The following is a 62,737-nucleotide window of genomic DNA, read 5'->3' on the forward strand; positions in this document are numbered from 1 at the left end:
ATGGGTTGTTCCCAGGCCCTGAAAGGTGGGAGACCCCTGATCTAAAAGAACAAACCAGAAACAGGCTGTGTATCTGCTAGGTCTTTGTATGCATGATAAGCAAGAGTCTAGCAGGAAAGAGAGCATGAAAAACAAGGAACCAACCCCTTCAGCTCACATACGATTAGCACAGTCTTCAAGGGAAAACCCTCCACCCATTTTGCCTTCATTGCTGCCATTTCCAACAGATTCCTTTGCACCTGGAGAGATGCAGGAGTCAGTTTAGCTGGAGTCTTGCTGCCTTGTGCAATGTATGCATTTTTTCTGCCTAAAGACAGGAAATGGGTCTCGCTTCTGCAAGCTTGCTAGACAAAGGCTTCCTTGGCAGCATCTTCCTCCATCCCACTAGGAGCCCGGAGTTTCCTTTTATCATGTAACACAGTGTTGGGATATGTAATATGAACTGAGAACAGAAATGCGGTAAACCCAAGAGCTCCCGGTATTAGAACTGTGGCAATACTGCGAGGCGCAGTGTGGGGGTCGAAGAAGGGACTAAAATTAGAGCCTGTAAAAAACAAGTTCTCCATGTTGGAGGCATCCATGTCCCTCAAGGCTGAGACGCCTCATGCAACACAGACAGACAGGGAGGGAGGCAAAGGTGACAACTGTAGCATCAGGAAAACAACTGGGAGGGACGGAGGGAGAGAGAAGGTAAGGAAGGTAATGCTAGCCCCATTGCAGCTCAGGAGAACCCAAGAACCATCACATGACCTACCTTCCCAACCCTGATTAGGCACGCAGCACTATTGAATGGTGTTATACCACAGCAGGAACACCAAGGAGCTGGTAAAAAAAAGTTGTGAATTAAATATTTGAGTGTGAACAATGAAGTGTGCCTCCTCATTAATGGGAAACAACCTACCTCGTGGGATCAAACATTTAGGGGGGACTAGCTTCTTTCAGTTTCTCTCATCTCTCACACAGGATGTTGTTCTGGTCCATTCAAAGGTAAATCTTCTAGAACAGGTTTCCTCAACCTCAGCCCTCCAGATGTTTTTGGCCTACAACTCCCATGATGCCTATCTAGCAGGACCAGTGGTCAGGGATGGTAGGGACTGCAGTCTCAAAACATCTGGAGGGCCGAGTCTGAGGAAGCCTGGCCTAGAACATCAGTTGTTGGTACCCATCAGCCTTGAGAGATCATGGAGCACGCCTCCAGGGGTGTAGTCAAAGCGCTGTAGTCAAGCCTGGGAAGTGTGTATGGAGGTCCTGGGCTGCCCAGACCTCCCTCTCGACCTCATTCATGGGGTCCAAAGGAAAGCACAGCACTGTGTTTGGCACCAGGTTGGTTAGAGGGCTTGCCAGAAGGCAGCATACAAGGTGGCATCCAACCGTCTTAGGGACCTGTCTCTGGATTTGTGTCAGGTTTACTCTTCAACCTTTTCTTCTCCCAGAGATATCCCGCAAGGCAGCAGAGGATTAGGGTCAGAGTTTTCTTTCTCCTAGATGGGCTACCATCCCAGGTTGATGAGCCACAGTCCCTTTCTAAGAATATTAAGTGTCCAAAGCTTGGATTGCTTCAAAGTGTGCTGCTTTTACCAACCTCTGCCCATGAATTTGTTAAGACTCAACCCATTAAGCACATCCAAAGGTACCTTCTGATGGGTAGCTAACCTGCAGCCCTCTGACTGTTGTTGGGACTCCATCAGTCCCAGCCAGCGTGGCCAACGGTCAGGGATGTTGGGAGTTGTAGCCTAGCACCATCTAGAAGGCCAAAGGTTAGCTCCGAAGCTGCTAGAGCTCAGGCCAGCTGTGTTATCCCTTTCAGGGGCCTGTTTACATTCAGCCTCTTTGCAGATGGCCTCTGGGGATCTGGAGTTCAGCAAGAATCTGGGTCCTGCTTGGATCTTGGCCTCATCACTCTTCTAACGGGTGGGAGGTCCTTTTGCTCACAACATGCTTGCTGTTTTATGTGCTTTCCCAAACATGGGTCTCCAGCTGTTTGGGGACTACTAGCAGCAAGTCAGGGATGATGGGAGTTATGGTCCAAAATCAGCAGAAGACCCAAGTTTGGAAAACACTGATGTAAGTGCATGATGTAACTCCTAGAAGCCAGGAGGATGAGCTTCAGCACCCTTTCCCCATTTCTAATACAGTGGTACCTCTGGTTAAGAACTTAATTCCTTCCAGAGGTCCGTTCTTAACCTGAAACTGTTCTTAACCTGAAGCACCACTTTAGCTAATGGGGCCTCCTGCTGCCGCCATGCCGCCGGAGCACAATTTCTGTTCTTATCCCGAAGGAAAGTTCTGAATCTAAAGCACTATTTCTGGGTTAGCGGAGTGTGTAACCTGAAGTGTCTGTAACCTGAGGTACCACTGTAGTGTGATGCAAACAAAGAACAGAATGGGTGCAGAGGCATTAGGAAAACAGGTCTGCATTGAAGAGGTTATGTGCATGTGTGTATACACACACACACACATTAAATGTACATAACAGTACAAGTCGGAGGTAAAGAACCTGCAGCCCATCTGCTGTTTGGTGGACCGTGCAGGGAGTTGTTTTATGCACTCAGACCACTGGATCTGTCTACTGACTGTGACACTTCCCAGCCCTAGCAGGAAACGCTTGGAACTGAAACTGGAACAGCCTGCAGTTCGGGCAGAAGCTCTACAATTGCATTGCAGCCCCTCCCACTTACAGCCCTCATCAGTCCCAGCCAGCAATGTCTGTAGCCAGGGATGGCTGCAACCCAAGAGCATCTGCAAGGCTCACACGTCCCCCACAGTTGCACTAAAGGGAAGGTGAGCTTACATCCCCTCTGCTTGTGCTCTCACCAATCCTGGTCTTGCACCTGCATTTGTCCTGCAGAGCCAAGGATCTTCTCAGACAGCTCCTCTTGATTTTAAAAGACTAGTGCTTCCTACCCACAGAAAACTGCACTGTCCAAGCAACACAGGCTGCAGGAAGACTGTTTCTCTCAGTGTTCTGCGTTATTTCTTTCCCGTATTGGCAAGCAGGTGTCCTGCTCTTCCGCCAGGGCTCCCTCTGGCGTTGCAAAGTATTTACTGCCTCAAGGTATTTACTGCTTGCTTGCTTGCTGCTGTACTGACACAGCACCACAACAGATTGCAGGTAGACAACTTGGGACCCTGGCACACATACATTTGTTGCACACTACCTACCCACCCACCCCCGGTAGTTGAAAAGGATGTTTTAGAGATCCCTTTAGTGATCCTATAGCTACTTCAGCTGCTCTTGAACAACTGCAGGAGACAACACAGCACAAGGAACCCACTGAGCAGATTCCATTTTTCCTGTACTTTTTTATTATTATTAAAAAAACACCTGGTTTTTGTCAAGCAACCCTAATGTATCTTCTTGGTGATGTATTCAGAATTTCAGCAGGAGGCTTCATAGTTACAGTGATCACAGGATTCCATGCACATAATCCAACTGCATTACGAGATAGCGATGGTGACTTACCGGGGGGGGGGGGATCAACTATTTGGGTATGCTGGAATACTGCAAGTTGTCGTTTTCCCAGTTTCAGCCCTATCCTCCATCACTCCAGTATTTAAATAATTACTCAAGGTCAGATGCTGCTTGGGATTTGCTAAACATGCCCACACTATGATGGAACCTGCCATTTCATACACTGCAGCTGGGGATCGGAATATCGAGCTGTTTAATATATTGTAGGACAGTTCTGCTTTTCCAGCGTCATCTGTAGCAAAACAAACACACTCCTTGCATTTAAATCAGGACAGATTGAAGAGAAAATGAATACATCGTACAGCAGAGACAGAAGATCCTTCAGCAACATGTGATAATGAGGGGAGGGGATTTAGGCAGCAATCTTTTGAGTAAGACCACGCGTAATGCAAGTACGCAGGAAACAGTCCTATTTTCATAGGCCACAATATCTATGTGACAGGGACAAAGTACAGTCGTACCTTGGAAGACACTCCGGAAGTCTGCTCCACTTCCAAAACATTCGGAAACCAAGGTGCGGCTTCCGATTGGCTGCAGGAAGCTCCTGCAACCAATCGGAAGCCGCACCAGATGTTTGGGTTCCAAAGAACATTCACAAACCGGAACACTCACTTCTGGAGTTGCGGCGTTCAGGATCCAAAACGTTCGACTCGCAAGGCATTAGTCAACCATGGTACGATTGCACTGCCCAGATTTTTGTACCCTCAAATGTTAATGTTACATGTCTGCTGTGTAGGACCTTCATGCGCGACTTCCATGTCATCAGCAGCACCAGCACCGGGGAAGCCTCCAAGTGTCATTTGACAACTCCTTTCAACCCCTAGGCAGTAAGGCCCAATGGTCAAGGATGGTGGAAGCTAGATGTCTGCCAGACGTGGTCAACATTCTACAAGGATAGCAATGGCATGAGTTGTGGCATATGGCATAACATCCCTGAAGTGCTTTTCTCATTTCCTTCTGCAACAGCCCGGTCACACGTTTTCTTCTTTGAACGGACGTGGTACAAAAATTAAGTTACCAATTATGTAGTGCAAATGGAGCTTCTCCCACTACTTCGAGTTACACTTGTACCCAAGACTCTGCCCTGACCGCATAAACGTTGTGTTTAGGTCTCCTCTCATGCAGGAGATGTGGTCTGGCCTCCTACATGTCACTTCAGGGGAAAGAGCCTCATTTTTCACAGAGTGAGGGACCACCGCTGATTCTCACCTCCCCTCCCCCCCCAAATGCAGCCTCCAGATAGTCTAGCCTGGCCTTTCCTGCTCAGACCTCTCAACTGCAGCATCCCAGGTGGTCGTCCTACAAGACTTGACTTCCACAGTGCCAGAAAGAGATCCCAATTAGGAAAATTACATGGCCAGGTGTTTGGTTTATCTTGACACACTTTATTCTGCTCATATTGATGGTTTCAGTGAATTTAGCTCGTTTATGCAAAGGAAACAGAAGGTGCATTATGCCAGTTAAGATAAGGGAAGGCAGGACAAGGAGGAACAAAGCACGGTATGGCTATCTGAGGTCCCAGTCAGGAGCTGCCCTAGCTTAGGCCATTTCTCACTATAGCAAGCCTTCCGGCCTCTGCTGGCTGCTCATAAGCCCTTCAGGATGGAAGAGTCGACACCAGCTGTGGCCAACCTCCTGACAAACGTGCTCCACCCACAAGTGCAAAGCATGAGATAGAACCACCAGCTAGGCTGCATACGCAAGTTCCTTCTACCAGGGTGCAGGTTTGACCGCAGTCTACTGAGCAAAGGATTTGCATGAGCACAGCATGGCTGCTGCAGGCAGGCAGGGACATGGACCCGGCTGTGCTGTAAACTAGGCCTGCAAGAGCTCCTGCTCCTGTCTAGGTGCTACATTCTTCACCTACTATCTACAGTGTTAAAGATAGGGTACCTTTCCAGGGGGGGCTATGGCCTACGTTTTAAGTACAGTGGTACCTTGGTTCTTGAACTTAATCCGTTCCGGGAGTCCGTTTGACTCTGAAAACCAAGGAGCGGCTTCCTGCACACAAGAGAAAGCCACGTCGGATGTTCGGCTTCCGGAAAACATTTGCAAACCGGAACACTTACTTCCGGGTTTGTGGCGTTTGGGAGCCAAGCCGTTTGAGTACCAAGGTACCACTGTACCTGGGTTCTTCTCCCTTCCCACTTTAAAAGCAGCAACCCCCTTCTTGCTAACACTCAAGACAGAGGACGCAGACTCGTTTTGGGTGGCAGAGGAGTGTTTGTTGGCGGAGATTAAAGAGTACATGAGCTGGTAAATCGACACATGCCAGAGGGAAAAAATATTACGGCTGTGTTCCTTACAAAGACAGAAACCACACGTGCGTGAGAAAGCGGCTGAAGTCCTCTGCATAGAGAAAGAAAGTCCCTTGCTTTAGGCACAGAGGGCCTAGGGGAGGGGGTGAACTTTTTTGCCCATGCATAAAGAGATGGAGCAAGTGGAGAGGTAACAAGGGGGCAGGGGGGCGAGAGAGAGAGAGAGAGAGAGGCAAAACATACAACATCCATGAGAACAGACAAGGAAAGCAAAAGAAAGCAGCCGGGAGGGCTTTCCTCTCAATACAGATGGCAGCAGATCAAAACCAAGATCTTGTCCGGAAGAGATCAAGAGGCCTCTTTAAACACCTTACTGTGTTTCCTCCCCAAAGCGACAGCAGCGTCACAAAACACGGACCCCGGATCCTCTTCAGGCGTGTTGCGCTTCCGCCAGCACAGCTCCGCTGAGACAGGAGAGGTTTATCGAAACCAGCAGAGAGCTTCGGTGTTCCTGTTCTCCTCTAAGCATCCCCCGAGGTGGGGGGAGGTGGGGAGAGATCAAGGAGATGGGCTCTGCAAATGAAATGCTGGTGCGCGGCAGTGGGCATGCAAAAAGAGTCAGCACCTTCACAGCATGCTATGGGGAGAGTATTCCTGGGTTAAGACATTGAAGGGCCCAGATCATATTGCTTTGTCCGAGGCCGTAATGCAGCCCCCAGCCCCCTGTCCTAGAGCACTGCGGTCTCTATATCTCCTTCCGCCCTTCAACACTGTTCTCTTTCTGGCCAAACTCTGATTGGAGCCATATTGGGACACCCAAACACCTCTCTCTGTGATTGTGCTTCATAGCTATGCCACTTCCTCTGTCTTTGACTGGCAGGCACGGCAGAACCCACTCTAAAGCAGATTTAAAACCCATTTGCACTGGGCTTCTCTTCCAATCAGGATCAATACAGCACCTCCATAGCATGTCAGGTAGCAAAATAAGCATGAATTCATACACACATGCTCGCCACTGGGAGCATCGTTAAGTGATCGCCAAAAATAGGAGTGATGAAAGGCATGTATGTGAATCTGCATTCAAGCTGTCCCTGCAAACACTGGCGTTCTGCATGACCACCTCTGACCCAAGAAGCCTAAAAACTAGATAGGAATTCAGGCCTGTCATTGCACAGCAGGCCTACTTTTTAGAAGGAAACCCTTCTACGACTCCCTAAGAGGCAAAGAGGGACATGCTGCTACTGTTTTGCAGCAGGACTTTTGCAGCTAAGCAGCAAGTAGTCTGGGACTTGCTGTTTGAATAGCAAGCTCCATCTAAGTGCCGGAGTGTTCCAGCAAACCACATGGCCACAGAACTGCAAGATGCGCATATCTGACCCTACTTCTGACTATCCTGGGAACGCAAGCCTCCACGAATGGTGCGCTTACTCCCCGGAGTAGAGGAGACTGGATCAAACCAACATCTTCCCTGCTAGGGTTCATGAGGCCAAGTGTTGCCCGAGGATTGCAAAGAGATGTCCCGTCTTCATAGGACCAGAATTTCTGCAGACAGAGCAAACACCATGAGCTTATGCCTCACATTAAGGGAACACTATCCTGGGGTCACAATGTCCAAATCTTCTCCCTGGTGCTTGGGGGGGGGGCTCGCCCCTCCTCTCTCCTCCCGCCACCTGTAGAGATGTAAGTAATGCTGTCCCAAAGCAAACACACGGCAAGAGAGGCGCAGGAGAAGCGGACACCTAGAGTAGGCCTCAGACCCGCGAGCGTCACTCAACCACCCCACACATTTCCTCCTCTTGTCCCGCTGCCACCCTCCAAGGCAAGGTGGCCTGCTCAGAGGTTGATGCAGCAGCAGCTGTGAAGGGGGAATCAACTCAAATCTGGAAACAGTGCGTTAAAGTCTCGTATGGAAGGCAAACAGAACCAAAAGGAAAACTGATGACTAAGCCAGAATGAAGGGAGAAAGGAAAGGAAAGGAGGAGGAGGAGGGAGGAGGAACACCTGGGACTGGAAAGGGAGATGGGGAAAGGAGGCTGCAGACTGGGGAGGGAGGGGGGAAGGGACCACATTCTCAGGTAAAAAAGTAGACTGGGGGACAGGAAGCAACAGAAGGAAGAGAGGGGAGAGAACAAGAGGGCATGTTACACCAAGCCTCCCACACTGAAGACAAGCTGAACATCCAAGGAAAGGAAGGCCCACCCTTAATGTCATGCCTCTGCCCTCATCCAGCAGGCAAAACAACCCCCTTGTCCTAGAAGGCACCAGGGTCACAGATCTGCTGGTCTTCAGCATCACTCAGAGGAGAGAGGTATCAGGTAGCAGTTTTTCACACCCAGAGGCCGGTGCTGTTTATCCGGTGGTCAGGGAGGGGTCACAAGCCCAGTCCCCCCTGCCTCCCCCTTGGTACTTACGTGCAATTGCGATGACCACAATGGCACAGATCACTCCCAGCATGATCATCATCTGGGGAGAAGAGACACCGTGAGCTCAACACATTCAACACAGCACCCCGCGCAGACAGACATCTCACTAAGGGGAGCATTTTAAAAGATGCCTCGTACCAAGTGAGACCGCACATCCGCAAAATCCAGTGCCTCTTACCACAGCCTCCGCCAACCTGGTGCCCCCCCCAGCACTGTAAATACCCATCACTGGATCTGCTGGCTGGGGCTGAAGAGAGCTAGGAGCCCAGAACATCTGGGAGAACATCAGGTTGATTAAGGCTGGTCTATTACAACTACAGGGACGCAGGTGGTGCTGTGGGTTAAACCACAGAGCCTAGGACTTGCCAATCAGAAGGTCGGCGGTTCGAATCCCCGCGACGGGGTGAGCTCCCATTGCTCAGTCCCAGCTCCTGCCAACCTAGCAGTTGGAAAGCATGTCAAAGTGCAAGTAGATAAATAAGTACCGCTCAGGCGGGAAGGTAAACGGCATTTCCGTGCGCTACTCTGGTTCTCCAGAAGCTGGCCACATGACCCGGAAGCTGTACGCCGGCTCCCTCGGCCAATAAAGCGAGATGAGTGCCGCAACCCCAGAGTCGGCCACAACTGGACCTAATGGTCAGGGGTCCCTTTACCTTTACCTTATTACAACTACCAGCAACTCTCTAGTCTCAGGCACAGATTTTTTTATTCCCCAGCCCTGCTACCCATACGTATATTTTCTCTGGAAATTCTAGGGATTGAACCTGGAATCTCAGAGAATTCATTCTACTTCCAATAGATGGGCCCTCCCCCTCCAGTTTAGGGAACAGCAGCACAATAGGACTGTGACCGTTGTCTCAATCTACCAGTGTAAAATTGCTGTGCGCTCCCCCTCCCTCCAAAGCTCACCTTACAGTTCTTCCACCAATACTTTCTCTTGAGCGCTGCTGCACTGCTTTCGAATACTTGAGCACCAGCTTGAAGTGCATCTGCTCTTTCATCTAATTCCGATAGCTTCTGGTCTCGCTCCAAGACTTTGTCCACATTCACACGCATAATATCCACCACCTGAATGAGAGGGATGGAGGCGGGGGGAGAGAGAGAAAGAGAGAGAGAGAGAGAAAGAAAAGGGACAGCTGAATTCACCTGGAAACGAAGAAGGCATGAAGACCCAATGAGAACAGCTCAGGAGGTTAAGCAACTTACTTCTTCCACCTGCGCTTGGGTCTGCTGCAGGCGGCGATTGCTGGTCAAATTTGGGGGAGCTCCAGGGGGGCCTCCAGCATTTTCTTCCCCTTCTTGCCCCGTCCCTGGTTGCTGAGCTGGATCAGACCTGTGGAGGCAAATTAGGTGCAAGAAGTGGTCACACTAATATTAAAGATATGTAACCACTTGAAAGAAACAATTAGGCCTAGGATTAAAATGGAATTAAATTTATAAATAAGAAAATGTACGATAACAAAAGTTATGTAATATGATTAGGACTGTGATATGGTCTTTTGAAACACTGGTATTGGAAACTGCTACATAGAATTACTAAGAAATTCGGATGGAAGAGATTCGAGGAAGTCAAATACTATGTTTATGAAGATGGATGGTACTTAATTTTAATTAATTAAGTGGTAATATGCTGTATGTATCTTTTTTCTTTTTTCCCTTTTTCTTTTATTTATTGTTTGTCTTTATGTTAATCTTTTTTCTATACTATGTTTATCTACTGGAAATAATAAATATTATTGGGGGGGGAGAAGTGGTCACACGTATCCGGTGCTCACTCCGAAGAGATGTCCCCAACCTTTGGGGGAATAGGGGCACTTCTGGAGAGCTAAATGACTGCTATGGGCACCACAAAAGAAAAACTGCTGGTGCTCAGAACATTCCCATCGGCCTCCAAGCAAAAGATTAACACATCCCTCCCAACAGATAAGACGCAGACAGAAGAAAGCAGGAAAACCCCAGGAAAGTCCCCAAAACAATACCCCCACCCAGGAAACATTAAAAATTTGGAAACTTGGAGAGGCAATGTTCCTTGGTGGGCGCCATGGGCGTGGCTGAGGACATCTAGATACCCACAGTGCCACATTGGGGCCCTCAGCCACAGAGATCAGCAACTAAACTGCAACTAGAAACGACAGCCCCAAATGTTGTCTTCCTAGCAGAACAGAAGGCAGCCAAGGGCATACTAAAGCTGGAAAAGACACAGAAGAGGGTAACCAAAAATGATCAAAGAGTTGGGCTACTTTCCCCATGAAGGAAAGTGAAGAGCACCCAACTGCTTTTCCTTAAGCCAAAAGAAAGACTTAACTCAAAACATGAGAGGATTACGCACAGTAGAGAGAGAAGCTTTTCTCTTCGTCCAACCGTGGAAGTCAAGGTCACCCGAGAAGAACTTCAAGCAAAGGGTTGTACAAGACGCAGTGAAGACCACTAGTTTAAATGGCTTGGAGCACAGGTGGAAAACCTGTGGTCCTCCAACAGTTGTAAGACTACAACTCCCATGATGCCTAACTACTGGCTATGCTGACTGGGATGGATCTACACGATTCGCTAATCTACATCTGGAGGACCCATTTCTGGCTTAGAAGACAGGTCTCCACATCCACGTGCCATGACAGCCAAAGAAGACCTCTATGCTCATAGGAAACATCTCTCTCAAGACTAGCTTGCTAGGGGACAGACAGAGGCAGGAATCTTTGCCTCTATACCCTTCTTACAACTTCCCAGATGCATGTGGCTGGGTTACCGCTGGCCTGATCTAGTGTGGCTCGTCTAACGCTCTTAAGCCAGGAAATGCCACAGAGATTGCAACTGAAGCTAAACACGCCAATTGAGATAGAAATCCAGAACACCAACAGCTAATATGCAACAATGCTGTGAGATCTTACTGCTCCTCAACTGGTTTTTGACCTGGCAGGGACACCTGTCCATGAGGGATAAAATCAGGGTGACACAGCTGGTATCATGGGCAAATATGAGCTATGAGCCCAGGACGTCACCTCAGCAACAGTCTAGGCAGTTGTAGGCAATCCACTATCCGCCTAAGCATCCTCAACCTGCAATATGGGAGGACTGGCCTTCCTTACAAAGCTGTTGTAAGGCTTCCTAGGATGTATACATGTGCAGTGCTCTGTAATACTGTGGCTGCGATTACACCGCCAGAGCAAACGTCGCAGCAAACAAGGTCAAACGGCTTCTTCAGCATCCAGGGAAACCTAGCAAGCTCCCAGGTCTGTCAAGGTGTGGGCAAACACGAAATAACTGCTGTGTCACAAGGCTGGACCGTTGTTGTTTTTGCCACAGGAGAAATTTGCTACCAATATCCTTGGGCTTTTGCTGCCGTAATAATTCCTTCCTGCAGCGAGAGAGGAGAGGTCAGGGGAACTAGCAGTTAAGCCCCAGTTCGGAGAGAAAGGCTGGGTTTCTTGCATGGCAACTGTGGGCATGGAACGCAGGCACCAGGATATACTGGACCAATGACTAGTCTAGCACAATCTGCCGTAAGGTGTTTGAGGCAGCACCACTGGGCAGCCATTGGTTGGCCCACAGATAAAAGGACATGGATGGAGGCATGCTTTCACCTGAGACGGCAAAGATTTCATAGTTGCAGAAGTCCAAAGGAAAGCAGAGACAAAACTGAGTGTTTCTACTCTAAGTCACCCTTCTGTCTCAAAACCACAGGTCTCTCTTCTCTCCCATCCCTCAATATCAGCTACCCAGATCTCTAGGGTCAGCTTAATATAATTTTGCTGAGCTCCGACGGATTCCTCCACACACAAGCCCATGCAAAGGAGGTTTCCGCACTCCCTTCCCCCCCCCCCCTAGTGGCACATGCCATGCAGAGCCGCCTCGGTCACATATGACACCCAACCCAAAGGTTTTGGCGACTTTCTGCTTTACCCCAACCGCAAAACCCGCATTGGCTTGACCACCTTCCTTTCGAGCGTTCCCGCATATTTACATTCACACGTGCAGGCGCCGTCACGTGCGAAAAAGCCCCCCCTAGCCATCCCCGCGAATCTTTCCCCTTTCTCCTAGCGCGCACACGCAACGGAGCCGCCCTTCGCTTCTCTACGAGCAGCCAATGTTTCTAATGCGAAGCGATGCTGCGGGACACGGGAGACAGAGGGGAGAGCCGGACAACTGCGGCAGGGAAAAAATAAAGGAGGAAAGCGCTGCTGGCCGGAGAACCGCGGCCACCTGGGGTTGGGATGATACGCCATCGGCGCCCCGTCTGACTTCAGCCCCGGGCAGCCGGGAACGGACGGCGGGAAGGAGATCGAGGGCGGGGGCGGGAGCGGGTGGTGCAATGCGCAACTCGGCAGGTGCCGCAGCCGCGCAGGGGAAGGCGGCAGCGCAGCGCAGGACGGACCGCAGCGGGGCAGGGCGGGCTCCGCCACCCACCACCCACCCAGCCCGGCTGCTACTCACATGGCCGGCTTCGGCTCGGGGAGACCCCTTTCCTCCGGAGCGCTGGACGGAGCGGGCGGAGCGAGGATCGACGGCCCAGCCGGGGAGCGTCCGCGTCAATGAGCCTCTCCCGCCGGCGCTCGGAGAACTACTGCTGCAGCAGGAGCCGCGCTGCTGCCGCCCCGCGCGCTTTATAGGCGGCCGGAGGGGGCGGTCCCTCTGGCCCTGGCCACGCCCTCCATTGTTGCCGGCCCGGCTCGACGAGCCAATAGGCGCTCACGCCGGAGCTTCTCTTGGCCGCCGAAAGAGACACTCCCCCGTCCGGCAGCCAATCAGCGCCCCACTCAATCTGCATACTTCGACGGTGCTCTCCCAAGTCCTGCCTTAATCATTAGACGGGAGCATGAAATCTCACCTTCCGTTTCTCTGATGCTTTTGGGGTTTTGTTTTGGCCCCCAGGGAGTAAGCAGGACAGTTGCACGTCGAGAGGGGTGGAGAGAGCCAGGATTTGACCAGGGGCGAAAGGAAGGAGTGATGTATGGAGGTGAGAGCTGGACGGACCATCAAGAAGGCTGGTCGCCCAAGAATGGATGCTTTTGAATTCTGGTGCTGGAGGAGACTCTTGAGAGTTCCATGGACTGCAAGAAGATCAAACCTCTCCATTCTGAAGGAAATCAGCCCTGAGTGCTCACTGGAAGGACAGATCCTGAAGCTGAGGCTCCAGTACTTTTGCCACCTCATGAGGAGAGAAGACTCCCTGGAAAAGACCCTGATGTTGGGAAAGATGGAGGGCACAAGGAGAAGGGGACGACCGAGGACAAGATGGTTGGACAGTGTTCTCGAAGCTACCAGCATGAGTTTGACCAAACTGCAGGAGGCAGTGGAAGACAGGAGTGCCTGGCGTGGTCTGGTCCAGGGGGTCATGAAGAGTCAGACACGACTAAATGACTAAACAACAACAGGAAGGAAAACATTGCTCCATCTGGTCACCAGTGAGTCTTCCGGGTTTCAGGTGGGAGTTTGTTACTGCATTCAGTTGGGCACTGGATTTGGGCTGGAAAGGGGTAGACTAAATAAACGCGTCTTTTGCTGCAACCTGAAGAAGAGTAGAGTTGGAAGGGCCCACTAGGGTCATCTAGTCCAGCCCCTGCTATGCAGGAGCCTTTTTTGCCCAACCCACATTCTGCTGCCATGCTGAGCGCTTGAATGGTCGGCAAAGCAGCATATTCAGCAAGTCTTCTGCCTGTTTCTGCTTTTTAGCTTCTCAGACAGATCTGGCAAGCCAATCTGATGTGATCCAACAGAACCAGTCATCTGGCAGAGTTGGGAGTTCAAAGGGCAACAACTCTCCGCCAGTTCCAATTAGGTGGCTCATATGCGTGAATGAATGTCCCCAGTCTTGAAGAAGCCATTTAAGGTCAATTCCCACCCGTTAGGATGGCAGTAGAATTAGCACTGACGGACAAGTAATTTTTAACACACCGATAAAAGATTATTCAACCTACCACAGAAGCAAATACAACTACAGCACAACATTAGTGAATTGTGTGTGTGTAACTGTAATATACAATATAAAATACTATAATATAGAAATAATAAAATATTTATATATACATTACTGCAAATACTTGGCGTCGTTTTTAGTTATTTTTATGCAATTTTTAAAGAATAATAAGACAAGTTTAAAATAACTGGAAATTCCTCAAAAATTCAAAAAAGTCAGTATTTTTGATGTCATTATTTACCGAGCAAAACTGAATTATATTAATTTAACCCAAATCTCTCTCGAATTCCCAAGTCACGTTGCAACTTATTAGCATCCCTTATTTTGGGAATTTGAAAGGTAAAAAAAATTCAACACGTCCTAGCAGGGTGTAGTTAAACTATGGGATTCTCTCCCCGAGGTACGTAAAAAGGTAAAGGACCCCTGGACGGTTAAGTCCAGTTCAATTTGACTTTGAGGTTGCGGCACTCATCTTGCTTTTAGGCTGAGGGAGCCGGCATTTGTCCACAGACAGCTTTCCGGGTCATGTGGCCAGCATGACTAAACCGCTTCTGGCGCAATGGAAGGGCAAGCCCAAGAGGCTCAGTCAGGGACGCGGACTTATAAAAAATATTGGGGGGGGCCCGGGAAAGCTCATGAATAATAAATAAGCTCATGAATATGCAAATAAAGTGGCGCCGCCTCGTGAGCGAATAGGGGAGAGCGTGCTGCGCCTATTAATCAGCTCCAAAGGAAATTGGGTGGAGCTTTTGCTCGGGAGGGAGGGCAGGAGGCATGCAGCCCGCCCCTCCCTGTGCATTTTGGGCTGGGGGAGGGGCGGCGATGGCGCTCTGCTGGAGGGGCGCCGGAGATTATTGGGGGGGCGGAGCCCCCCAAACGAATTTTTGAGGGGGCTCGGGCCCCCTCAAGCCCCATGGAGTCGGCGCCTATGGGCTCAGTGGCTTAGACCACAGAGCCACCCACATCACTTCTCCCTGAAAAGGCAGTGATGGCCACCAACTTGGATGGCTTTCAAAGACAATTACGGTAGACAAATTCATGGAGAAGGCTATCAATGGCTACTAGCCATGATGGCTGTGCTCTGCCACTACAGCAATACTTCTGAATACCAGTGGCTGCAAACCATGGGAGGGGAGAGTGCTCTTGTGCTCTCATGTTCTGCTCACTAGTTTCCCGCAAGCATCTGGAAGCCACCATGAGAACAGGATGGTGGTAGGTCTGGGCAACGTATCAATACATCGTCCAAAATCGGTTTGAAGTCTACATCCTCCCCCTTTCCTTTTTCCTTCTGTGTTGGAACTCCTAATTGGGGACTTCCCTGGTTTTTTTCTGGCCCACATAGGACCAGTCTGGATAGTTGGCTTTGGTGAAGATTTGATGTTTTCATCCCCAAAAAGTTTTTTGATTTGAGTTCTACTGAAATGAGGCTGCATTTTAATGTTGTATTTTAACTTGTATTTTAATCAATTGTTTCATACTTGGTGTTAGCCGCCCTGAGCCCAGTCTTGGCTGGGGAGGGTGGAGTATAAATAGAATTATTTTTTATCATCATCATCATTGTGACAACGGTTTCATAATATTTGACATGGCGATAATATCACAAATCACGTGTGTGTGCTATGGGAAAAACTGTGATATGGGAAAATCCGTGATGCCAGCCATCATTTCTCTCACGATTCCTGCTGCCCTGCTCCTCTGTACTATAAAATAACAGTTGGAACAATAAATTAAAGGTAAGTAAAAATGCATGTTTTGGACCCCTAAGTAGCAGCAGTTGCCAGGACATTACCTCATTCGCCTCTACATAGTTATATGCTTATTTCAGACATCATGATATATTGGTCTATCACAATGTTTAGGTAAAGGTAAAGGGACCCCTGACCATTAGGTCCAGTCGTGACCGATTCTGGGGTTGTGGCGCTCATCTCCCATTATTGGCCAAGGGAGCCGGTGTACAGCTTCCGGGTCATGTGGCCAGCATGACTAAGCCACATCTGGCGAACGAGAGCAGTGCACGAAAACGCCGTTTACCTTCCCGCCGGAGTGGTACCTACTTGCACTTTGACATGCTTTCAAACTGCTAGGTTGGCAGGAGCGGGGACCGAGCAACAGGAGCTCACCCCGTTGCGGGGGTTCGAACCGCCGACCTTCTGATCGGAAAGTCCTAGGCTCTGTGGTTTAACCCACAGTGCCACCCATGTCCCTTCACAATGTTTAGCTGGTGATATATCACAATGTTACGATACAATACGATAATCTTTATTGTCATTGTCCCATGCAGAACGAAATTGAAAAAATCTACATCAGACATTCAAAAACCCACAAGCCTGCTATCCCAGCTATCCCAGCCTGGTTAGCCCATAACTGGTTAGCCCATAAGCTTTCTTATGGCACCTGGAAGTATAGATTTGATTCAAGGTGGGAAGAGTGCACCCGATTATTCTCTCCACAGTCTTTACAACCCTGGAAAGCTGTGTGGAATGCTCTCCCCACAGGGAAGCTTGCGTGATGGTGGATGCATGACGGGGACGAGGGTGGCACTGTGGTCTAAACCACTGAGCCTCTTGGGCTTGCCGATCAGCAGGTCAGCGGTTTGAATCCCCATGACAGGGTGAGCTCCTGTTGCTTTGTCCCAGCTCCTACCAACCTAGCAGTTCGAAAGCACGCCAGTGCAAGGAAATAAATAGGTATCGCTGCGGTGGGAAGGTAAACAGCATTTCCGTCACGGTGTTCCGTTGTGCCAGAAGCGATTTAGTCATGCTGGCCACATGACAAAAAGCTGTCTGTGGACAAACACCGGTTCCCTCAGCCTGAAAGCGAGATGAGCGCCACAACCCCATAGTCACCTTTGCCTGGGCTTAACCGTCCAGAGGTCCTTTACCTTTTACCTTGGATGTTATTTCAACACCAGGAAAAGACCTTTTTATGTTCCCAAACTATGTTACTCCCATTCTGCTTGGAGTTTGTTTTTATTTCTGCTGCTTTTATATGCTCTTTTATACTGTATTAACGTTTCAGTTTTTGTTGTTGTCATTTTAGCTTTCTAAAAGCTGACTTCAGAACCTGTTGAAGGGTGCGTATGAAAATGGTAATACAGAAAAATAACTGTCGCCTTGCCCCCATAGTTTGTAATGCCATCTCTAAAATTCACAATAGCCAGAAAGCGAAAATATGCCTGTGAGCAAAGCTGAGCCCTCTTCCTGTTTTTTCTTAGGCATAGAACATCTACCAGACAGATGAGAGGCAGTCGCAGGCTAAATTTAAAGAGAGGAGCAATTGCATAACAGCATAAGATATTTTCAGGACCTCCTCCATCTATAATTGCCTTCTCTATATGAACCTTCTTGAGCCAGTGTACTCTCTGGCACACTGACCTCTGAAATATTGTTGACAAGGACAGGGCCTTCTCAGTAGCGGTGCTGTGGTTTTAGAATACATACCTGAGTCTGAACAGTGCTAAATCAGACATGATATTTTTATTCAGACAGACTAAATTTCATTTCTTTTCTATAGATGATGCTTCATTTCACCTAGTATAATTATTGATTGTGCACTAAATTTAGTTACACTCAAAATAATGGTTAAAAATTGTGATTTTTTTTAATGCAGAAAAGTGGCTTATAAAATATTAAATACATAAACCACCTTGATGACCAGTTTACTATTTATGTTATTTATTGTGTTATTAATAGTGTATTATTCAATAAATAATGGCTGGCTTCAGGTTTATTATTCCTCTCACCTCTGGAGACCATTGATAGAAATATGTATTCTAATCTCAAAGAAAAGAAAAGGCTAACTTCTTTGGCAGGGCATTGTTTTTTGACACTGGTCTTCAGGACGCATTAGAGCTTAATTCTGTTTCCCTCTTGAAGTGCTTTTAAGTAACACGGCAGCCAGTGTTGCATCTGGAATGGTTCTGTACTTTATGCAGCCAAATTAGTTTGCCATTTTATTAATGCTCCCTGCATGTTTGAATTTCCTTCCCTGATTCCCTGTGAAGAGTGCTACTGCTCTGTATCACATTTTTGAGAATAGCCTTGCCTATTCCCAAGTCTATCTTAAAACTGATGACAGAAACCCTGACAGAAAAGTGTTTACAACACAATCACATCCTGTCAAACTGGGTGATATGCAAAGATTTCATGAAGCACTTTGATGTGATCAGTAATGCTATTATTACAACTTACAAGCAATTCACACTTTATGTGACAGACACGTCCAGCATTCCTCTTAAAGACAATGACAATCTATTGTTATGCAAGACGCTCACAAGAATGAAAAGTGGAAGAGGGATTCGGCTCATTCTGCCCCCCCCACCCCTTCCAGGACTTCAGCTGTGAATTATATTGGCTGCTGTTGCATTGCACCACTCAAAAAGCACCACTGCTGATCACTCACATGGCTTTTACTGCGGCCCTAAACCCTCTCCTAGGGTGTATGGGGTGCTAGGGGAGGGGTAGTACCTCTGGTGGGGGTACATTGTGCTCCTTCTGGGATAGTTTTCCACCTTTGGTCCCCACCTTGCACTCAGCTCTCACCTGTGGCTCCTATAAGCTGTCAGCATGCAACAGCGGCCACACCCCAGGAATGATGGGGTTGAGCCAGGCAAAAGCCACGGTCAGGCAAAGAATCATAGACACCAAGAGACAACAGGACTGCTCAAGGTGCCCCGACTATAAAATTGGAGAAATCGAGAGAGAGAGAGCCACACCGGCAGCATATCTCTTCTTTCTCGAATCTAAAAATGCAAGAAGGGCCTTTACACTTGCCAGAAGCTCGGCTCTGCCCTCGCCGGTCCCGGAAACATCCTTTAAAAAAGTCCCATATGCTCAGAGACTTTGTGCCTGTTCTTTGGGAGAGATAGGAAGCCCAGAGCACTTGTTCTTTAGATGTCCCTTTTATGAAGAGACACATAGTAAGACCATTGATCCCCTACTCATCAACCTCCCAGAAAAGCAAAAATTTGACCTTTTCCTGATAGGCAAAGATCAGTAGATGACCTGGATGGTCGCCAGATTCTGTGTACAGATCTGTAGGTACAGACCATCTCCCAACTCAAACTAGTTCGTTATGAAAATCCCCAAACTCGGTTCCATGGGTGACTCTGGCTCACCTCCCTGCGATAGTTTATTGTTGTACATTGTTTTTAAATTTATTGTTGTACATTGTTTTAATTGTTTGTTTTTCTTCTGTGACTGTACCCCCAAGTGTGTTTTATAAGCTGGTCTCCGACCATAATAAATTATCTATCTATCCCAGGAATGACATAGACTGGCTGGCTAAACCAGGTGAGGGTAAGCCGATGGATCTCAAACCCTCAGTGAGTTATGGAGATCCCCTGCATGTGAAAACAGGCTCTGGCAGATTGAGCAGACGAGAGCAATAGTGGATCCAATGGTCAAGAAGGCAGTTTCTGCACATGCTGTTGTGGGAAGTGAGGGGCAGATGGGGCCTGTCAACCTGGGAAAGTAGCCCATCTAGAAGGAAAACTCTGATCTTAAAACTCCGCTTCCTTGCAGGATATCTTCGAGAGAAGAAAGGGCTAAAGAGTAAACCCTACACAGATCCTTGTCGGAGTCCCTAAGGCGGTTGGATGGCGCCTTGTACATCTCCTTCCAGCAAGTCCTGCAGCCAAGCTTGTGCCAAAGGTATTCCTCTGCTTTCCTTTGGACAACATCAGCAAGTCCCAGGACCTCCATATACGCTGACCAGGCTTGAGGTGCTAGTTTGACACACTAACCACTACAGTCATACTTTGGAAGTCGAACGGAATCCGTTCCAGAAGTCCGTTCAACTTTCCAAATGTTCGGAAACCTTTCTGCAGCCAATCAGAAGCCCCGTTGGATGTTCGGGTTCCAAAGAACGTTCACAAACCAGAACACTCACTTCTGGGTTTGCAGCGTTCGGAAGCCAAAACGTCCAAGGCGTTTGGAATCCAAGGTACGACTATACACCACATTGGCTTCCTAGAGTACTTCTGCTATGGGGCAGCTATATAAATTAAGTAGGTAAATGAATGGGAGGAAAGCAAGGTGTCACTTAGAGGAGGATCTGAAATGTTTTCCTTGAAGCTTGAATTCGTTTTATTCTGCATTGTTCTATTTTATGTTCTAATGTGTCGTAATCTGCTTTGAGATTATTTTCTCTTTAATGGAATAAAATTATTATTATTATTATTATTATTATTATTATTATTATTATTATTATTCCTGGGGGGGAATGGCACCTAAACATTCCATTGTGATGACCATAACCTAGGTTTAAGGTGCCATTTGACAATCAGCTTATAGATCTGAGTTTCTAATAAGGTCCTTCTCCATACCCTCCTCAACTGCTTTGGCATGGATGAAGGATGGGGGGAAATATGTGTGTAGCAACCTCTGGTTTTTGCATGGTTGGAATGTAGCCTACATGACAAAGTGGTGCCACCCATCACTACCTTGTATGCCCCTTCCCAATATCTCTACTAGGACATGTAGCCCTTGGACTGGAAAAAAGTCACAGCGGTACACTCACAATGGGACATTAATACATTGTACAGGAATATATTGGTAGATGAAGCGGCATACAATGGAAACATAATCAGAATAAGATCATTAGAACAGCTTTCCACATCCACAGTTCTCTTTGGAGCCCTAAGAACGTGAGCAAATATTTTGCACCATGTTCTTCGGGACAGATGCTCTCAGCGATGCTTCCCAGTGCGGTTATAACGCCTGTACAAATATCTAATCCTCTTGTTCAGGTTGTGCAAATCATCCACGAACATTCGGTCACCCACCATTTTCTTTTTGCGGATGCATCTCTGAAGTTCATTCCCCCGCCAGCCACGTAACCATTTGGGGCCGATGATCAGGTCCTTGGGGTGGGCCTTAAAGTCCCCTAAAAAGAGAGAAAGAGAGACAACAGATATAAAAAAGAGAGAGGTCAGCCTTGGGGCTGTAGGCCGAATAGCCAGACATTGTCCCCCTTCCTCTTTTGCACACGCCTCCCGAGGCACCCATGCTGCTCTGCCCCTTCCTGAACACAGAAGTAATAATAAAAATGCTGTCAGCGATTGGCAGGAGCTGGAGTCTGACCCGGGGCAGGGGGGTCAGTGATTTTGGGGGAACTATATTGGCTAGGGGGCAAGAGTCAGAGGCAGGGGAAGCTTCGGAGCTGCAGGATGGAGCACAGGATGGGTTGAAAGAACAGGAGGAAGAGGCAGGTCAGGTAACTGAAGGGCTCATGTGCTTCTCCACCCTCTCCTGCACCACTGTCTCCCAGCACCAGGAGAGGACTGAAAAGGGAGGAGCAGAGGCAGTTGCCATGCAGGCAGAGTCTTGGGCTGTGAAGGGGTAGGTACATAAAGTGGTAGAGAGGGAGTGTTAAGTATTATCCTTGACAATAAAGAGTTAACTATCTGCTGTGTGCATTCCTTCCGTTGGGAAGCACTCCTAACAAATACCTATTAACAGATAAACATGTCTTTCCCTTACTGCTTGTCACCAAATGCCAGCATATCTCCCCGAGAGTGAAGCTTAATGTCAGCTCCCTTCCCCCTCCCTCAAAAACCAATAGGTTGAGGGACCCTCCAGAGCAGATTGGGGAACTGGGGAGGGCTGCAGGGTGGGGAAGAAATGAAGAGAAAGCCTGTGTTTGCTGACATAAAGTTGCATGCTGCCCGATTTATCTGTTCAGTAACTCTGCATTCCCAATAGAATCATAGAGTTGGAAGAGACCACAAGGGCCATCGAGTCCAACCCCCTGCCAAGCAGGAAACACCACCAGAGCACTCCTGACATATGGTTGTCAAGCCTCTGCTTAAAGACCTCCAAAGAAGGAGACTCCACCACACTCCTTGGCAGCAAATTCCACTGTCGAACAGCTCTTACTGTCAGGAAGTTCTTCCTAATGTTTAGGTGGAATCTTCTTCCTTGTAGTTTGGATCCATTGCTCCGTGTCCGCTTCTCTGGAGCAGCAGAAAACAACCTTTCTCCCTCCTCTATGTGACATCCTTTTATATATTTGCACATGGCTATCATATCACCCCCTAACCTCCTCTTCTCCAGGCTAAACATGCCCAGCTCCCTTAGCCGTTCCTCCTAAGGCATCGTTTCCAGGCCTTTGACCATTTTGGTTGCCCTCCTCTGGACACGTTCCAGTTTGTCAGGGTCCTTCTTGAACTGTGGTGCCCAGAACTGGACACAGTACTCCAGGTGAGGTCTGACCAGAGCAGAATACAGTGGCACTATTACTTCCCTTGATCTAGATGCTATACTCCTATTGATGCAGCCCAGAATTGCATTGGCTTTTTTAGCTGCCGCGTCACACTGTTGGCTCATGTCAAGTTTGTGGTCAACCAAGACTCCTAGATCCTTTTCACATGTACTGCTCTCAAGCCAGGTGTCACCCATCTTGTATTTGTGCCTCTCATTTTTTTTGCCCAAGTGCAATACTTTACATTTCTCCCTGTTAAAATTCATCTTGTTTGTTTTTGCCCAGTTCTCTAATCTGTGCAAAAAAATATTTACCCAGAATGCCAATATTGTCATAGACCCCAAACAGTGCTCGTTTCTCTGTCCATCGATCAACTGGTTTAGGGCGGGGGGGCTCCCTCACACGCATTTGGTTAGGGATTCCTGAAAGAGAAAAAGTGACCAGAAATGGTAAGTCTGTTGTTGTAAAAACTCCACCTATGGGATCTGTTCTTTAGGTACTCGCCTTGGAAATTCTCACATTGCATATGTCCAAAAATACTACTTACTCAGATTTAGATGTGGGCAACTTGGGATCAAGGCCCACCCACACTAATAAAATAATAATAATAATTTATTATTTATAAACCCCCCCCCCAATCTGGCTGGGTTTCCCCAACCACTCTGGGGAGCTGCCAATCAAATATTAAAAACACAATACAGCATTAAACATTAAAAACTTCCCTAAACAAGGCTGCCTTCAGATGTCTTTTAAAAGTAGGATAGTTGCTTACTTCTTTGACATCTGATGGGAGGGCGTTCCCCGGGGCAGGCACCACTACCGAGAAGTCCCTCTGCCTGGTTTCCTGTAACCTCACTTCTCACGGTGGGAGTGAGGGAACCACCAGAAGGCCCTCGGAGCTGGACCTCAGTGTCTGGGCTGAATGATGGGGGTGGAGACGCTCCTTCAGGTATACTGGGCTGAGGCCATTTATGGCTTTAAAGGTCAGCACCAACACATTGATTTGTGCTCGGAAACGTACTGGGAGCCAACAGAGGTCTCTCAGGACCGGTGTTATATGGTCCCAGCAGCCACTCCCAGTCACCAGTCTAGCTGTCGCATTCTGGATTAATTGCAGTTTCCGAGTCACCTTTAAATGTAGCCCCACATAGAGCGCATTGCAGAAGTCCAAGCAGGAGATAACCAGAGCATGCACCACTCTGCGAGACAGTCTGTGGGCAGGTAGGGTCTCAACCTGTGTACCAGATGAAGCTGGTAGACAGCTGCCCTGGACACAGAACTGACCTGCGCCTCCATGGACAGCTGTGAGTCCAAAATGACTCCCAGGCTGCGCACCTGCTCTTTCGGGGGCACAGCTACACCATTCAGAACCATGGAGTCCTCCACACCCGCCTGCCTCCTCAAAACAGTACTTCTGTCTGGTCAGAATTCAACCTCAATCTGTTAGCCGCCATCCATCCTCCAACGACCTCCAGGCACTCACAGAGGACCTTCACCACCTTCACTGGTTCTGATTTAAAAGAGATGTAGAGCTGGGTATCATCCGCATACTGATGAACACCCAGCCCAAACCTCCTGCAAACTCACAGCAAAGCCTTGGAAGAATTATTAACCCTAAACCTCAAATTGCTATTTCTAAAGAGGAATAGCTAGCAATCTACCTCACAGAACTATTACAAAAGGTCAATTACAAAAAAAAAAAAAGACTGCAAGACATTTGAGAAACTAACACCATTATATAGTCTGTATTCATTGGAGTGGGTTTTGAAGACCTGCACCCACCAATGAATCGTTTTAAACACAGAAGCACAAAATCACTTAAATCTACATGTGGGAATCTAGGCCAGATATAGCCTGAAGGCACATGAGGCCACTATCTCATTGAATCTTAGTACACCTGGTCAGTGCCTTCCATATAAAATGCCCAAGGGAGCTAATAAGATATACAATGAATATTCATAACCCCCCCAAAAAACAAAGACTGGTAAAAGCGAATATATAAAAAAGCTGAGCAACAGCAGCTAGTTAAACGTACATTAAGATACAGGTCAAAAACCAAAAAGAGTAGCAGGGCAAGACAAGTACATCTTCTGTCAAAAGAGCTAGATGGGCCTCCGTCAATATGAGACTTCAAGAGTCTGGGCATAAACACAAGGAAGGACTTGTCTCTGGTTTGTGCAAAAGATGCATCATATTTTGGCATGACCAAGAAAAGGTCCTCCCTAGAACAGGCATAGGCAAACTCGGCCCTCCAGATGTTTTGGGACTACAATTCCCATCATCCCATCATCCCTGACCACTGGTCCTGTTAGCTAGGGATGATGGGAGTTGTAGCCCCAAAACATTTGGAGGGCCGAGTTTGAGGATGCCTGCCCTAGAAGATCTCAACACCTGGGTAAGCTTGTAAATATTGTCCTTCAGGTGGTTTGGTCTGAGGCCATTGAGGGCTTTATAGGTCATAAGCAGCACTTTTTGAGTTGTGCCCCCAAACAGACCCAACAGCCAGCATAACAGTTACAGCCAAGGAGCAGAAACTTCAGAAGGTGTACAATATTGCAGTTACAGATAGGTAGCCGTGTTGGTCTGCCATAGTCAAAACAAAAAAATTCCTTCCAGTAGCACCTTAAAGACCAACTAAGTTAGTTCTTGGTATGAGCTTTCGTGTGGTAGGAATCACCCATTCCTACCACCCTTCTGAGTAATACCCCTCCCCACCTTCTCACTATATAGAAGGGTCTGGTAACTTCTGTTTCAGTGTATCTGAAGAAGTGTGCATGCACACGAAAGCTCATACCAAGAACTAACTTAGTTGGTCTTTAAGGTGCTACTGGAAGGATTTTTTTTTGTTTTTACAATATTGCAGCCAGAGTTCTTGGAGAAGGGCTTCTGCTGATAAGCTCATGGGACTTACGGAAAAAAAGTGTTCCTTCAGGTACTGAAGTCTGAGGACCCATGTGGCACTTTATAGGAGGGGAAACTGGCGTCTTATACTGAGTCCAGAAACAAAGCAGAACATAGTTATGACCCTTAAAGGATTACACATCACCGCCACTGGTATTAAACAGGGACACCCCACAAGCACCCCTCAAAAGAAGGATTGGATCAAACTCTCCGCAGGAGTGTTCCCCACTGAAGTCAAGTCTACATACGCCAGGCAGAGAAAAAGCTACCTAGGAATTGTTTCTAGGGATTAAGTCACCAGGAAGCAAGCAGCACTAAAATCAACAGGATTTGCTTCTGATCTGACTGAACAAGCTCACAGAAGCTAGCGTGACTCAAAAGTTGGGTCCCCAGATGAAAATGATGGACTTTGCAGAACTGGCGAAGGTGACATGAAAAATCCCAAACCAGCATGATCAAGTATTCCAAAAGAACTGGAGTAAATTTATATGATATTTGAAAGATTATTGTTGTCTGAAGACTTGTAACAAGAAATTCTCTCCCTCTTTATATTTATTTAAATTTTGAGGTATTTTGTAGTGAGCATAATTAGAATTGGAAAATGTATAAAATGCAGTGATATAAAGGTTAATTTTGAAAGCCAGGAGGGAAGGAAGTTGAGGGGCTCTAAGGAGCCACAGAGGTAAAGTTGATAATAAGGATGTGATTGTATATTATTAAATGGAAAACTCTCTCTATATATAGAGTTAAGAACTTAATTCGTTCTGGAGGTCCATTCTTAACCTGAGGTACCACTTCAACTAATGGGGCCTCCCGCTGCCACCGTGCAATTTCTGTTCTCATCCTGAAGCAAAGTTCTTAACCCGAGGTACTATTTCTGGGTTAGTGGAGTCTGTAACCTGAAGCGTATGTAACCTGAAGCGTCTGTAACTGGAGGTACCACACACACACATTAAAGCTGGGTCCCTAGCTACTGTTGGGACTACAATTCTCATCACGCCTGACTACTGGTCCTGCTAGCCAGGGATGATGGAGGTTGTAGTCCAACAGCAGCTGGAGACCCAAGTTTGAGTAACCCTGATGACACGACACACCAGGTCGGCTTTCCAAGCATTCAAATACTGCAATGGGAACTACGGCGGCATGGCTCCGGTGACGTCATCGCCAGGCGACGGCCCCCAGCCCCCAACTACTACTTCTCCGCGCAGACGGGCTGACTCACCCGTACTGAATGGCCGGCTCACTCCGGGAGCAAGGAAACTGCGGCCCAACAAGCCCCGCGCGGCTGACAAGAGCAGCGCCGCCGCCATCGAGATCCCGAGTTCCTAAACCGCTTCAGAGAAGCATAGCGGCCTCATGAGTCAACTTCCGCCATCTTGGGACCTTCCCAGAATGCATCGCTTCCGCACAGCTTCCGGTCAGGGGTTTTCTTTTCTTTTTTTTAATGGGAAGTGAGTGAAATTACCATAGAGCTAGGAAAAGGGAAAAAATGGCAAGCCAATCTGCAATGCTTGTTTAGGGCTGAATAAAAGGGTCTTTAAAAAAGAAACAAAGCACGCTTTAAATAAATTAAATTTTTTTTGGAGGGGGGAAGTGAGCTGCTTAAAGAAATCAGTGAAGAAATTCGGGATTTTATCATGACTTCGAATGGATTACAGTATCTCCCTACCCAGAAGGAAAAGGCAGCAGAGAAGACCTGAGATCATCCTTTTTTCAAACGTGCGTCATATTTTGCGTGCTTAATTGGTTGGTGCTTTCAAACATTCTTTGAAATGTTATGATAATTCAACTGCGATCGAGGAGGGGCGTTTTAACTGATAGTAGCCTGTGGGTAGGTTATACCTCCAAGTGCAGTTCACTGTGGATATATAGCAGGTTAAAAGGTGGGCTGATGATGAGACTATCTGGGACTCTTACGAACCAAAAACCCTCCAGGTACCTGTAATTGTCACTTCCTTAATTTGCAATCCACCAGATCCAGTGCTTAGTTCTATGCAGAAACATTGAGCTTTACTCATTTGCATTTTAAGATGTTTTAAAAACTTTTTTAAAAAATCCATGAGCTCTTGTTTAGCTTATTTTTTAAAAAATGTATTTCATTGATTTTAAATGGCAAGTGCACAAAAAACTTAATAAATAATTGTCGAAGTGGAATGAAGAGCCTTAACAAAAAGAAGAAAGAAAATATTGACGAAAGAGTTGTTGTGACTTATATTCCAATGAAAGCTGTCAAATAAAAGTGTCGTTCCATAATGTTTCCATGTGGTGATGGTGGGTGGAAAGAAACCATGTTCAGTCGATTTTTCAGAGTCTAAGTTGTACAGAAAGTATACGGGGTTTCCTGCCTCCCCCACCGGTTTCTGTAAAAACAGTTAATTTGTCCATATAGAAACGGTGCCCATACTTGCGAGATCCAGCTTCGAAAAGGTTTGCTCCCCAGAGATTTCCAGTATTTTGCTACCACTAATTTAGCCACGGGACGCGGGTGGCGCTGTGGGTCAAACCACAGAGCCTAGGACTTTCCGATCAGAAGGTTGGCAGTTTGAATCCCCGCGATGGGGTGAGCTCCCGTTGCTCGGTCTCTGCTCGTGCCCACCTAGCAGTTCGAAAGCACACCAGCGCAAGTAGATAAATAGGCACCACTCCGGCGGGAAGGTAAACGGCGTTTCCATGCGCTGCTCTGGTTCACCAGAAGCGGCTTAGTCATGGTGGCCACATGACCCGGAAGCTGTACGCCGGCTCCCTCGGCCAATAAAGCAAGATGAGCTCCGCAACCCCAGAGTCAGTCACGACTGGACCTAATGGTCAGGGGTCCCTTTACCTAATTTAGTCACAGTTGATGATGAGTGCAGAATGAGACCTACCTCGATTCTGTGGGGCAAAGTAGGATCAACAAGGCTGGTTTCGTTCCTTATTTGAACGTGATCTGATTGTGTCCAGTGCTTTTTTTTTTCTTTTCAAATGTTTAGAGGTGCTCTCATTTTCCTCCTGATATTGAAATATACTGCCCCTCAATGAGGCCAAACTTAGATTCACAAAATGTTTAGGGGTACGCGTCCCCCTGCGTTCGTCCCCCCCCCCCGAGAAAAAAAGCACTGATTGTGTCACTTAATAAGGGAACCGGAGGAACGACTATATTTTAGTAGTCCTAAAAAGAAAAGACAACTCTCTTCCGCTGAAGAAACTAACGCCAAAGGCAACCAAAAACTTCCGTCTCGGAAGTATCGGGTACTTTCACATCTCTATACTTTTTGTCTAAGCTCTAATTGGAATTTTGGGCCGTTAGAGAGGACCTCGCCCTCGGCACGTGACTGGGGCGGCCGGACTCTGCGTCGTGATTGGGCGAGCGGGTGGCGTTCGAAGTGGCGGCGCGCATTTCGTCTTCTCCGTCTCTTATTGGGCGGCGGGTGCGGGCGCGCGCGCGCTGGGGTGCTTGGTTCGGTGCTTCCCGCGCTTTTCCCCCATTCGCTGAGGCGCGGCCGGCGGGCCGGTCCTGTTCCGAGGTCTCCTCTGCGGGTCTCTCTCCTCCTGAGGGGATTCTTTTCCGAAGCGGCCATGGCCGACGCTCCTCCGCCCGCGGCCCCCTCCTGGGAGTTCAGCCTGCCCTTGTCGCCCGCCGACTTGCTCCGCGGCGCGGGGCCCTCGCAGTACGTGGTGCAGGAGGTGCTGCCCCCGAAGCAGCTCCCGGGGCAGCTGGCAGGTGGGTAGGAGGCGGGGCTCGGGGCAGGCCTACTCGCGAGTAAGGCCCCCTCCCCGCCTTCGTCTGAGCCCGGCTTACTCCCGAGTAACCGTGCAGCCTGAGAGGCGGTGTGTGTGTGTGTGTGTGTCGAGGTCTGTTCCCAGATAAAACAGGCGGACTGCATGAGAATCGCAGAATTGTGAGTGTGATTAGAGTGTAATTAGAATAGGAAAACGTACAAAATGCAATGATAATTTAATTTTGAAAAGCCATTGAATTTTGAAAGCCATGAGGCGGGAGGAAAGGAAGCTGATAGGCTCTAGTATGCTTGATGGTTATGCTTTTGTGGCTAATAGCTGTTAATAGATCTGTCTTCTGTGAATGAGTCCAATCCCTTTTTAAAGCTATCAGAGCTGGAGCTGAACCAGCTTTGCTCCGTTGTTTACTTTCAACATTGTTCTGATGCTGAACAGCATTAAGGGCAGTAATTGGAAGTACACTGATTTAAGTCACAATGAGTCATAGCCTAGTCAGCTATATAAAGTTTGGCTCTCATGTTTGTGGTCTCTCTCTCTCTCTCTCTGCAGCATTTCGGACAGTTTTCCACACACAAGGAGCTCTTGCTATCCTGCAGCATTTTGATACCGTGTACAGTATCCTACAGTGAGTTTGCATGCTCAGAAGCACTATTGCTATTATTTGAAAGAGTTCAGCCTTTTGGGGTTGAGAGTCCCTGGGGCCCTTTTCTTAAGAGTAATGCAGCTCCTCAGTATACCAAGGAACAAAGTGGGCTGCACAGCATAGGAGAGGTCTGTCAGGAGTGATGTCAATGGCCCTACAAGTCTCACCATTCCATTCTAAGACTAGTGCCTTAGTACAGTGTTTCCCAACCTTTTTTGGGCAAAGGCACACTTGTTTCATGAAAAAAATATCGAGGCACACCACCATTACAGCCCCGTGACGTCAGCGCGCAGCGTCATGCCGGGAGGGACGCACGAAAGTGTAAGTTTCAATTTTTTCCCCTCCCCCTTGCCTTCCTTCTGTGCCAACTGCCAAAAAGCCAAGAAAAAAGCCAAGACTTTAGGGCAGCAGGTCGACACGGAAGAAGCTCCTACCTAAGGACAGGTGCGACGGCCGTGTCCTCTTCTGCCACACTTGGCAGCCCTGCCTCACGGTCGTGACTCCCACCCTGATTTCTCCCCGCAGGTCGAGCGGCACAGGCAGCCCAATGTGTCCAGCCCAGACACAAGCCCCGCTTCCCCACTCTAGATCCTGAATGCGACCAAGTGCTCTGGACTCCCAAGCAGGGTGGGAAAGAGGACTCGCATCTGGTAGCCTCCGGGCTCCTCGCCTGCTCGAGGGATGGCATTGCAGGCAAGCTGCCGGCCGTCGCCATCGCCGCCCCCTCATGCGAGTGGACCTGCCCGGAGTGGTGGGCCGGGGGAGGCTCGCTCTCTGTGGGGATGTGGCCCGCACGCGCGGCCCCGCTTCCTCCTGCCCAGGGCTGAGCTCCTTACCCGCGATCTCGGTCTCGCGCACGCGGATCCCACTTATTCCGAAGCTCGCGCCACTAGCCGGGGCTCTCACACCGTGCCAGGGCGAGGCGGCGCGGCCCACTGACGTCATCGCGGCTCGCCGCCGCCGTCGACTTCCCTGTTCCCTCCCCTCCCTCGGGTCGCCGTGGTTACCAAGGACTGCAAGCTGCTCGGGCGAGCGTGGGGCATTAAGTGGGAGAAGGAAAATTAAAATTAAAACTCGCCTGAAGGCCGCCTCTCCGGATATCTTTCGGATTTTTAAATTTTTCCCGCGGCACACCAGGCAACGTCTCGCGGCACACTAGTGTGCCGCGGAACATCGGTTGGGAAACACTGCCTTAGTAGGATCACCTGCTCTATCCACTGGGGAGGAAACCTAGAGCAGTTAGGAATAAGATACCTTCAGTCTGCAGAGGTGGGCTATCCTAACTAGTCCCCCACCCTTGCAGGGGAGAATTGTCACTGTAAATGCAAACCTCACCTGAAAGTGGACTGCCCATCGCAACAAGGTGATGACCACTCCACCTATTTTCAGACTGCCACCCTCCCCAAAGTGCACAGACTAAATGGAAGGTGTGCTCTGTTCAGTGCTTTGGACCAATGACCATTGAGAAAGACCATTGGAGGTTGTGAACTCCCAAGCTGGATCCTAAGTGAAGTCATCTGAAACCCCTGTTCTGGGTTTCTCCAGCATCACACCTGAGACAACCTCAGTCAGGGAAGCTGTAAAGCAGTAGTGTGGGTGGTACACCGATAGCATTCCTAACCTGTCTCTGACCCAACAGCAGATCCAGGCCTTGCATTACATAATGTACTTTAAAAGTATGTCTTAGGAGCTGGGGTCACTGAATGCAGTTCTTGCTTTCCCTTTTTTTGAACTTCACATCTCTGCCCTGCAGCCACTTCAGAACTGTTGATGCTGCTCTTAAAGAAGATGCCCTAGAACTGATGATGAAAGGTGAGTGAGGCCCCTTGAGGTCATAGAAAGTGTGACTTCTTTTTTGGCAGCTTTATGATGCTATCAAGGCAAATGTGACCTCATTGGCAGGCTGCTCCCTCAGCCCATTCCCCTTATAGAGGTCTGTAATCTTGGTGGTCAGTGCAAAGCTATGTGTGTCCGCTGTAAGGGCAGACCTACAGGATATCCCATTCCTTCTGGCTTCCTCTCTAGAGGAGGCATCCATCTCTTGCAAAGTGTTGCAAGGAGTGGTCAGGGGCATGGGCACAAGCCAAGCCTAGCGTGCCTGGGTTATGGGTTGCTGGGTGCTGCCAGAGTTATGGCTTTTGAGGCAACATGATCACAAGTCTTTGGTAATCTGAAAGCTGTAGTGGGTTTGTATTTAAGGCAAAACATGTGCCAAGAGCATGCCTGGTGATCCATCCTCCCACTTCTCTCTACAGTTGTCGCCAGTCACTCCAGTGCCCTGACAGCCATCATGAACAATGCTGACCTAGCACCTTCACTTCGTGCTCTTCACCATAATGCTCTCAAGATGAATTGCTACCTACTAGCACGGATGGTGGAGGCTTTTGAAATAGAGTGTGGCAAAAGCAACCTGGTGGGGCTGGATTCCAAGAAGAAGGTAGAAGGCTGAATCTGAAAACTTGCTGGGCTTAAGATGGCCCTTTAGCGTCTCCACCTCCATCGTTCTGCCCGGACACTGAGGTCCAGCGCCAAGAGCCTTCTGGCGGTTCCCTCGCTGCGAGAAGCCAAGTTACAGGGAACCAGGCAGAGGGTCTTTTTGGTAGTGGCACCCGCCCTGTGGAACGCCCTCCCACCAGATGTCAAGGAAATAAACAACTTGACCAGATGTCACACCTTGACCAGATGTCAAGGAAATAAACAACTATCTGGCTTTTAGAAGACATCTAAAGGCAGCCCTGTTTAGGGAAACTTTTAATGTTTAATAGGTTATTCTATTTTAGTGTTTTGTTGGAAGCTGCCCAGAGTGGCTGGGGAAACCCAGCCAGATGGGTGGGGTATAAATAATAAATTATTAATATTATGAATACAGTTGCCCCAAAGTCAAATTAAAATCAGTCTTTCAAGTTGTATGATAAAAATAATTGATACATAAAATGTAAGCTGAGAACTTAAATAGGGACATGGCCTTCCACCGCAGGCTCCACCCACTACCACCTTCATGTGTTGTATGGAACATCTGAAGAGCGAAATACACACATTCAGCTGCCCAATGTGCATTGATCTTGGGAGTGCAGTTTGAACATGTGGAACCTAATTCATGAAGGGGTGCTGTGTGTGCTCATTTTTCTCTTCCACTCACACCTGAAGCTGATGCCTTGCGTTTACGTTAACAGGGTAAGAAGAGCCAGGCTAAAGGCTTTCTCTGGGAGGAGGAAAGGCAACACGTCGTGCAGCTGCTCACGCAGTTACTTCAGCTGGACCTTCATCGCCTGTGGAACAGTTTTGTAGTGGAGGAAGAGTTTATCAGGTGTGAATGTTGGAGGGGCTGAACAGGAAGCTGTTTCTGGGCAAGGTCTCTGAAAGCATGCTTTCTTACATTGCGGAAGAGTGGCAGGGATCAGTCCGTTTGCAAGGAGGGATTGATTAGGGCAACAAGGTAAACTTGAACTAAGGAAAAATAATTCGGGGATTTATCATCGGTAATATGTGTGCCTTCGAGGCTTACAGTGTTGTGAGTATCTGATATCCCTCCCATTTCTCTGTTCTCCCCAATATAATCCATATCTTTTCTGATTTTCCCTCCAGTTTAGTGACTGGCTGCTGCTACCGCATCCTGGAGAACCCTAGCATTGGCCACCAGAGACATCGGCCTACACGAAATGCAGTGATTCATCTGCTAGGTGTCGTTTTACTGCGTTATGGCCATATGCTCAGTAAGTCTGCTCTTTTCTTTTAGAGCTGCCCTAGTGTTCAACATGATATGGTCCAGCTGCTGTTGCTGGTGCACCATAAACCCCTAACCTAAACTTTCCTACCTATATTATATTGAAAATGAGTCTTCTCTTACCGCAGCTATCTTTGGTAGGTGCCACTCTGAAGGTCGTGCAGATGCTTCAGCACTTTGAACACGTAGCTCCAGTGTTTGTGGAGGCTGTGGGTGTGTGGATCAAGGAATATGGAATGAAGAGCATTGTGGGGGAGCTGCTAAGGTGAGAGAGGCTCTTGCCCTTGTTCCCACCCTGTTCTCGGCAGCTTCAGCCACTGACTCTTGGTTCATTGTTCAGGGAAATCGGACAGAAGTGCCCTCAGGAGCTGTCCCGAGACGCCTCAGGGGTGAAGGGCTATGCTGCCTTCCTTGTAGAACTGGCTGGACAAGCACCAGCCATAGTGCTGGCCAACATAAGTGTCCTCCTGCATCACCTGGACGGAGAGGTACTCAATATGGAAGCATGTGAAATGTTAAGACTGCACAACTCTCCTTTTCTTTGACCTGAGATATTGAACATATATGGGAGGACGTAGTTGTACTGGCTTATTTAAAGCAAAGAAGGTCACCACCCCCACCTGCCCAGCCTGCACCTTGCATCTGTCAAGGCTCTGTTATTTTGTCTGCATCTCTTTGTTTTAGTTGCACCTCAGTAGATTCAGAACCAGTAGCTGGCATCTTTTCCTCTGCCGCTGCGCCTGCCCCCCCCCCCCCCGCCTCCCTTCATATGCCTGCCTTATAACTATACAGTGGACGCTCAGGTTGCGAACGAGATCCGTGCGGGATGCACATCCTCAACCCACAGCGTCACGTCTGCACACACGCAGGTTGCAATTTGGCGCTTATGTGCAAAATGCAATTTAGCGCTTCTGCACAATCGCAAAAGCCGGAAGTAACCCGTTCCAGTACTTCTGGGTTTCGGCAGTCCGTAACCCGAAAAAACACAACCTGAAGCATCTGTAACCCGAGGTATGACTGTACTCAGGTTTCAGGCAAAACATATTGAGCACCCAGACCAACCTTGTAATTCAGAACGTGCTTTTGAATGGATCATTGGCTTTCCTGAGGCTGCAGACAAATCATAGAGAGCTGCCCAGAAGAGTTTGGTTCAAATACAAGAATCAGCTCTGTGGTTCTTAATTCGTGAAATCCTCTCTTCTGTGGCATCAGTCCTGCTCATGGTTACTTGGTGTTGGACTCTGAGACTTTCTTCGGAGAAAACCTGGTTTGGATCAATGTGCAAGTCGGCCACAACCCTGTGCTGCAGCTGGAACACTAGGGGCACACATGTGCCAGCCCAGAAATGTCTTTCCAGCTATACGAAGTGGGATGTGTGTATGGCATCTTAATTCTGTGTCTCTCTAGCTCTGACTCATCAGTAATGCCCAAGTATTGCATCAGGATATTCTGGTTTTGGATTGCCTTTCCCTGCAGCTTCTAGCAGTCCATGACAAATAGGCTCAGGCTGGCACAGAGCTGCTGCTGTCGTGGGCATCTGGCCTACAAGTGCTGCAGAGATGATGCAATTCAACCTGCTTCGTATTGGAAGTTTCCTTGGGACGCATGCCTCCTCGACCCCTTGTGTGTGAGATTTTGAAAGCGCCAGGAGAAATGCCCTTCTAAACCATATTGTTGCCCTGCAGAGCTATGGGATGCGCAATGCCATTTTGACTGCTATGGCAGAGGTGCTGCTGCAGGTGCTGAATGGAGAGCAGCTGGAAGAAGCTTCCAAAAACACAAGGGATCAATTCCTGGACACCCTGCAGGCGCACACATGTGATGTCAATAGCTTTGTGCGCAGTCGTGTGCTGCAACTCTTCACCCGAATTGTACAACAAAAAGTGAGTTGTGAGGGAGGGGGCACTCTTGAGTTGAGCATCCTTTATCAATTCCATACCTCAAAGGGTAGGAGGATAGTTTGCATTAGGAAGTGCCATCTCTCTTGGAGGCTTTTGGTAATTGCAGGTGCTTTGTTCTAGTTTTCCTGTCCTGCCAAGTTTAATTGGCTTGTTTAGGGTTAATTTTTCCTCCCCTCTGCACACCTGGGAGTGGGGTTGTGTCTGCTGAGCATCTACTCCCCTCCTGCCTTTGGTTCACCGTATTTTGTCCATCCTCTGCAGTTGAAGAAAGCAGGAAATGGGCAGCCATGTATGCTAGCCGGACCTCCAGGTCCCCTCCTTATGGAAGAGGCTATGAGAATATCCACACCGTTTGTAAACACGGGCATCCCCCCCCCACTTACGCACAATGGGCTTGCGCATGACCACACATATGTGCGGTACCAGGAACAAGATAAATAATTCAATTCAAACCTGGACATGGCGGGAGAGAGCTGGGGAGTTTTTGTGGCTCATGAGGAGAGCCTCCTTGGAGCCCGAAGAGGATGTTGGTGTGGGTGGAGGAAGCCCTGAGGATACTGGAGGCACAGTAGTGCTTTGTTTAGTCTGCTCTGCCTCCCCGCCTAACAGCTGATGCGTGTGATAGCGCAGCAGCCACTTATCCTACAGCCTCTTGCTGGCCCAAGAGCTTCAGTTCTAGTTGTGGATACTTATTGATACAGGTTTTTGGTCTGGATTGGAGAGACAGTGGCAGAGAGGGCATTTAAAAGGTGCTTAGAGGGTCTCCCCACTTTTTCACCCAGAACGTAACCCCCACATACTGAACACTGAAACAATACAAGATTGGTGGGGGTGGAAAGGTGAGAGACAGGGCAGTCTCTCTTTCCAGGTCGCCCTTCCCAGCCTGGTTTGTAGAGATTTGTCTCTATCTGGACTTTGTCAGATAATGCTACATGTGATGGCTGGAGAGAGCTGTAGGCCTTCAAGGGAACAGTGCAAGTAGGAACCACTCTAAATTTCAAGGGCAATTATAAACATCATACACATGTTTAGGACCAAAAGCAAAATACAGGTTTCTAGTACCACTTTAACATGGCATTGGTGCCACTTACTGCTTCTACAGTTGTACCTGTTTATAGCCTCTCATCTCTCTCTTTCCTCCCTGCTTGTAGGCTTTGCCCTTAACTCAGTTCCAGTCTGTAGCATGCTTAGCTGTGGGTCGCCTACAGGATAAATCTGTAAATGTGGTTAAGAATGCAATTCAGCTGCTGGCTGCCTTCCTTTCCAACAATCCTTTCTCCTGTAAGGTAAGCTCTTTATTTCACATTTTGCTTGGTGCACTGACACCCTTTGCTGCCACTATAGACACCCCCTTCCCCAAACTTTGGTTCCTACTCATACACAATTGGATGGAAAAGAAGAGGAAACTCAGTAGATAAATCTTAAACTCAATTAAACTGCATGAAATGTAACATGTGCAAGACAGATCAGATCATCAAGCGTTTGTCATTATGCTCCTTCTGAAAACACACAGCTTATTCCCCGCCCCCAATTTTATAACATACAGGGGGCCACACAGCAGGGGCAGTAACTCTTCATTAGACTCTTCCTCTGAGTAGCTTATGGGAGCTGACTATCTTTTTAAAACTATTATAAGTTATTTATATTGGTATTTGCTCAGGTAACTTGAACACAATCTAACTTTTGGATCACATTCCCTTAGATCTCACAAGATTTGGATATGAAATTTGGTGATAGCGGGGAAGAAGGGGGTTTGGTGGGAGGAGCATGAAATTAGCTGCCTTAACAAGAATTCTTATGTTCACAGTTGAGCTGCACAGACTTAACTGAGCTGCTTGAGAAAGAGAAGCAGAAACTTCAGGAAATGAAGAGCAAAGGCAGAACCAAAACTGGTAATGTACTTTCCCCTGTGTCGCCGCTCAACATTTGAGGTGCCCCTGGGGATGTGTGGGAAAAGGCAGAAATGGAAAAGGAAAAGGCATGGAGAATAGAAAGGCAAAGTTTGAGACCAGTGGTGAGAGTGGAACGCAGGAGAAAAGGCAGAAACCTCCTGGAGACTCTAACATAATTCAAAATTGTACCTTCAGTTCCAACAAAGTCTGTATGAGGGGATGTCTTAGAGAACACACCTTAAGACATTTGCAGTTGGTACATAGTTGTGTGTTGCCTCCCTTATTAAGGAGACTTAAGCCCAATTCATAAGTCCATGGCTGCTTTGGATTCAGGAATGTTTCCCATTTCAAGCAGCTTTCCATGGCAGGGTGAAAACCAGTTAATCAGGTGGAAAAAATCTACCCCAAATCCTAACCCGGCACTCTTAACCACCATACCACTGGCTCTGAACAGAAGTAACATCTCCATTCATTGGTCCACCCACTTTTGCCACTGTCATGTAGCTCTTGAAAGGTTGCCTAGAAGGGAATGCAGCCCTTGGGCTGAAAAGCGTCCCCCCACCCCTTGCTCTATAGAGCACTAACTTCCCATTAACCGCTGTTCATCGCAATGGTGATGAAGGCTTAATCTGACTCTTCCACCTTGCAGCTGTGGTGATCCCTCCAGAGGAGGAGTGGGAAGCCATGCAGCCAGAGCTTCAAGCAACCTTGAAGAGTTGCCTTTGCTCACGAAAGCAGGAAGAAGAAGAGGTGGGTGAGCTTGAGACGGATGATCCAGCACAATTATTTGAGAGCATCGTCCAGCTGTTAAGGAAATCCAATTACAAGTGAGTAAACCCAGAAAGGATTTGTGTGCTTCTCATTGCAGTAGGATGGGGTTTTTTTCTTGGGAGCTATGTGTCCCAAATATTCCCCCGCAAGTAATTCTAAGGGGACGCTGCATTGCTCAGATGACCTGGATGAATGTGCGAAGGGCAGCTGGATCACATATTTTGCCACACGTCCTTTCAATGCAGGGGTGCCGTTCATCTGACACAACAAGGTATGCGCCAGTTCCAGGCAGTGGAGCCCTTCAACGGACCAAGAACAAAGGGTGATGAGGAAGACTTTATCCTGAGCGTCTTGAGAACACTTTACATAGGTAACCATACATTTGTCATTGAAATTCTACTCAATATTGATCCAGAGTAGAACCTCAACATATAGTTAGCAGAGTAACAATTTAAACACGTTGCAGGATTCAAAAAAAAATAGACCAGAAGCAATAAATATTTCATCCAACAGAGCTTTACTGCTACTGAAGGCAAATGAGCATAATGGTCACAAATCCAGCACATTCAGGATTGGCATTGTCCATAAGAAATCCAGTTGCAGCAGACTTAACTTAAATTTACAGTAACTTATAATAAGACTAAACCTTAACACTATATACAGAACAGCACACCAGAAGGAAAAGAGATAGAAAGAGAAAGTGAAGCACGGGCTCCCACTGGCCTTACTTTTATAGTCAGCATGACCTTGACAGAAAGAGATAAGAGAACCAGTTTAAGCCAGCTGTACTCAGGTTCTCTGAAGGAATAGCCCAAACATCATGAACCTTTTGCTTGTTTCTTTTCACACAGAGAAGCTTCCAGAACCCACTTGAATTAATTAGAATAGGAAAGATCACATCAGATCAATACTTTCTGCAAACTGACACTGTTGGTGCTCCACCTCACTTTGCCGCCTGGTTGGTTCCAGTATCCCCTTTTTACGAGGACCAAACTAAACAAACATGGATGCCGCTATTGCATCTAATTGTGTGTCTTTTCTCATATGGAGTGAGTAGTGGAAGGTACCGAAATGAAAAAGGGTTTGTGGATGTGGAAGCTAAACTCGTCCTTCTTCACCATACCTCTCAGCAGTCAGGCACCCAAACATGACCCCATCAGGCACCCTTGACCCCATCGCACTCCCAATCTTGAAGCAGGATGGAAGAAAAGCACCCAAAGCAATAGAGCACAGTGAGAGGGAAGAATGTGATGGATTCAGTTCTCCCACCCATGTTTGATGAAATTTAATCTACCCATCCACTCCCATTTTATACATCATAGTGGCTGCAACTATTGTTAGATTGACACTAGTTCCCTGCCACACTGGACATTTGTCTGGAGACTCTTTCAGCAGACTCTGCATGCGGTGATAAATTCACCATTGCAATATAGGTCTCTGTGCAATTGTATTTAGACCTCCTCTATGATAGTGTGTTGGAGCTGCATAGATCCTCTTTCTGTGTTTCAGGGTCCCAGGCTGAAGGTGGTGCCCAAGAAGCTACAGATGGGGAGGAAGAACAAGCCCAGGAAATGGAGCAGCCTCCAGAAGAGTTAGTAAAACAGGAGATGCTGGTGCAGTACTTAGAAGATGCCTACAACTTCTCTGCAAAAATCACTGAAGCCTTGAGCCTGGTCTCCAGACTAATGTATGAAAGCTCAGTCTCTGGTAGGTGTAATTTCCTACTCCTGGTTTATCTTTTCCAGATAACACTAGTCTTATATAGTGTTGTTGTTTTTAATTTGTGGAGCCCAAGGATGTGGACAGAATTTTTGGTGAAGTAATGCCTATCACAGGATAGTTCATCGTTTGCCCTTCTTTGCTTATAAAAGCCCTACCAGAAGAGGGGACTGGTTGAGTGGGTAAGGGGAATGGTCATTGTCTCTGAGACAGAGCTGTTTCCATCAGGCTCAAAAGAGGCATGGTTAAGATCTTTGTTTAAAAAGTAAAACCCTCCATGAATCGCATCTTGTTGAAGAATTGCCAGACGGTCTCCAGTATTCCATTTGGTGTGGGGGGGGGAGAGGTTTAAGGATCTCATCTCTGCCATTTCAGTCCAGTTTCAGCCTTGGTTCTGGGACAGAGACAACTCTAGTCACCTTAGGTGATCTACAGCAGGAACTAGGCTAGGGAAGAGCACCCCAGTTGGTTCTGAGCTGCTTTCAATGCCATGGTAGCCTGGGTCATTGGACTGGGTGGCACTGTTTTGTGGTGGTTCCAGTCTTTCCTGGAAGGGGTTTCAGAAGATGGTTGTGGGTCCTATACAACACCTTGGGCTCTATCCTATGGGGACCTACAGGATTCTATTCTGTCCCCTATCTTGTTGAACATCTATGTTGACATGTTCCACATGGAGCTTTCTTTAAAGACTGCTTAGCGACTGACCTAGCTGCCTATAAAGCCCCAAACAACTTTGGTCCAATATTGGAGGAGGGGTGGAGCACTCTATCCCTCCACTGTGTCTAGCATTGAAACTAGGTCTACTGCCATAGGACGAAAGCACAATCCTCTCCTTAGGATAGAGATGCAGCAGGCAGGGTGGAGCTCTCGGTCCTTCTGCCACCCTTCAGGAGGCCAATAACATGTTTTGGCTACTAACGTTTCTTGTGGCTCATTTACAAGGCTGCTTAACAGAAATGCAACATGAACATTGCAACGTTTAAGGCATTGGGGGTGGGGGTTTAAAGATGCAGTAGAAAACCAAGTGCCCTCACCGTCCTCTTCTCTTCTTTCCCCCCCAGTTATGCAGGAAGCTATTGAATTCTTTGTGATAGTCTCCCAGTTTGGTGTCCCTCAGGCTGTTCTTGGAGTACGTCGAATGCTTCCGCTTGTATGGTCCAAAGAGCCAGGAATCAGAGATGCTGTGTTGGATGCCTACAGGACGCTCTACCTGAATCCTAGTGGAGACTCTGAAAGGTTTGGCTGACGCCCTTCCACCTGCCATGACAGAGTAGATTGTGCTTTATCTTAACTGGGAGTTCCGGGGAGGGGTGGAGAAGATGCAGTTACAATCAAGCACAGTGGTACCTCGGGTTACATACGCTTCAGGTTACAGACTCCGCTAACCCAGAAATATTACCTCGGGTTAAGAACTTTGCTTCAGGATGAGAACGGAAATTGTGCAGCGGCGGCGCAACAGCAGCAGGAGGCCCCATTAGCTAAAGTGGTGCTTCAGGTTAAGAACGGACCTACCGGAACGTATTAAGTATGTAACCAGAGGTACCACTGTATACTATTTCTATGTGGGCAGTCCTGAGGTTTGTTTTACACCTTCAGACTGAAATCCAGTGTCCTCCTTGGGTGCACTCTTTGGGTTTCACATAACAAGGAATGCATCTCTCAAACTGCCTTTTCCCTCTAAATGAATACACTGGTTATGGACTCCGTCAAGTTACTTCTTTTGGTGTAGTCCCTATTCACCTTTTTAATCTAGGTTTGCAATCATGGCAGCTGTTAAGTAGAATCTCTAGATTATTTATCTTTTTCTTTTCATTCTCTCCCTGCTTCTCTTCAATACACAGGGCTCGAGCCCAGCACTTGGTGAAGTCTCTCTCCCTGCTCCTGGTGGATGCGTCACTGGGGACCACTCAGTGTCTCGGAGAAATTGTGAGTGCACTTTCCCCTGTAACCGACCACCTCTCATAAACCCAGTCACACTTGACTCGGAGTATAAGCCTGTTTTGAAAGTTTTTTTCTTGTGTTTCTTGAGCTCTTGAGGAACTTACTAATATAGGCAGACCTGGCAGTACAATTTCAGATTGGTCCAATTTACTGGCATTGGATGGTAATTTGGTTGAAGCAAGTTAAGCTGACACTGGCTTGGGCTTCTTTAGTTTAGGAAAGGACACAACTACCCGGAGGCAGAGGTTTCTTGAGAATGGAATATTATCGGGCATATGAAGATAGAACTTTTTCCTCCGCAGTACTGGCTGTTGGGGTCATTCAAGTTTGAAGGGCAGTAGATTTAGAAGAAAAGAGTACTTCCCTGGACACATAATTTGTAGAATTTGCTACGCTGGTGGCCACCTACTTAGATCCCATTTAAAAGGGAGGGATAAGACAAATTTGTGGATCAAATTGTACCTTTGTTCAGAGGCTGTGGTCCTCTGAATCCTGGCTATTGGGGGGCAAGTGCTAGGAGGAGGGTTGCTGCTTCTGTGCCCTGCTTATAAGCATCATGCTGGATATTGTTGGGAAGAGAAAGATGGACTATTGGTCTGTTGTTACTGGGGTCTTGTGTAGTGTAATGTGTTTTTAGTCCTTGTTTAATTATTGTGTTAGGGTGGAAAAGTGAAATTGGTCAACCAGGTGATAGTCTCTTAACCCACACTCCCGACAGTAGCTTTGAAAAGTTGGAATGGGCATTTAACACTCTGTCTCTCTCTCTCTCTCTCTCTCTCTCTCTCTCACTCTCTCTCTCTCTCACACACACACACACACACACACACAGCTCACCCAAATTTCTGCAGCATAAAAGCACTCCTCCGCTCCAAGTTGCAGCTTCTTTATTCCAGCCACTTAATCTGCACAGAATTGACCTCACTTCCTTTGCGGGGGGGAATAACTTACATGCTTTGTATTTAAAATTTTAAAAATTAACAATTGATTGCTTTTTCTTCCCTGGTAATCTTTGTGGTTCCCTAGATCTCTGAGTTTGTGCAAAAAGATGAAATAAAACCTGCTGTGGTCCAGCTGCTCTGGGAACAGTTTACAGAGAAATTGCAGTGTTCAGCACTGGAGCGCCATGCTGCCATCATGCTTCTTGGGATGATGGCACGGTGAGTCCTGTCTCTTTCAAAGCAACAGATTTTCTCTCCCCCCTCCCCCCCCCTGCTCTTGCTCTTATCTACCGTCACTCTCTTGGGTTAGGTAGGTGAGGGGAAGCCCAAGTAATCTTGAAATTTGGTTGGTTTGGCTGTATTGCCCTTTTTGCCATAGGTATGTGGTCCTCACCAGAGTTCAAAGGTGTTGCATTTTGTGTGGGCCAATGAGTTTCAGAAGTCAGATGTCAGCCACGGTGTTCTTACTGTTGTGGTACTCCAGTGAAATAATTTCTCTCCTCTCCCACTAGCTGAGGCTTAATGCATACCTAAGCATGGGGAATGATCTCTTAGATTGTTTTGCTTCTGTGGTATATTTGGATTTTAGTGGCTTGAGTCCTTCAGAGTCACTCTCATGTGGTTCTAACAAAATGTGTTTTTGCCTTCACCAGAGGGAAGCCTGAGATTGTGGGGAGCAACCTGGATGTTCTGGTAACAGTGGGGCTGGATGAGAGAGTGCATGGAGATTATCGCCTTGCCCGAGAAGTGTGCAATGCCATCTCCAAAATTGCCAGTAGCCAGAAGGTCAGAATCCGCCTGTGATGGGTGTAAAGTTATTTTCTTGTATTATCTGCCACAACAGGTGGCAGCCAACTTTGATAAGTCTGGGTTTTGGAGTTTTATCAGTAATGAATATTGCATGTATTCTTTGCCCCAGGCTGTAATAATATTCAGTGTAACTACACAGTATAACTATGCGGCATGTATAGTTCCTTCACTGTGCATCTTTTACAACAGCCCTACTGTGCCAAGTGTTCTAAGTTTTAAATGGCATTTGGAAGCCACTTTCAGCTATTGGGGAATTCATGTTCTTTTAATCACTTCACAGTATTGCACTATGCTGTAGATCACTGGTCTGCAACTGGTGAGTTGGGGCCTGCTAGCACAGGAATCCCCAAACTCGGCTCTCTGGATGTTTTGGGACTACAGTTCCCATCATCCCTGACCACTGGTCCTGTTAGCTAGGGATGATGGGAGGTGTAGTCCCAAAACATCTGGAGGGCCAAGTTTGGGGATGCCTGTGCTAGTGGATTGTGGCTTGATCCAAAATGGATTGCAACAAGATAACTACCACTATGCAAATACATATGGTAAAAGGTTAAGAAATGGGTATGTTTGGGTTAAAAGTGGGCCATGCATCTGAGAAGGTTGAATATACCTGCTCTAGATCAGGTGTGAGGAACCTTTGACCCTCCAGATGTTGCTAGACTACAGCTCACATTATCCCTGGTCATTGGCTATGCTTGCTGCAGCTGATGGGACTTGTAGTTCAACAGCATCTGGAGGGCGAAAGTTTCCCCATTCCAGTTCCAGATCATTGTCCAAAAGCCAGGGCTCTCCAGTACCTTTTAAGTGCCACAGCCCAATCTGACCAAGCATGTGTCATTTAACTGTTGTTGTGAATAGAGGACAGAATTCTGATGCGAAAATCTCAAGCTGCTGTGCTTGGCCAAACTCACGGAGCAGTCACGAGGGTAGCTTTAAATTAGAACTGTTTATTTTTGCTACATTTAATCAGTTTATTGGTGAAAGGCAAACAGGGCAAGGTTTTGCTGGACAAAACCTGATGTGCTCTCTTCCTACTTACAGCCTGGCCTTGAGAAAAGGAGTCATCCCTTCCGGCTTCCTCAGTCACATCAGCTCTTTGAACGCCTGCGCGAAGTGATAACTGGGGGTGAGTTACTGAAACTGCAATACGATGGGTGAGCCTCTATGCAAGCTGGTTGCCTTACCTAATATAAGAAGTCCTTCTGTTCTTCTTCAGGCTTTGCTAGATCAAGTGCATACTGGATCCCTTTCACAGAGACAGCAATTGCCCTCATCTATCAGCTGGCAGAAGGGCCTGAGGAAATATGTGCTCAGATCTTGCAGTGCTGTAGCCAGCAAGCCCTGGAGAAGTTGGAATCTGAAGGGGCTGAGGCAGGTGAGTTGGAAAAGGGAAATGCCCCCATTCCTTCTGGTTTACTCTTATGTGGCTATGAGGAGAAAGGGTGAAATGGAAAAGAGATGACCAAGAACCCAATAGATGAGCAGGTTAGATACAGGGCAACAAGGACTCTGGGTCGTAAATGCGCAGCGCTGAAAAATAAGGGCAGACTGCAGGTGCGTCATGGAACAGTTTTTATTTGCTTCCAGAGCCTGGGCCACCTTCTCCCAACAAGGCTGCTGATGAGCCTAGCACTATTGACACCATGGTGTTGACACATCTGATCTCTCTGGCTGGGGACGTGGCGTTGCAGCAGCTTGTGCATCTGGAGTTATCAGTGAGCGCAGAGCTACGCAGGCGCCGGGTCCTTGGGGAAGAGCGGGAAGCGAAAGAAAAGGCTGCAAGCAAAACGAAGGTGCAGAGTGACAAGGTGAGGGGGCTGGATTTCTATCACTGCTGCTTCATTGGCCTCCTGGCACTTTTGACACCGTAGCAGGAACTGATCTCTGTTTCTCATCTGGCCATAAAATTTTGCAGGTCCCTCTGCTGTTCAGGAGCGCGCTCGCTCTCTCTATTTAAAAACCTTTCTCAGCAAATCGTTCTGTGTAAGTCCCTTGCTAGGTGTGCTTGCTTGTCACTACTTCATCTAGAAGAGTGAGGAGAAGCAGAGTGTTACTAGGGCCTTAGATACCGTATTTTTCGTTCTCTAGGACGCACATTTTCCCCTCCAAAAATTAAGGGGAAATGTGTGTGCGCCCTATAGAGCGAATGCAGGCTGCGCCGCTAAGCCCAAAGCCAGAACAGGAAGACGGAGCACTGCGGAGTGCTCCGTCTCGCTGCTCTAGCTTGGGGACGGCTGTGTGCACAGCCTCTCCAGGGCAGCGGGGCGCTGCGCTCCAAAGGCTTCAGGGATCTTTGAGGCTGGCGGTGGGGGAAAGCGGCACTTCCCCCCAGTGCCAGCCCCACAAGCTCTGGTGAATGTACCTTGAACGCACCTTGTTTTAGAGGGGGAGAACAAGAAAAAAAAAATTTCCCTGTTCTCCCCCTCCTATAATCTCGTGCGTCCAATGGAGTGAAAAATACGGTATTTATACAAGTTGATCATACCTGGTTTGACACTGTTTTTACAAAGGCAATGCTTCGTTATCTCATTAGGAGTAGTGGAATCCTTTTCCTGTACATCTCATGCTGCAAACATGCTGCTTGCTAGAATTGCTTGGTATTCAAAATCTTTCAGTTTGTTTGTAAACCATTGACCTCTGCTCTGCTCTCTGCTATAAAAACAAATGAATCTGATCTGCAGAGTAGATCCCCAATACTTGAGTTAGAGACAGAGCCCCAATTTTCTGTAAGTGCTTCCTCAATTGGAATTAGAGGTGCAGGGAATACTGCCTGACAAGAGTTATCGGTGTCCTGTCTTTCTTTGCACTTAACTCTCTCCTGCTTTTAAGCTGGGCAGTCTGTGCTGGATGGGAAGAGTTTAGAAAGTGCTAACTTCTGGCGGCTTCTCTCTCTCTCTGCTCAGAGTACTGGGAATGATACCACCATGGAGGAGGACCTTGGCTTGGTGGGGGCTTCTGCTGACGACACAGAAGCAGAGCTCATCCGCACCATTACTGAAGCAGAGCTGCTGGATGGTGAGTGTTGCTGTTTGAGTAGGAATGCAGGCTGTAGGCTACTTGGCTTAGTTTGTGAGAAACCATTGCACAAATGAAGGCCAGATGTAGGTTTCTATTTTGGACTGATCTGCTGCAACCTCTCTACTGCCTCTTTCTGTATAGGAAAACAGCTGCTTTCAACCTTTATTCCCCTGGTACTCAAGATTTGCAACAACCCAGGACTCTACAGTGATCCAGCACTCTCAGCTGCTGCCACATTGGCCCTTGGGAAATTTTGCATGGTCAGGTATTTTTCTTTTTGTGTTCTTTCCCCTTCCTGCTCCTCTGGAACCCCTCTTGCATGGTTCTGTATTCCATTCCAAGTTCAACAACTTGGAGCCACCACTCTGACATACTTGACACTGATTCCCTTTCCGTTCGCATTCAGTTCAGAGTTTTGTGACTCTCAGTTGCGGCTCTTCTTCACCATGATGGAAAAATCCGCCCTCCCTAGTGTGCGCGCCAACCTCATGATTGCAGCCGGAGACCTGGCCATTCGCTTCCCCAACTTGGTGGAGCCTTGGACACCCCACCTCTATGCTAGGTAAATCTTTGGTAAGGAAGATTGGGAGGGGTGTAGGGCTTGAATCTGGGCGATGGAGGGCTGTAATAACATGCAACAGTGCTTGGAGCAGGAGCAGGACTTCTCCAGACGGGGGAAGCCTGCAGGAGTCCAATGGAAGCATCAGGTTATAATGGCCCGGCTGCTTACTGCTGTTGTTTGGGGGGGGCGTGCTTTGCTCCTCAGGCTGCGGGACCCTTGTCGGAGCGTGAGACAGACAGCTGCTTTGGTTATGACTCACCTGATCCTCAAGGACATGGTGAAAGTGAAGGGGCAGGTGAGCGAAATGGCAGCTCTTCTCATCGACCCAGAGGAGGACATAGTGGGACTCGCTCGGAACTTCTTCACAGAACTCTCTGGCAAGGTGAGGCGAAAGGGCATGATGCAAAACTTCTGGAGTGCAAAGCATCAATCTTGCTCACCTTACCATGCTTTTGAAATGTTATATGAAGCAGGTCAGCAAAGTATAAGGTAAAGGGACCCCTGACCATTAGGTCCAGTCGCGGCCAACTCTGGGGTTGCGGCGCTCATCTCGCTTTATTGGCTGAGGGAGCCAGCGTACAGCTTCCGGGTCTTGTGGCCAGCATGACTAAGCCACTTCTGGCGAACCAGAGCAGCGCACGGAAACGCTGTTTACCTTCCCGCCAGAGCGGTACCTATTTATCTACTTGCACTTTGACATGCTTTCGAACTGCTATGTTGGCAGGAGCAGGGACCGAGCAACGGGAGCTCACCCCATCATGGGGATTCGAACCGCCGACCTTTTCTGATCAGCAAGTCTTAGGCTCTGGTTTAACCCACAGCGCCACCTGAGTCCCATCAGCAAAGTATAGTTGCCATATAAAAGCTTCAGTTCCTTTTTTTTAAAAAAGCAGCACAAGACAATTAAAAAGGGAAATGGGCTTAAGCACTTTGGTTTGGGATGTGCCTGTTCAGGACAGGGGAAGATGCAAACTGAATTTCACCTCAAAGTTAACCTGTAAATCTGAAACTCCCCTTTATGTTGAAACTTCCTAGGGATTTGTGATGGTGACACTCTCATTCACTGTTGGCCAATGCCTATATTTCCCAAGGTTTCACTTCCTCCACTAGGACTTACATAAGCTTGAGGTTCAATTCCTATTTCATCACAGGAATGCAAAATAACGAGGACAGCAGCACACCCGGCAGAGGAAGCAGGAAGGACAGTGCAGATGGGTCAGAATCAAGCTATGATGCTGTTCTTTGTTGGTAGGCACTAGGCAATCTGGCAGCACCATTTTGTAAGCAGTTGAAGTCTCCAAATATGTTATGTGTGCATCCTATATAGAGAGCAGTTTACAGTAGTCTAGAGGTTCATAAGGATTGAATGTCCATCGCCAAGTCTGACTTCTTTGGAACAGACACAGTTGATATACTAGCCAGAGCTAGTGGAAAGCACTCAGTTCAAATCCACGTGATGAAGTGAGCTCCTGTTGCTCGGTCCCTGCTCCTGCCAACCTAGCAGTTCGAAAGCACGTCAAATTGCAAATAGATAAATAGGTACTGCTGCAGTGGGAAGGTAAATGGCGTTTCTGTGTGCTCTGGTTTCCATCGTGGTGTCCCGTTGTGCCAGAAGCAGTTTAGTCATGCTGGCCACATGACCCAGAAAGCTGTCTGTAGACAAACGCCGGCTCCCTCTGCCTGAAAGCAAGATGAGCGTCGCAACCCCATAGTCGCCTTTGACTGGACTTATCCGTCTAGGGGTCCTTTACCTTTACTCCTAGTTATCTCTCGTGTCTGACAAAGGAGCACACCCCAAGCTGCACAACTAATTTTTTTCAGGGGGGATGCAACCAAAGCAAAAAAACCAAAACCAAAGCAGCACTGTACACCTAGTCATCAATCAGGCAACACCATCCAACAGTATACCAATCTCAACTGGATTGAGTTTCAAACAGTTCTTAGATTCTACTGCCTTCCTCAGATCTGTTGAGAGTGAGAGAGAGCTGGGTGTTGCCCAAATCTCTGGACAACTGTAGCTTCATATAGATATTGAAAAGCGTGAGTGATGAGATGGGACCTCATCTGGTCAGAAAGTAAAACATTAATCCCTCAAAACCTTCTCAGACCTGGAGCACATCTTTTAACACAGTGCTTTCCCAAACTATCTGAAAGCCAACCCAGACGGATAGCATGATTGATTACAGAGAAGCCCCAGCGAATGAAGCATAATAACATATCCCTGTCCATCTCCTGCCACAACTCATCCACTAGCAAAGGGATGCAGAACCCTTTCAGCCAGGGGGTGTATTCCCTTCTGAGGGTTACGTGTCAGTGGTAGGCAGGGCAGAGGCAAACATGGATGAGCAGCAAATGTAAACATTACGTTTGTGCCAAAGACAAGTTTCTGCACACATTTACGCACTCTTCTGTCCTCCATCCAGACACACAAGGCATTATCAGGGTTCAAGGACACATTCCAGCCAGGCAAAGTCACTCAACGAGGGTGTGAAACAGGGCCACTTAGAGCAGCCTGGGGGGCCGCAAAGGGCCCTTGGGCCTGAACTTCCCCACCCCTGCATTAGGACAGCCAGTGCAGTTTCAGTCGCAAAACCCAATCAAAAGGCCAGTTGGGAGGGATCCAGGCAACCAAGGTCAGCCAAACTTTGTGAGTCCCTGTTCAGTGGTCACCAGAACTAAATGTTCTTAATCGTGAACTGTTAGAACATTTTCCGGTGTGTTGCTTTGATTGTATATTTAAATGTTCCAAAACAGATCAAATTGCTACTTTCTCCACCAAGAAGCAAAAACAAAACAAAACTATTTTGCTTGATATTCTGATGTTAGACAGTATCCTCCTCCTCTTCTCACATTCTCTGAAAGTATCCTTCTGTACTTCATGCTAAAAGTGGCACCTGCTTATCCCAAGGAGCGAAAGAGTCCTTATGCTCTTTCTAGGCTTGTTTGCAGGTGGCTGTGCTTGCACTCGGTCAAAAATGCTTCTCTCTGTATCCCTAGCTAAAAAACAAAAATACAGTCTCTGGGTCAGACTCCCATCTTGGTTTTAGTGTGTATCTTAACCAAGAATCCCCCAAAACCCAGGGGTCCATCTTCAGGGCACAAATAGTGGACTGGGGCAACGATTCAACAACCTCTGCTCCTTTCCATGCAGGATAACGCTGTGTACAACTTGCTTCCGGACATCATCAGTCGTCTCTCAGATCCAGACTCTGGCATAGAGGAGCAGCCTTTCCGCATCGTTATGAGGTAGCCTTGTTTTGGCTTTGTGTTTCCCACCCACCCCTCCTTTGAGGCACAGAACTTCCCGTGTGCCCAGACTGACAGAAGGGTGCAGCTGTGGTACCAGGCCAAATTTGCAAGTGGCTGTCCTAAAATGCTTGCTAAATATAAAACGGAAAACAGAACAGTGTGTCAGGCTGGGGACGGACTGGGTAATTTGAATCTCCTGGTTCAGAGATGCCAGTTTCTGGGAGGCAAATCGGTGAAGGCATGTTGCTTCCTTCACACCTTGCTTGTGGGTTTCCCAGAGATATTTGGTTGGCCGCTGTTTGGATCCTTGGTCTTACCCAGGTAAGCTGTATTAAGGGGTCACAATGGGAGCCAAACTTTCCCTAAACGCCTGTCCTGTTTTAAGGCTCCTGCAGGATACAGCAGCCTTTTGGGATCCCAAGTCTATTCAAGTTTGCAGAGAGGGCTTGGTGAGACTCTTACACGTTTGTTTAGAGGAGGTCTGAGTCTCTTCTCATCATACGGGTCCCTGTAAGGCTCAGTGATACACTTTTAATTTCAATATTACATGGTAACATTCCCGATTCCCTCCACTGCTAAAGACTGTTTTCAGAGAGGGAATCTGCCATTCTTGATAACAATGCTTTTGTATATTCGACTAGCATTGTAAATTCCGGCGTCGGATGTTTGGATAGGCTTCTCTCCTTTTGGCTCCTTCTGACTCTTTGTAGCTCCTGCTGATATAGGGAAGCTGCAGTAGGAGAGTCTGTGTGAAACTATGGAACCCTGGGGGCCAACAACCACTGCCTCCTTCATTCCTCTTTCTACTCTCCTCCACAGGCAGCTCTTCTCTTATATCACAAAGGAGAAGCAGACAGAGAGCTTGGTGGAAAAGCTTTGTCAGCGGTTCCGGACTTCTCGGTGAGTGAGGAATTGCTAGGGAAATGTGCTATCTGGGAACAACCTATCTCAGTCTGCTAGATCCTGAAATTAGAAGCCGTAGGCTCTGGAATGAGGAACTTGGTGGGTGAGAATTGGATGGAAAGGATGTGCTTGCATCCCTGAAGTATGGTAACGAGTCATGGAGAGCAAAAGCTCACTGTTACTACTGTCTTAGGAAGTTACAAATAGACAATGAATAGCACTTGACCTGCCTGGGAGACAGTTCAGTGGGCAAGACTGTCTGGGCTCATCTGTTGACCAGTGGACCAATAGCTGTAGAAGCCTGTAGTGCTCCTGGGTGTGGAGGGATTGATCCTGCCAGACTGTATTCTCTCCCTGGCAGGGAGAAAGTCCGTCAGAACTGCACCCTGTGTCTCTGAAGTTGCTGCATAGTGTCCTTGCAGGAATTATTACGGGCAGGCCAAAAAAAGAAAGAAACAGAACTAGTTGTCATTTCCTTATTTGCCATAGTTGCAACGTTGCTAGGGTGGAGTATATATATTTTGTTTCGAAGCTAGTGAAGGCACGCTTTCCTGAGGTTTTTTTCCTGAAATTAAAAAGGGTGTTTTCCTAGTTTTAAGGGGAGAGGTAATGACTAGGGCATAGAAATCCTTTACAGTGCTATGAAAGAGGTGTGCCTAAATGGCAGTGTCTGCAGCCTTTTTTTTTTTCTAGGTTGTGTGCTGATTATTTAGAAAGAAGCTCTTTGTCCAGTTTGAATACTTGCCAGAAACTGAGGCGGCAGCTACAGCCAGCCAAGATTTTCTGCAATGCTTCAACAAAGCGAATTAGCAACCCAAGCATAACATTAGTAAAATCTTGTGTTCAGTGTGCTTTGCTACACTACTGGATAATGCTTCCTTTAGTTGTTTCTGTGTTCAAAATCTCATATTCCGCCTTCCACGAAAGGCCCCAAATCATTGTACTACCAATTTCCAACTACTCTTGCACTGGCTGTTATGGAAAATAGTATGAAATTTCCCAGCTCTTATCAGAGCTAGGCATTAGTATCTCCTTAGTGTTGTAAACCTTGAACCAGGGTTTGACAGCTTTGCTCATCATGGCAAGGGAAAGGCAAGGGCTTTGGCACTACAGAGGAGAGTGGATGAAACCCAGCCCTCATTTTCAATCTGGGATCTGTTTGGGCTCTGTGCTTTGCAGCAGAAGTGCAGAGCCGTTGCAGGCTTCTAGCTCAGGGCAAGCCAGGGCACTTCCACCTAGAGCAGAATCCCCTGGCCACTGTGGCAAAGACAAGACTTATTTCAACTGGTTTGCAATCCCTGAAGCTGAAGGCAGGTTGCTTTTTTGTCTCTCTCCTGCAGAACGGAGCGTCAGCACCATGACCTGGCGTACTGCCTCACCTTGCTTCCTCTCACAGAACGAGGTCTTCGCAAGATGCAAGACAACTTTGATTGCTTTGCTGACAAGCTTCAGGATGCAGCTGTCTACAACTGCTTCCTGACTGTCTTGGGCCGGCTTCGCAGGATGTCCACGAAGCCTGAGATGAAGGTGAGGGCCGTTGTTGTGTTTTGTGTCCGTCTCTCTCCCCCCCCCCCCCCCCAGTAGGGCAGGGAAGTGGCTGCCATTTTTCTCCCGAAACAAAAGTGAAAGCTTCTTCAACTGCTGGCATCCAGACACGCAATATTTCCCTTGCTTTGTGATATGTGTTGATTTCTGCTTTTGCATGGGGTGTCATTTATCAGGCTCTTGCTGAAGAATTCGAGCAGAAGCTCCGCGCATGCCACAACAGGGGCCTGGACTCTCTCGCTGAAGATCCTCCTGGGGAGTCAATAGACCACAAAGTCAGAAATACTCCTGCGCCCCGGACGACAAAGAAAGCAGCAGCAAGTATGTCCACAGTTTTAAGAGTTTGCACTAACACCTTTCGGCAGCATGAACGCTCAGGGTTGCCTGCTAAAGCAAAGTGCCAAATCTTCACCAGCTTGATAGGGTGTTTTTTTTAACAAGTCTTTGAATATTTTCTAAACTCTTGAGGGGTTAGGAAGAATTGGACTCAAGGCCGCTATGGCGCAACAGGTGCAAAGAGGGTACAGCAAGAGACACTGGGAATTATACACAATGAACAGGACTTCCATCAGTCACCCATTGTATTATTTGTCTTTCCCACAGAAAAATCATGCTCAAAGCGGCTTACAGCAAAGAGAAATGCATTTCAAAATCAAATACTACAAAACAGTTTAATAATAACGTAATAAAATAGCAATAGCAAATTTAACAATATGAAACAGCAATTCAAATCTAACAAAATTACATTAGGTAAAGGGAGCCCTGACCATTAGGTCCAGTCGCGGAATACTCTCAGGTTGCGGCACTCATCTTGCTTTACTAGCAGAGGGAGCTGGCGTACAGCTTCTGGGTCATGTGGCCAGCATGACTAAGCTGCTTCTGGCGAACCAGAGCAGCGCACGGAAACGCTGTTTACCTTCCTGCCGGAGTGGTACCTATTTATCTACTTGAACTTTTTGGTGTGCTTTTGAACTGCTAGGTTGGCAGGAGCAGGGACCGAGCAATGGGAGCTCACCCCATCGCGGGGATTCGAACCGCTGACCTTCTGACTGGCAAGTCCTAGGCTCTGTGGTTTAACCCACAGAGCCACCCGCGTCCCTTAAAATTACATTAACAGCATCCAAAAGCAAAAATAGCAAGGAAGCTTGACAGTTTCACCTCAGTTCTAACACACCTCTGCCGTGATGTTGCTCACTCTCTCTCTTGCATCAGCAGCTGATAAGGCTTGTAAAAGCAAGTCCTGGGGTAGCTTATCACAGTTGATTAAAGAATGGCCGTCCTTATTCCATGATTTTTGTACACCTGTTGTAGAAAAACATTCGTGTTTTCTTTGAAACGAGAAATCTTGACCAGCCTTTTTTTCTTTTAACAAAAGCACACAAAAAATACTGGGGATACTGGGGGAAAAACTTTCAGCGATTTGGCAGTATAACTTGCAGATTTCTGTTAGCCTCCAGAGCTTGTACCTTCCATCTCAGCTGTGGGGCGGCACACTTGGAGATGGTATGTAAAGCACTTTGCACCGGAATTGTCCCGTGTAGAAGTAGGCTTGGGAAAACTTTAGGAATCAAAATTGTAAAAATGGGAGGGGACCCTGAGGGTCATCTACTCCAGCCCCTGCAGTGCAGGAATCTCAACTGAAACATCCATGACAGGCTAGGAAAAGGTATGTGTGGTTTTGGGTGTGTTTTTTTAACATGCCCCAAAATAGAACTTTTTTAAAAAGTCCCACTTTTGCCTTATGAAGAATGTAGTATCTACTTAATAATTTGCACGTTCAGTCTGTGTTCTTGTAGCTTCTTCAAACTCCCACTTCTTACGCAGGCTCCCGACGACGTCCTTTGCGTGCAGCCAACAGAGAGGCAGACTCGTCCTTCACCACTCCAGAGCCCCGGGTTTCCAAACCCCGCAGAAAGACTTCAAGGCTCAAAATTGCTGTTGTCTTCTCTAGCGATGAGGAGAACGCCCCAGAGGACGGTGAGATTATGTTCTGTATGTGCCTGAACATTGAGATGGAGGGGTCTCATTTTGGAATGGTCTCCCCCCCCCCCCCCAATGGAGACATGAATACATAAAGCCACCTCTTGTGCCTTTCCTTCGTTTCCTGTTTGATCCGTTAGCCACCCTGGAAATGTTTATGTATTGAAAAGTGGGTTAGAATTTCATTAAACGGGAGATTGTTGCTGGAAGCTTTCTGCAGCTGTCACCCAGTGCACAGGCCATTTCCCTCCCAAGCCAGCTGTTGCTTTCTTCTCTTTCAGAACTCTCTGCCGAACTGACGGATGCGGAGACACCAAGCAAAACGACTCCCATTTTACGTGCTTCATCCCGCCGTGCTCGGAGATGAAGACACCCTGCATAGACTCTCTCCTGGTTAATTTGGGAGTAAAGCTCTCTGGGTTTTGGAAGTATTGCTTCTCCAGGTTTTTGTATATGCTAAAGCAATGCAGAATGCAAGCTTGGACTTTGAGTTCTTGCATCACAACATGGAGATTGCGCAGCCTCTCTGCCCCATGGGTTTTCAAAGGAGGTGAAGGTGCAAAAAAAGATAGTAAAAGGGCAGCCTAGGCCTTGAGAAAATATGTGCCATTCGCTCATAAGAACTATCCTTGCATTTTCGATCGGTCCCGGATTTTCAAAATTGGCCTTTGAAAAGCCTCTCATGTGTATCACTTTTTAAAATGTAAAAAATGTAATCACAATAAATGTAATTAATACAAACATGCTCCTATCCAAAGTTATGTGATCACAGTGCCTAATCCAGCATTGAATAAAGTCTGTTCACTTGTCAACTGAACCATCCATTGCATACCCAATTGTGTGTGTGCGTGTTATATCAGTCATCTCTGCCAAATTTAAACATTGAGTATCTTGGGGTCTCTACATTGTCTAGACCAGGGGTTGACAACCTGGTCTCTACCACCCACTAGTGGGTGTTTCACAATTCTAGGTGGGCGGTAGGGGGTTCTACAGCACAAGCTGAATCTTTCCATCGAGCACTGGTGGGAGGTAAGGAAATTTTACCATCAAGAAAGATGCATTCGTGGGCGGTAGGTATAAAAAGGTTGACTACCCTTGGACAACCATGCAATTAACAAATCTAGACCTACATGCATAACATTAAATACAACAAACAAGGATCTAAAGCAAATATCGACCCTGTAAAAGTATTGGATGCAGATCATATGAGCTGACAGTTCCACCACATATGAAAAAAATACCTGCTAATAATAATAATTTTTTATTTATACCCCAGTGGTTTCCCCAGCCACCCTGGGCGGCTTCCAACAGAATATTAAAATACATTATATTAAACATTAAAAGCTTCCCTAAACAAGGCTGCCTTCAGATGTCTTTGACATCTGGTATAGAGCCTTATATCTCCAGTATTTGAAACCTGATGACAGAAAATGCTTTATTAAATCAACCCTAGTGTTAAATACCATTACAGCATCAATTCATTCTGGCTCTTGCTCACAGGCATAGAAAATTACTTAGCAGAGCAACCATGTATCTAAAGCATATAACAAAATGGTTTAGAGGGGGGAAAACAGTTGCTAATTATAGGGGAGTTACAGAAAATATGTGAGATGGGGTTGCAAGCTATTACCAGCAGATGGCAGCACAACCCCCAGTATCTCGGCGACAGCATTTTTCAGGAAGCTCCAAGTTAATCTTGAGTCTCATTTTCCAAGCTGTGGTCAGAAGGCAGGGAAGGGTATCAGAAATGTTTTTAGCCTTTGAAAGGCTACCACCACTGCATTTAAGGATGATAGGCCTGGTCAAGGCCTAGGCTGGCTGGCATGCTGCAACGATGAATATTCTCTCGCATAACCTCATAGAAAGAGCAGCTCCTGCTCAGCCTGAAGATTGCTGCCACAGGCACCTGACCCATGAACACCATTTCTTTATCGCAGCTTTTGTCAGACTTGAACAAATCTCTAAAGTCATAGATGCATGTGTGTGTAGCTCCATCTGCAATGCACTTTTAAAGCAGTATCCTACCACTTTACACAGCTGAGATTACCAGCTGCCAGGATCCCAAATTTTTTCATTAGTCAGCGCTGGAAGTTGAGGTGACATGAGCTTTTTACTGCATTTGATAATGTGGAGTTTTGTTTTGTTTATTAATTATTTTTTTATTTAACAATTGTTGCAAAATATTGAAAATACATACATATATATTTCAAATAAGCACATACATATTAAAAAAGAACAAAAGAGGGGGGAAATAAAGAGGAAACAAGAACAAAAGTTGGAAGAATTTCTTCCAAGTTCATTTTACAAATATCTCAATATGAAAATAATAATAAAACTTCATTGATTGGCTTCCATTGCTTACACTGCACTTCCTATATACATTTTAAGCAAGATTGTATCTGTTATTCCGTATTTTCCCCATACAATCTCACCCAAATATTCTGATCAATAAGTTTTCTAAATCTATTCTAAACACAATCAATACCTTACGTTTAATCCTTGTCTACATAAATAATCATTTAAGCATTTCCATTGTTTCAGGATTATATTTTTTGGTTTTTGTCTTATCAAATCAGTCAACTTTGCTAATTCCAAGTATTTGCATAATTTATGCAACCATTCTTTGGTTGGAATGTAATTTCCTTTCCAGTTATTGGCATTTGTGCATATTGAGCTATTGCCTCTTGAATATGTTTCACGTTAAGAGGCAGAAATTGTAAAAGCTTTTCCTAGCATGGCAAACATGCTATAAAATATTGCTGCAACTGACAAGGTGCTGAAAGATTGTGATGTGCTATGAAAGAAGCAGCTTCATTGAGAGAAAATGCTCAAAGATAAAGTGTAGTATATTGCGATCTTCCTATGGCAGAGACACAGCTCTCACTGCCGGGCCTTATCAATCTCGCCTTTCAACTTTATCCACTTGCTGCCATGTTTCTTCCCCACCCACCCGGCTTCAAGCCCTAAAATATACCACAGGGGTCAACTCAGTGGATTTGTAACTGTCTGACTGACCGAACCCAAAGGGTGCTCATCAATGGTTCCTCTTCATCCTGGAGAAAGTGACTAGTGGGGTGCCACAGGGTTGTGTCTTGGGCCCGGTCTTATTCAACATCTTTATCAACGACTTGGATGATGGACTCAAGGGCATCCTGATCAAATTTGCAGATGACACCCAACTGGGAGGGGTGGCTAACACCCCAGAGGACAGGATCACACTTCAAAACGACCTTGACAGATTAGAGAACTGGGCCAAAACAAACAAGATGAATTTTAACAGGGAGAAATGTAAAGTATTGCACTTGGGCAAAAAAAATGAGAGGCACAAATACAAGATGGGTGACACCTGGCTTGAGAGCAGTACATGTGAAAAGGATCTAGGAGTCTTGGTTGACCACAAACTTGACAGGAGCCAACAGTGTGACGCGGCAGCTAAAAAAGCCAATGCAATTCTGGGCTGCATCAATAGGAGTATAGCATCTAGATCAAGGGAAGTAATAGTGCCACTGTATTCTGCTCTGGTCAGACCTCACCTGGAGTACTGTGTCCAGTTCTGGGCACCACAGTTCAAGAAGGACACTGACAAACTGGAACGTGTCCAGAGGAGGGCAACCAAAATGGTCAAAGGCCTGGAAACGATGCCCTATGAGGAACGGCTAAGGGAGCTGGGCATGTTTAGCCTGAAGAAGAGGAGGTTAAGGGGTGATATGATAGCCATGTTCAAATATATAAAAGGATGTCACATAGAGGAGGGAGAAAGGTTGTTTTCTGCTGCTCCAGAGAAGCGGACACGGAGCAATGGATCCAAACTACAAGAAAGAAGATTCCACCTAAACATTAGGAAGAACTTCCTGACAGTAAGAGCTGTTCAACAGTGGAATTTGCTGCCAAGGAGTGTGGTGGAGTCTCCTTCTTTGGAGGTCTTTAAGCAGAGGCTTGACAACCATATGTCAGGAGTGCTCTGATGGTGTTTCCTGCTTGGCAGGGGGTTGGACTCGATGGCCCTTGGGGTCTCTTCCAACTCTATGATTCTATGATTCTAACTATGAGCCATAACTAAACGAGTGAGAGTTTAGTGGTTGGGAAACAGGCATAGCTCAATGACAGAGGATGTGTTTTGTATGCAAAAGGTCCCAGGTCCAGCCCTCAGCCTCCCCAGGTGTTGCTGAGAAAGACTCTCTCTGCAAGGCAGATGCCAGTCTGACTCTGTGTAAGGAAACTTCCTATGTTCCTAATAAATGGGTGTTTTCCCAGCTGGCACCTCCCACCACAAAGTACTAGGGTGTTCTGGTGATAGTACAAACTTCAGGTGAACGTTAGCATTTGATGTGCCTGTGTCATTTGTCCTCTGGCCCCTGCAAGCAGAGTCCTTGCTGGCAATTGTTTGCTCATCAAACAGAACACTCGGATTGTGCAAATGCTTCGAGACTCTTAAAACCACTTTCCTTCGTAGTAGCCCAGAGCATATTGCCATCAAAGTCTCCGTGCTACAATTCTACTACAGTGGTACCTTGGGTTACATACGCTTCAGGTTAGACACTCCGCTAACCCAGAAATAGTACCTTGGGTTAAGAACTTTGCTTTAGGATGAGAACAGAAATTGTGCTCCGGTGGCACGGCGGCAGCAGGAGGCCCCATTAGCTAAAGTGGTACTTCAGGTTAAGAACAATTTCAGGTTAAGTACGGACCTCCAGAACGAATTAAGTTCTTAACCCGAGGTACCACTGTATTCTAAATCCACTCTTGCAGCAATGTATTATGTGTACCCCAACCTCCTGAGCGGCAAGTGAAATAAGGGGTGCACCTGCATACCTTGGGTTTGGTATCGCTGGATACGATGATGCATTTTTGCTGTCTTTAGGATATAAAGTGGTACCTCAGGTTACATATGCTTCAGGTTACACACTCCACTAAGCCAGAAATAGTACCTCAGGTTAAGAACTTTGCTTTAGGATGAGAACAGAAATCGGGCTCTGGAGGCAGCAGGAGGCCCCATTAGCTAAAGTGGTGCTTCAGGTTAAGAACAGTTTCAGGTTAAGAACGGACCTCCGGAACGAATTAAGTACTTAACCCGAGGTATCACTGTATGGCTTTCTTTATGCATGTATTCAAGCCATAACTCTGGATTCAGGACAGAGGGCAAGTAGATAATGTGTTTCTTTCTAGCTCAATTTATTACATTGGCCCCAGGACTTTTCTTTTCTTTGTCACTCACAGATGGTGTCTCCTCCATCCAGGGGAGTAGGGAGATGGCCTCACCATTTAGCTCACTTTTCAAGAGCAGCTGCAGCTAGTAGTAGTTTATGTGGCCCACCAACTACATGTACTCTTCAGTCTTGCAAAAGAGGCATGACTTGGCAGATGGCTTCAACCATTTTAGAAACCTCTCTGCAGAATCCCATCTTCCAGATATAAAAATGCAGGCTTTGAGGGGACCCCAAAGATTATACCCAGCGCACCACCTCTAATCCTATGACAGTCTTGTGCCTTCTCAGAGCCTCTGTGCACCTGCTCCTTTTGCTGCCTGCCGGAGGGTTGGTGGAGATTAAAGGCCACAATCCACACTCAGCCTGGGGCCTCACCGTTTCTGCTGGCTTGCCACATAGTAGCCCATATCCAATAGAGGGATTTATCATCCTAGGGCAGACCGTGGCAACGGGGTCTTTCCTGCCTTCCTTGGCATCCTTTTAGTATCAAGTTATAAACCGTCCCCCTGGCCTTTCGTTAAAGGTCATAACCTCAGCCAGGGCTAAACTTAGTGCCTTGGTCCTCCAGTAGTATTGGGAACAGCAGCTGAGTGATGAGAATCGGGTTACCTCCTGAGCCAAATGAACTTTCTCCAGCGTCTCTTGAAGACGGCACCTCCCATCATCTCATCAGCCTTTTTTGTCCTGTTTTGCAGAGCCACATAGGTCAAGGAACAAATCAAGAGTTCCACTGCAAAAGCTACAAAATTTCAGTGGCAGGTTGTTGTTGTTTTTTAAAAAAAAGATTGATCTTTCGATCTGTGGTTCTGCTCAGAATCCCAAGAGAGTGCAACCTTGATTTTTTAAACTGGCATTTGGAGAAATGTGTGTGTGCATGCAAGGGTTTGGGTGGCTAGTTAAGAACTTGTGGGCACTAATCACAGAGGACCTCATCTCCCAGGTGTCTTTACATAACTGCAAGAGCTATGCACCAATTTGTTAAATCCTGGCAGTGTTGAGTCTGTTTTGGTTCTCCTATCACTAGCTTAGGACTTTGGATTTCCTGGAATTCAGTGCTAGGAAAGCAATAATGATGATGCAATTGTTGTCAATTGGATTCATTAATCCATTAAAAGTCTTTTTGTCCATCATAATTGTGTGGGTGGTGCAAGGGACGCGGGTGGCGCTGTGGGTTAAACCACAGAGCCTAGGGCTTGCCAATCAGAAGGTCGGCGGTTCGAATCCCCACGACGGGGTGAGCTCCTGTTGCTCGGTCCCTGCTCCTGCCATCCTAGCAGTTTGAAAGCATGTCAAAATGAAAGTAGATAAATAGGTACTGCTCCAGCGGGAAGGTAAACGGGGTTTCCGTGCGCTGCTCTGGTTCGCCAGAAGCGGCTTAGTCATGCTGACCACATGACCTGGAAGCTGTATGCTGGCTCCCTCAGCCAATAAAGCGAGATGAGCGCCGCAACCCCAGAGTCGGCCACAACTGGACCTAATGGTCAGGGGTCCCTTTACTAATTGCAAAATCTCACTATTGCTGAGACTCCTGGTTCAGCTACCTGAGTGTTGTCTGCACCGGCTAGAAGTGTCTCTTCAGGGAGTGAGACAGAACATTCCCAACCCTACCTGGAAATCCCAGGGATTGGATCTGATGCCTTCTGCATGCAGAAGAGATGCTCTACCACTGAATGTCTTTCCTACACAAACAGTAAGAGTGACATCTCTGCCTCTCAGAGGCCACAAGTCTGGAACACAGTGTTTCAGATTCTGCTAGTGTTCCTTGGCCCCTATCAGCATCAAATGTCCTAATCTGCATTCAGTTAAGAGGCCACTGGATATTGTCTGCAGACATTTTACTCTGGTGCTAGGTTGGTAAGAAGTCCCATTGGAAGATATATTTTGCCTTATTGTCTTTTAATTCAGCAGGGCAACCATTTTAAAACTAAAGGTATTATCGGCCAGATCACATGTAGGCTTCTCAGGACTATGTCAAGTGACACATTTGAATTCATCACCTGAATTCATCACAGTGCCCTATGGCAAACTGCAACTCGGCTAAATGTCAACTCTCTCATGTTTTCCACACCGTGTCTTTAATGCCAGATGTTTCTGCGCTCCATGCCACTTTGAAGAAGGAGGAAGTTACATCAGCAGGTGCCAGGTGGGCCCACTGGAAATTAGTCAGTGGTCTCTCCAATAAACCATAGCCTACCTCAGCGGTGGAAGGGACACGGGTGGCGCTGTGGGTTAAATCACAGAGCCTAGGACTTGCCGATCAGAAGATCAGCGGTTCGAATCCCCGCGATGGGGTGAGCTCCCGTTGCTCGGTCCCTGCTCCTGCCCACCTAGCAGTTTGAAAGCACGTCAAAGTGCAAGTAGATAAATAGGTACCACTTCGGTGGGAAGGTAAACGGCGTTTCCGTGTGCTGCTGTGGTTCGCCAGAAGCGGCTTAGTCATGTTGGACACATGACTGTACGCCGGCTCCCTCAGCCAATAAAGTGAGATGAGTGCCACAACCCCAGAGTCAGCCACGACTGGACCTAATGGTCACAGGTCCCTTTACCTTTACTCTCCAATAAACCATAGCCTACCTCAGCGGTGGGGAACCCTTTTCAGCCCAATGGTTGCATTCCCTTCCGAGTAACTTTGAGGGAGGGGCACAAGCTAGTGGGGGTGGGGCCAGAGGCAAAAGTGAGAGGAGCAATAAATGTACATTTTACCTTTGTACCCTAGGCTACTTTCTGCACACACCCCCCCCCTGTAGCCTCCATCTAGACAAGCAAATGACAACAGAGGTCAAGGCCGCATTCTAGCTGGGTAGATGCACTTGGGGTGCAAAGCAAGGCTAGCGAGCTGTGCAGCCTGGGGAAGAGTTTTGAGGGCCAGAGACAGTATGGCCTGGAAGGTCACCTTAGGCCCCTACTCTGGCCTAAATGGTGCCTTTACCCCGCAGCATCCCTTTGTCACACATTCTCTTTCCTCTAGATATGGTGCACTTTGCAACTCTCTTGTTGCTTGCTCTCCCGCTGCTGTACTCTTCAGCTAGTAATTTGCTTTTTGGCGAGAG

General features: G+C 47.4%; 3 protein-coding genes and 1 long non-coding RNA gene across 7 annotated transcripts; 1 reads left to right on the forward strand and 3 right to left on the reverse strand.

Annotated features, from left to right (window-relative positions):
* Window positions 1-4,836: 4,836 nt before the first annotated feature.
* Window positions 4,837-12,747, reverse strand: VAMP1 (vesicle associated membrane protein 1). The gene is made up of 5 exons (XM_081895066.1): window positions 12,582-12,747; window positions 9,360-9,486; window positions 9,063-9,221; window positions 8,142-8,193; window positions 4,837-7,818 (listed from the first exon to the last, which is right to left on the reverse strand). Coding segments are annotated over exons 1-5 (357 nt in total). The 5' UTR covers window positions 12,584-12,747; the 3' UTR covers window positions 4,837-7,801.
* Window positions 12,748-20,596: 7,849 nt separating this feature from the next.
* Window positions 20,597-26,571, reverse strand: MRPL51 (mitochondrial ribosomal protein L51). Its single transcript, XM_081894964.1, has 3 exons — window positions 26,390-26,571; window positions 22,581-22,688; window positions 20,597-20,949 (listed from the first exon to the last, which is right to left on the reverse strand). Exons 1-3 carry the CDS (start codon window positions 26,475-26,477, stop codon window positions 20,753-20,755), a joined length of 393 nt encoding a protein of 130 aa, XP_081751090.1. The 5' UTR covers window positions 26,478-26,571; the 3' UTR covers window positions 20,597-20,752.
* A 143-nt stretch (window positions 26,572-26,714) lies between these two features.
* Window positions 26,715-55,221, forward strand: NCAPD2 (non-SMC condensin I complex subunit D2). 4 transcript variants are annotated; one of them, XM_081893771.1, is made up of 31 exons: window positions 26,715-26,886; window positions 29,434-29,509; window positions 31,281-31,339; window positions 31,783-31,964; window positions 32,701-32,834; window positions 33,113-33,240; window positions 33,393-33,516; window positions 33,592-33,739; window positions 34,937-35,134; window positions 36,304-36,438; window positions 36,960-37,044; window positions 37,694-37,871; window positions 38,061-38,185; window positions 39,325-39,522; window positions 40,596-40,770; window positions 41,376-41,460; window positions 42,499-42,632; window positions 43,067-43,199; window positions 44,265-44,349; window positions 44,440-44,598; window positions 44,811-45,031; window positions 46,127-46,238; window positions 46,383-46,506; window positions 46,648-46,803; window positions 47,008-47,185; window positions 49,955-50,049; window positions 50,872-50,952; window positions 52,296-52,482; window positions 52,677-52,821; window positions 54,325-54,477; window positions 54,762-55,221. In XM_081893771.1, exons 3-31 carry the CDS (start codon window positions 31,330-31,332, stop codon window positions 54,845-54,847), a joined length of 3,954 nt encoding a protein of 1,317 aa, XP_081749897.1. In that variant the 5' UTR covers window positions 26,715-26,886; window positions 29,434-29,509; window positions 31,281-31,329; the 3' UTR covers window positions 54,848-55,221. The 4 variants fall into 4 exon arrangements, with proteins under 4 accessions (XP_081749897.1, XP_081749896.1, XP_081749898.1 ...); XM_081893770.1 differs by lacking the exon at window positions 26,715-26,886 and adding an exon at window positions 28,590-28,867; XM_081893772.1 differs by lacking the exon at window positions 26,715-26,886 and adding an exon at window positions 29,027-29,045.
* On the reverse strand, window positions 45,040-49,948 carry LOC309360407. Its single transcript, XR_014164112.1, has 4 exons — window positions 49,169-49,948; window positions 47,921-48,122; window positions 47,063-47,214; window positions 45,040-45,247 (listed from the first exon to the last, which is right to left on the reverse strand). It is a non-coding gene; the product is annotated as an uncharacterized lncRNA (long non-coding RNA).
* Window positions 55,222-62,737: the final 7,516 nt, after the last annotated feature.

Source organism: Podarcis melisellensis (genome assembly GCF_964234715.1).
Source record: "Podarcis melisellensis genome assembly, chromosome: 17".
NCBI classification, from domain to species: Eukaryota; Metazoa; Chordata; class Lepidosauria; order Squamata; family Lacertidae; genus Podarcis; species Podarcis melisellensis.

Coding starts and splice junctions, on each gene's coding strand:
- VAMP1 (XM_081895066.1), bottom strand. Junction 9,222..9,359: donor CCCAAGCGCAGGTGGAAGAA/GTAAGTTGCTTA, acceptor CCTCTCATTCAG/GTGGTGGATATTATGCGTGT. Junction 8,194..9,062: donor ATTGGTGGAAGAACTGTAAG/GTGAGCTTTGGA, acceptor TCTTCTCCCCAG/ATGATGATCATGCTGGGAGT.
- MRPL51 (XM_081894964.1), bottom strand. CDS start 26,477: ATGGCGGCGGCGCTGCTCTTGTCAGCCGCGCGGGGCTTGTTGGGCCGC. Junction 22,689..26,389: donor GAGCCGGCCATTCAGTACGG/GTGAGTCAGCCC, acceptor TTTCTCTTTCAG/GAATCCCTAACCAAATGCGT. Junction 20,950..22,580: donor TGACAATATTGGCATTCTGG/GTAAATATTTTT, acceptor CTCTCTTTTTAG/GGGACTTTAAGGCCCACCCC.
- NCAPD2 (XM_081893770.1), top strand. CDS start 28,723: ATGGCCGACGCTCCTCCGCCCGCGGCCCCCTCCTGGGAGTTCAGCCTG. Junction 33,517..33,591: donor ATTGTGGGGGAGCTGCTAAG/GTGAGAGAGGCT, acceptor TTCATTGTTCAG/GGAAATCGGACAGAAGTGCC. Junction 37,045..37,693: donor CAAAGGCAGAACCAAAACTG/GTAATGTACTTT, acceptor TCCACCTTGCAG/CTGTGGTGATCCCTCCAGAG.